Source organism: Xyrauchen texanus, chromosome 14 (genome assembly GCF_025860055.1).
Source record: "Xyrauchen texanus isolate HMW12.3.18 chromosome 14, RBS_HiC_50CHRs, whole genome shotgun sequence".
NCBI lineage: Eukaryota > Metazoa > Chordata > Actinopteri > Cypriniformes > Catostomidae > Xyrauchen > Xyrauchen texanus.
The window spans coordinates 33583683-33642168 of NC_068289.1; the positions used below are offsets into that span (position 1 = coordinate 33583683).

General features: G+C 36.5%; 4 protein-coding genes across 4 annotated transcripts; 3 read left to right on the plus strand and 1 right to left on the minus strand.

Annotated features, from left to right (window-relative positions):
* Positions 1-3951: 3951 nt before the first annotated feature.
* LOC127654981 (serine/arginine repetitive matrix protein 2-like) lies at positions 3952-20895 on the plus strand. The gene is made up of 8 exons (XM_052142562.1): positions 3952-4046; positions 6659-6795; positions 7944-8136; positions 12283-12353; positions 12496-14955; positions 15073-15509; positions 17394-17477; positions 18931-20895. The coding sequence occupies exons 2-8, from the start codon at positions 6768-6770 to the stop codon at positions 18931-18933; spliced, it is 3276 nt and encodes a 1091-aa protein (XP_051998522.1). The 5' UTR covers positions 3952-4046; positions 6659-6767; the 3' UTR covers positions 18934-20895.
* Positions 20896-41752: 20857 nt separating this feature from the next.
* LOC127654989 (calcipressin-1-like) lies at positions 41753-47134 on the plus strand. The gene is made up of 4 exons (XM_052142573.1): positions 41753-42254; positions 43206-43379; positions 44573-44732; positions 45443-47134. Exons 1-4 carry the CDS (start codon positions 42168-42170, stop codon positions 45613-45615), a joined length of 594 nt encoding a protein of 197 aa, XP_051998533.1. The 5' UTR covers positions 41753-42167; the 3' UTR covers positions 45616-47134.
* A 417-nt stretch (positions 47135-47551) lies between these two features.
* On the plus strand, positions 47552-48544 carry LOC127654990 (uncharacterized). The gene is made up of 2 exons (XM_052142574.1): positions 47552-47623; positions 48117-48544. Exon 2 carries the CDS (start codon positions 48125-48127, stop codon positions 48500-48502), a length of 378 nt encoding a protein of 125 aa, XP_051998534.1. The 5' UTR covers positions 47552-47623; positions 48117-48124; the 3' UTR covers positions 48503-48544.
* A 457-nt stretch (positions 48545-49001) lies between these two features.
* On the minus strand, positions 49002-52592 carry dnajc28 (DnaJ (Hsp40) homolog, subfamily C, member 28). Its single transcript, XM_052142568.1, has 2 exons — positions 52487-52592; positions 49002-50408 (listed from the first exon to the last, which is right to left on the minus strand). The coding sequence occupies exon 2, from the start codon at positions 50384-50386 to the stop codon at positions 49253-49255; it is 1134 nt and encodes a 377-aa protein (XP_051998528.1). The 5' UTR covers positions 50387-50408; positions 52487-52592; the 3' UTR covers positions 49002-49252.
* Positions 52593-58486: the final 5894 nt, after the last annotated feature.

Genomic DNA, 58486 nt, shown 5'->3' on the forward strand with positions numbered 1-58486 from the left:
TACATATAACTCGGAGTACAAACTCCATGCTGTGTTGAAGTCCTAAAAGCATATAATTAATGTGCTATTTGAGCAGAAAACAACATTTAAAAAACTCTAAATGGAATCTGATTCAGCTCTTAGAAGCTTTTCTAATGCTGTAAATGCCACTTGCAACTTTTGCATCAGTTAATGCTTCCAGGAATTAGTCATTTGTTCAAAACTCATTGAGAGACCAATACATGACTTTGAATTAGGTGGCTTGCAAAAACGTAACTGCTTTTCTCTAAGACTTTCAAGGGCATCTGATACATAAGTCATATGTGGTATGCATCTTAAAATTGCTGTGTTGAGGATGGGCACAAAAAATTAGACCTTTCTGCATGGGCACCTTTTGAAAAGTGAGTGAGACGGTTCATTAAGATCATGTTTCTTTTAGATCTCAGGCAATTTATCACCAATGCTCTCTGGTGGTCACTTTTGATAACAGCCTGCACCTGTGCATCTATTTCAGTAAGAAACCAGTTAGCTATGTAAAAGATCAAATTCCCCATGCTTCTCTAAATACATTACATGTTACATTTGAATCAAGGTCAGATACAAGCTTCAATGAAATCCATTCTGAAATCCAAGAAAAATGTATGCAGCTCTTACATACCACTTGTAAAATCATTTTGGCACCCATGATATGACAGTGTGAAAATACAATCACAACCACTACATGTATTGTCTATACAGAAATCACAGGGCAGTTAAGTTTACATGGATCACTGTCTATAACACTAAACATCTGTGATATATTGGTCCACACCTATACCTGGAGTATGAAAATCTTTCGTAGCCCTGCTCTCTTTTGCATTAGGTTTGAGAAACTGGATTGTGCTGATGTAGACAAGGTTTCAAAGAAAAGTATTCCCTTTTTCACCTCCAAGACTTTTATAATATTTGCCTGGGCTTACTGGAAAAACTCAAACTGTTTCCAAGGTAACTGCTCAATATTTAGACATAAGTTAACAACCTCAGCAACCTTAACCATTCAGTGAAACCCATTAACATCACAACCTTAATCCTCAGTTTTTTTGCTTCCCATTGCTGAAATGATATTTGAAATTAAATGCTTAATGCTATGTTCTGATTAGTTGTGTCAGTGAGGTCATAAATGTTAGTGGTCTTGTGGTTTTCAGAGGAAGAACTGTTGCAGCACGATGCAACTGCTCCCTCACAGTTGACTGAAAGAATATGATGTCCTTGCACATTCAACAAATAGTTTTGTTTGTTTTCTTATTACATTGTAATTAAATGAAAAACATAGAAATTACCAATAGAATGTTAATTTCTATTGAAGGAAACATATATTTGAATTCAATCAATGAACAACTTACATATAAATTACTTTTAATTGGTTTATTGATCAGATTAGTTTAATTATTTTTCTACTTTGGGAGTTCATTTTGATTTTGTTATGCTTTATTGTGATACATTAAATCACACTATTTGATTTTTGCTCTGCTTTTTATACACTTATTTATGTTTATGATTTGCAGACAAATAATAATCTGTATCATTTATACCCTCTGCTAATCAGAAAATTGTTACTTAATAAATGCTCAGGAAAAGATGCCACTTTTGATTGTGCTTTACAGAATATGAAAATCTTTCTCAAACTTCCAAGAAGGACAACAGAGTCTTGTACAATAATCTTCCACTCCGACGAAGCTCTGAAATCTAATTTGCAATAATGTTTGGATTAAAAAATTGTTGTTTGTTGTTAACGACCTCAACATGACAGTTTGATTATGTAGGATGAAGATTTTTGAGTTGAAGTAGAAGGGCAGATTGTTAGTGAATAATAACCTAAATTTCTGTCTATTCTGTAATCAAAGATATCTTATGGCTTTAGAAGATTCTGAATTTAGTGCATGAGTTGTAAGGACTACTTTCATGGTGATTTTATGGTGTTTTATTTTTTTATTTTTTTGGAGCTTGACATCCATGATCATAATGTATTGGCGTTTCATGGAAAAGAGTAACTTGAAGACTCTCAAAATTACAAAATAGACTTGGAATGACACTGGGTTGAGTAAATAATAGCAGAATTTTCATTTTAAACTGTGGCTTTAAAGATCATAGTTCACTCACTGTGGTCTTAGACTGCCCTCTGTAGGAGACAGATTTATAGACAACTTCTCACCATCATTGTGCATCCTGTCCTATTTGAAATCTTTTCTCTTCCAATCACACATTCACATGGATAAATGCTAATTCCTTTTTCAAAGCGCACCAGAGGCAAGAACATCAAACACCAATGAACTGTTTGATGTTCTTGCCTCTGCTGATGTTTTCTTATTTTCTTTATCATTTTTAACAAGAATAAATATAATTTCATAGACCTTTACAAGTCCAATGTAGATTTCTTGTGTTTGCTCTCTAATGGATTAAAAGAAGCAAAAAAATATTGTTAATCCAGTGACACAAATGCAGACAACTGCACACACAAATGAAACATGCAACAATACATATATCAGAAATGCATTTATTTCTATTTTTTTTTTATTTATTTATACATTTTTTGGGGGGGGCCAAAATATACAAAATTGCCACACTACCACCCAAAAAAAGAGTTCCTGTACCTGGAGGAGCTTGGCACTAGCAATGCCATGGTTGTGGCTGGGTTTGATTCCAATGCATGTTGATGAAATGTAGGGTACACCAGTGCTAAAGGCACACCTTCAGGAAAATTCGCTTTTTATCTGGTCACAAACTGTATCAATATCGAATTTTTATTTTTATTTTATTGAATCTCAATGGAGAATCATAATTTATGTGAAAATAATTAAAAACAGAAGGTGGTTTTGATTCAAATTAAGTTTTTACCCCACACTTTTGGGTGTCTGTAATTACCTACGGCACTCAGCCTGCGGCCTCGTGCCTGCGGCCGAATCACAGCAGTGCTGATATATATATATATATATATAAACAGACTAAGCTGTGTATTACACAGAATTATTGGTAGTGGGCTGGGTGAGTGGGGTCCGTAGTGATTTTTTCAGCACTTTTCCTCACTCTGGAAATGTACAGTTATTGAAGGGAGGTCAGGAGGCAACCAATAATCTGCTCAGAAGTCCGAACTGTCCTTTGTAGTCTTCTGATGTCTGATTTTGTAGCTGAACCAAACCAGAAAGTTATAGATGTACACAGGACAGACTCAATGACTGCTGAGTAGAAGTGTATCAGCAGTGCCTGTGGCACTCAACTGGCGAAGGAAGTACAACCTCTACTGGGCCTTTTTCACAATGGAGTCAATGTAAACCACTTCAGGTCTTGTGAGATGGTAGTTCCCATGAACCTGAATGACGCCACTGCTGCCACAGTGCTATTTAGAATGGTGAGCAGGGTCGATGTTGGGGTGTTCCTCCTAAAGTCCACTATCATCTCCACTGTTTGAGCGTGTTCAGCTCCAGGATGTTTTGACTGCACATGACAGCCACTCAGCCAGCTGTTCAACTTCCCTTCTGCAGACTCATCGTCATCTTGGATGAGGCCAATGAGAGTAGTGTCGTCTGCAAATATCAGGATCTTGACAGAGGGGTCCTTGGCGGTGCAGTCATTTGTGTAAAGGGAGAAGAGCAGTGGGGAGAGCACACATCCCTGGGGGGCACCAGTGTTGATCACACAGGTGCTGAAGTGAATTTCCCCAGTCTCACTAGCAGCTGCATGTCTGTCAAAAAGCTGGTGATCCACTGACAGATAGAGGTGGGATCATGGATTTGCATTAGCTAAGTCTTTCAGCTGGGATGTCTTGAATGTACTTGCATCAACAATAACATACATCCTGCAAATAACGTAGTGGTAAAATATGCAAGGAAATTGTGAAGTTCATTAAGATGACACTAGATGCCGCTGTATGCTTTATAGTTAATGTATGAGATAAACGAAGAAACCTTGCGGTTCCCGTGTGTTTCTGGGATACTACTGGCGGACTAATTGTGGTCTAAGTGTCATGGCTACCATCAGCGAGCAACTTTCCAGAGGTTTCGTAACTGATACAAAACAATTCAAGGACACAGGTCAGTATATGTGAATAAAATATTTGCCTAGAACAGTAGCACTTAAAATTAAAGAGTATGGCAGATATAACCGAACCGGGTGCTACTATAACATACGCGCGTTTGTTTAAAGCCTGGTGCAAATGCGATGCTAAGCTAATGCTAACAAGTCTTTGTCCGCGTGATGCGCGAAAACGTTCAGCCAACCTTGATTTTTCGATGCATTGCTATTTTAACTCACACATCATGTTATACAACCCAACTAAACAGATGGATTTTATCGCACCTAGAAAAAAAACCGCACACGTAGTTAGCACAACTGCTGGGCACGTTTGCGGTTGTAGGATGCGCGTGCTGAAGCCGCGTGCGAGGCTAGTCTCTTATGTCTTTTCAATGAATTTACACTTAAACAACCACGTAAGAACATTAGGTATATCGCAATTACTTGTGCTGAAATGACATGAAAATATACTCTCTATTATATCGTATAATGTTGACCATAATATGTTTGTTTGAGGTCACGCGAGCTGTGTTTTCGTGCGCACCCTTCGTCATGCTAACCAGTTTGGCTAACATTGTTCACAGGAACATGTACAAGTTCAATGTAATGCAGTATTTATTGTTTATATATGTGTTCCTGTATGTTTTGGCATGAGTAGCCGGTTGTATGTAGTGTTTGGGAAACTACGTTGTTCTTACGTTCTTGTTTCTAGACTGGGAGTTGCATGTTTACACCTCTGTGATGGCGTATAGACATCTAGTTTATATCCAGATAGTATTAGGGTCGTATTTTGAATATTACTATATTTCGAATATTTTCAGTTCACGCTTGTTCCATGATAACGGTAGTTTCCACCAAAACAGCATAGTTGCCAGTCATTGTTGCTACAATTAAACGTTTCCATAGTATACTTTAATAGCGAACTTGGTATTAGCCATCACTTTCATATTTAGTGAGAATTTTTTTTTATTTATTTTTTTTAGTCCAGACTTTTAAAGAGTATGTCACATTTATGAATTTCCTGTAGAACATAACTGTAGCAATGGCATTTTGTGGCAGACTGTAATTACCATGGTAAATTAATGCAAGATGTGGTACTTTGTTGTGTTACAATAGCCGGTTGGATGGCTGTGGGTTTGCCATGCACAAATTTATCTAGCTAACCATAGTGTCATGCTTACAATTTTTATTGGGTGATATTCTATATTTGTAAAGCTATGACTTTGGGGCAAACTTTTTTTGTGTGTGTGTAATGACTAGTACTTTTCTATGAGTGTTCGGTTTGCCTTCTGTTGTGGAAAGTATTGCATTCATTTTTCTGTCACATGTTAATAATATCAAATATACCATGCCTAAATCAGTGATAAATCAGTCTGGGATCAACAAGTATGACCAGATTTCTTTTCAGTGTTATTTACAGAAAATAGTATTACTCCGAGACCCTTGTGTTTGTTGAAGCTTCAGTATTCTGCAACATGTCGTATACTGTGCTTGTACAGCACATATTTTTAGAATTAGCCATCAAAGTTAGTCCTTTTTGTAGAGTTCCCATAACCATGAGAGTTGTGAACTGCCACAATCATGTGAATAACACCGTTTCAGTAAACTTTGCAACATAAGTTATGGAAAACACCAGCATGGTTCACTTGTTAATCAGTCAATTGTATTTAATCGTGTGTGGATCAAAAGTGATTTGCCAGACTGGATTTATTGTGTAACAATTCTGCTTATTGAGTACAAGCTCTGTGTTCATCCAAGTGGGTCAGATATTATGTAACATGCTCATGCAACACACATATAAGCTTTTAATTTTGTCTGTTCAGGACTTGAAAAATTCACTAAGGATTTTTTCTTTTCTTTTTTTCTGCTTGCCCAGTTGGGCGAGTAGTTCAGATGTTTTCTTATTCTGCAAATATTTGTATTGGGCCTAGAGCAAAAACATATACTTTTTAAGCAAAATAATTTTGTCAAATATATTTTTAGCTTTCAATAAATGTAAGTTTTCTTTAAATAAATTACTAGATGTTTAATTTGCTGTAATGGCTGGAAATAATTATATATACATATCTAGATAGTGAACTGAATTTTAAGTGTTTCATAAATTATATTACTTGGACCTATTTTTATCATAGACATATTATAAATTAGACCCTTTGTTTTCACATAGATTATTGTAAAGCACTTTATACGGGCATACCTAAGAATAGTATAGATAAACTGCAACTGGTACAAAATGTTGCAGCCATAGTACCTACAAGATCCAGGAGGAGAGATCACATTACACTTGTTTTGGCTAATTTGTTACCTGCTAAATACTGGATTGATTTTACTGTTCTTCTAATGGTTTTAAAAGCACTTAATGACCTTGCACCATCATACATTTCTGACTGTTTATCAAAATATGTCAGGGCAAAAGTCTCATCAACTGGCCTAAAACACTCTTAACTGTGGTCCCAAGCTGTCGGGCCTACCTGCCTTAATGCTGATTATTTAATGTTCTATACAGAACATTGTTAAAGTTGTGCAGACTTCTGTGAGGCTTCCAACTCATTCTTTTGCCCCCAGAATATGGACTGAACGGTTAGCTAATTTAATAAGTTGTTATAGTAAAGTTCATTGTTTTTCTTTACAGAGTGACAATTGAGGGTCAACACATTTTGTGTATCCCAATTTGCAGAGCAACGACAGCAGAATTTCACACCTAAAACTAAGATTGGAATTCGGTTTTACCAGTTTTTGAAATGGAATGTGCCATGAACACAGGTCCTGGTAAGATACTAATGTTTTGCCTCTTTATGAATTCATAATTTAGCAGTGTACTTATCAAGAAGTTATGTGGAAGGTTTCTTATAATTAATTGTAGTGAAGAGAATAATGTAGAGCCCCGTTTTATTTTGATTTCTCGTTTTGTCCCAAATTCCATGTTGTCCCTTTTATTTTTTCTGAATTCCATGTTTTAAAGTTTAATGAAATTTTATCATAAAAAAATATGTATAGTCTAATCTGATAAATTAATAAGACTTTAATTAAATTAAAACAGAACAATTACTTTTCAAAATACCATTTAATAAGTTTATCAAATTCTGTGCTTCGCTTCCATACAGATCCTCACTGCACAATCGAAAACACAACATTGGAGTTATTTTTTGTTAAATGCAGTGCTGCATAGCATCACAATATTACTAAAAGCATTTATGAAAATTTTTATTCTGTATAACAGCATTCTTGCTTAAATATAATGGAGTTATTATTTTGTTATTATTATATTAAATATTATACTAAACTATACAGTAGTAATGTATTTCTGTCACAATTTCTTAAATGTCACGTGTCTAGTTAAATTGAGCTTTTATTTTAGTGGAAAGCCAAATGAAGCACATTCAGTCTGTTGTTTTTGACGACAGCTTTACACTATAATCAGTTTGTTATATGGCTAAATGTGCTTATTAAATGGCAAAAGACTATGTTTATATTAACATATAGTCTACATTTGCTGCACACTTTATGGTTAATAAGCACTCTACTTTCTGTCGTCTACACACAGAACACACTTGATGCATGTGATAATGTGTTATCACTGTATGAGTGTGTTATCATAGGGTCCTTAGAATGGGAGAGTTTTACATGTCTCCATATAGGCACATTTTTAATTTTCACAATAGATAAGAATTTTGGTAACTGCCCTATAGTTTGTTTTAGTATTCCACATTGCCCTCCCAGATGTCTATGTCCATCATGTGATTTTAGTCATAGGCTAAGTTTGATATTTCAAGAACAAATATTTTTGTTATTTTCCTCCAAGGAGATATACATTTTTGTTGTAATCACTTAACGTTAATGTTACACCACACATGTTTCATTCTGTAGGCTGTGTTTTTTCATCAAATATGTTTGTAAATCTTCTGTTTCCTCCACAGAGGATGACCCATCTGATACTACTGTTCCACATGAAGGGATTACTGTTAAGGATGGCAGTGAAACCCCAAGAAAGAAAAACAAGAAACATAAAAAACACAAAAGTAAGAAGAAACGAAAGAAGAGAAAGGGTGAAAAAGAGAGTAGTTCTGAATCTGGAGTAGAGACAGATGGGGATTCTCGAACAAGAACTAGGTGAGTTTGTTTGGCTGCTTGGCAACTAGGGCTGTCAAATTAAAATTAAAAGTTTGAATGTGCATTTTTTTTTTTTTTTAATTCTATGTATATTCAAATATTCAAATTGTGTATTTAAATTTTGGATTTGTGCCAAGCACTGACAATGACTAAAGATCGATCGCATTCTTGCGCTAAAAAAGGCTAGACACAGTGCATCAAATACAGTTTTAAAGAAAGCAGGTGTCTCAAGATGCTTTTTACATTTATTTTTAATTAGACACCGCATTTAAAAAACAACGCTCTTGCACGAGACGCTGAATAAACAAAAACAAAGCGAAACAAAGACCAGTGTTTGTCCTGCATTGAGAATTATGAAGTCACATTTCGTGCCGCCTCCGACTGTCGACGTAACTCAGGCAGGCAGTCACGTGCACAGATAGACCCAAGTGGTGCTCAAGCACCTGCCCCCTTTCACTAGATAAGTGCCCTTTTTGCAAGTCAATTCTTATTTTTTTATATTTTAGTTTAGTTAAATTTGGCCCTTGACATAAATTCTCAATTAAATGTGTTCCCGACATCTGCATTTAAGTTTTAATTCTGCGAGACCACACGAGCCCTATCCCTACCCCTCTTTGACATTCTTTGTCATAGCCTCCAAACAACATCAAAGTTTACCTGACAAGCCTTCATTTGTGTCATACAGATAAGAGTAAGTCATCATTCAAAACTATGAAGGGGTTACCTTTTATTTGTGTACATGCACAATAACAGCAAAATGTTGTGGATTTTGTAAAATAAAGAAATCATACAGGATGTGCTTTCTGCCATCTTGGTCTCCGTGATCTGTCTGGATCGCGTCATGAAAATGAACCGAAACTCAGCGTTTACTTGCCTCTCAGATAGGGTTGTGCCGATGGACGATATCATCGTCCATCGTGATGGCTGACCAACGTCACGATGTAGAGCCACCATCGTGATGCCACGCCCCCTTTTGCGAGTCTTGCTAGTGTGACTCACTAATCCTAGTCTCTTCTGTAGTTAACCTAAAAACTTTGCAGGGATTGCTCTGTAAATTAAATTGAGAATATAACTAATGCATATATGCTATTTTAAATACTGTAGTATATGCCAGAGACGTGACGTGTCAGGCAGGCTACACAAATATTGATTGTTAGCTTTGTCTTTTTTTTACATGTCTTACACTGTACATTTAGATTAAAATATTTTATGTTGTAGGCTACAAGAAAATAGCCTTTATTAATTAATTATTAGTAGTTGTAGTGTCTCAGAAAATCTTGCTCATTGTCACATACTCTTGTATACACTGAAGCGGCAGTTTAAGATAAACCCAGACCAGCGAACGTCAAATAACTTTTGTCTGGTTAATACTTGTAAAGAAAAATTTCCTTGGCCATAAATCCATAATGTCAAATCAAATGAAAGAAACAAGTTGAATATGAATAACACACATTTATTAAAACATAGAAGAACAACAAATAAAACAAGAAAACGGGAACAACACTCAGACCGAACCTCGGCATTAACATTTCACTTATAATTAGCAGCACAATTAACTTCAGCACAGGCTACAAAATAAATTGTTATTGAAATATTGTAAAGTGGTCATATGAACTACACAAATGAACGTTTAAAAAATAATATGCAAAATCGAATAGCTCCGCAACGGATGGCGAAAAATGCGTAAAGAAGTCTAATATCTTTCACCATAGACCATGTTTAAATTTTGATGTTTCTGGACAGAAATACCAACATATTCACTTTATCTGATTTTAATAAGCTGCGGATTGGAGTAACTACACTACCCGCTGTGCTGAAGACCCGCTCTGATGGAGTACTGGTAGCACATATGCACAGATATTTCCGTGCTAATCTTGCCATGAACAGAAACCTTTTGTCGTTCGTTTTCCACCAAGTCAGCGGGTCCTCTTCCCCATCAATGGCCATTTCCTGCAGGTACATGGTCATTTCTGCCTCGACCTTTTGTCAGTGAGCGTGGCTGTGGCTGCTCTCTTCGCAAGAAGGCTGCCCAAAGACGACTTTTTTTTCTTAGGCGCAATATATTAAAAAGCCTGGATGAGTAGGCTACTAATTAGTTGGGCTAGTAAAATAACGAAATTATAGTTTTTCAGTAGAAAAAAAATATCTATGTAAAGAGATATATTAAAATAAAAAGTGCTTAAAAGTGCACAACTATTCTTAAGTGGAAGAAATATTTTTCCCCCTTACGTGCAACCTATTAAAAAGCCCGGATGAGTAGGCTACTAATTAGTTGGGATAGTAAAATAACGAAATTATAGTTTTTAAGTGGAAAATAGTATTTATGTAAAGATATATTAAAATAAAAAGTGTGCAACTCTTAAGTGAAAGCTAAAAAAAAAATGCTTCACGTGTCGTGCAACCTACTGATAAAGCGCCGACGAGTCATTAGTTGGGTTAGTAAAATAACGAAATTATAATTTGTCATATAATTTTTGAAAATTATATGAAATTATATAGCCCCGCCCCACCGACGATATCATCGTCCATCGCAATGTTTTACTGTCAACATCGTCAACTGCCAATTTAGGGGACATCGCCCAACCCTACTCTCAGACATGTGTCTATAGAAAGCTTAAATTGTCTACTTTTAAATGAACCAATTTCAGTTGAAAACAAATATTCTCTGATTGTGTAATCCATATGAAACCTACGACACCTAGTAAGATGTCGACTTTATTTACTTGATTGTATTTGTTACTTTGTTTTTATTGTATGGTTATTAATTGTACTTATGTTTATGTATATTTTTCTGTACAGCACTTTGGTCAACTTTGGTTGTTGTAAAGTCCTTAACAAATAAAGTTGGTATGGTAACTCTATCTGGGCAAAATTTTGTATTGCCTCAAATCAAGTTATGGCATTTGAAACCAAGGTAGCCTTTTTTTATCAAAAGTCCAAAAAACTCTCCAAACAAGTGATCTGTGGGTTTTATTGAACCTTAGAACTACTTACATTTGTAAATGCAACAATAAACCAGAAACATATTTATATAGCATAAGTAACAAGTACTAAGATCCAGCACTCTTTCAGATGTGCGCATGGTAAATCAAGACCTGTCAATCTTCAGCGATCATTCCAATCCAAGCTGTAAAACAGTGGCCGATTGGTCTTTACACATCGTCCCTTCCCACCATACCCACCCACATATTTATTTTTAATATGTGGGTGGGTATGTCTTATTGGTTCTTAATTGGTTTAAGAGGTTAATGAAGTTTGCTGTTTGTTAACTATAAATGAACACATTAGCTGTTATGTTGTATTTATTTAATTTAATGATGAAGAGGTTAGCTTTTTTAATTAATTATGCTCTAAGTTGATAATTGTAATTTTCTTCAATCGTCTAATTATTAGAACACCTAAAATATGTTGCTTGTAAGTGTTTGCTTCAACTAGTGGAAGGCATGGTACAAGTGTATGTGTGCACATGATCAAGATGGATGGTTGCAAAAGCATTCGGTGCCACTTACATTTGATGAGGTCTTTGGCCATTGCATCTTGCTCTCTTAAAAGCATTTCTCAGATTAAGCAATGAGTTGTTTAAAGTCTTTGTCAGGAAAGTAGTTCAACTTGGAAATATGTATTTTGAGATTCTCGCGTTTGCTTCCAGTCTGTTGTGTTCCGTCTGTTTGAACAGCCCCTTGCCTGGGCGCATAGTCTGAGATACTTCACCACCGAGTTTAGCCAAATAACACTGCTATCTGGGAATAATGCTACCCTACATACAACTGTACTAAATATAAAACAATGTGGTATTTCGCTGTTAACATTAAGTTTGGATAAAACGTTTTATTTAGTTAGTTTATGCACATTAGTTGAAAATCAAATGCTCCTTTTTTAATAGCCGGGAATGTTATTTGCGGTAATATTATGGTGCTGTATGGTTTATGTATTTAACACGCCCTCTTGTGGACTAAGGAAACAACATCAATTTAAAACAATCCGCTGACTTTAAAATTTGAATATTATTAGAATTTTGAAAATATTATCAATTAAAAATTAGTTTCTCTGCCCAGTTGACAGCCCTATTGGCAAAACAGTGTGTCAATCAAGTTTTCCTAGATGCTGTATTTATTTTCATTAAAAATGTATACCTTTGTATTATAGCATGAAAAAAGATGTCTCATCGAACATTGAGGTAGATGATCGTGCAAATGCTTCAAAAAACTGTACAGAAGGTATTTGCTTTTTATATATTACAAAGCTTAACAGACCACAGCCATACCTGCACAGGTTATTACACATACATGCACGATTAAACCAGAAATTTGTATTCTGAAGAAGGAATTTATTAAACCATAAAAATGTATTTCTTGATAGATCTTAGTGATGGGGAAGGTGAAAACAGAAAAAAACAGAAACATCGCATTGGGAAGAAGAAGAAAAAAAGACGACGGAAAGAGGATGAAAAGCAAGGGAAAAAATCCTCATCTCGCTCCAGATCAGAGAGTACCTCAGTATCAGGGTCAGAATCAGAACCTGAGTCCAAACAATCACAAAAGTTGCAGTTGGAGTCCTTAAAGTTGGATAGGAAATCACCTATCACCGCAGCCAAGGACAAATTTAAAGACTGCATACCCCAACTGGAAGATAAAAAGAGAAATGTCTCTCCTGATCACAGTGAAGAAGAAAGCTTGACTCCAGGAGGGAGAAGAAATGTTTCTCCTGAGGGTGCACTAATTGCAGATAACGAGACTCCTAGTGAGAGGGATAGACATGTGGAGTCTATTGGCAAACATGAAAGTTTAAGTAAAGCTCAAGAACTTCCTGATATTATCCCCAAGCAAGAGAATGTGCTTAAAGAGCAAGCTGGGCAGAAGGATATCTCAAAGGAAGCAAATAGGAAACACAAAGATAAGAAAAAAATGTCCCTCTCCAGGTCAAGGTCACGATCGCTCTCAGACACTAAAGGGACAAAATCTAAACATAGTCGCTCCAGAACTCCAAAGCAGTCATCTGGTAAATCAGGACATCGTAATGACAGTTCGTCTTCAAGGGAGAGGTCTAAGTCTGCCTCTGGTGGGAAAGATCGAGCAAAAACAAGATTCTCAAGATCTCCATCAGGAAGGTCACCATTCAAAGCAATAAAGAAACCTGGACGCAGGTCAATGTCAGTCTCTAGAAGGAGAGGGTATCGCTCTGACTCAAGATCTAATGAAAGGACTAGAAGATCAAGGACCAGGTCCCCATGGCGTAGTCATGGTTCAAGATCTAGGTCAGCTGGAAAACCAAGGCGTTCAGGCTCGAGATCAAAACGATCCATTTCTCGACGGAAGATTCATCGCTCAAGATCACGATCCAGATCTGGATGGAAAGGAAGACGCTCAAGGTCTCGCTCTCACAAAAGGACACCTATATCTCGGAAAAGACGGTCCAGGTCCAGATCTGTCCGAAGAGCAAGGCGGACACGCTCAAGATCCATTGTGATCCTAAAGAGATCAAGATCAGACTTGAGGAAGAACAAAAAATCTAGATCAAGGTCCTTGCATAGAAATCGATCAAGTTTAAGTCCAAGATGTCGAAGAAAGTCTCGGTCCACTCAACGGCTTAGACCCTCTCAATCAAGATCTCCTGCAGTCCGTCAAAGTAGGTCAAACTCCAGAAGCCCTCAAAGCACAAAGTCAGAATCAGTATCTCCACAGCGATGCAAAAGATCCAAGTCACGATCATCTTCACTTAATTCAAAGTCTGAATCCCCCAAATTAAGAAGGCCTAAAAAGAAAAAAGATAAACGATCAAGATCCGTTTCACAGGGAGTCACATCAAGATCCATTTCCAGGGAACCAAAGTCATCTGATAGTCCGTCTCCTGCCAAGAAAACACACTCTAAATCTCCCACTCCTTCTAAAGAAAAAATATCTTCAAGGGATAAGAGTTCAAAGGAATCTGAAACTAAATTGCACATTTTGGATACTAGGGAGGAAAGTTTAGATGTAAAAGAGAATGCGGGGTCAAGTGGATGGAAACCAGTGTCTACTAAATGTTCACCTATGCAAAAGACAACAAATGAGGATTTAAAATTATCTGAATGTGACAAACAAATTAAAAAAATGAATGAAGACTTTGAAGATCCCTCTGATTGTGAAGGAAGGCGATCCAGGTCCTCCTCCTCAGAACCAGTGCCTCAATGCGGGACTGTAGGGTCAGATGAAGATGATCGCTCGGGCAGTTCACGATCACCTTCACCAAGTACGACAAAAAAGGAATCAAAGCCCTCCAATAGAATATCTCCTGTTCTGAGAAAACGCTCCAGCTCGGCTTCGTCCACCCAGAAGAGGCGATCCAAATCTAAATCTGTGAGTGTAAAAAGGAAGTCAAGGTCTCCTGCACGAAAACGCAAATCCAGGTCTCCCTCACCTAGTCGAAAAAGGATAATAAAATCACGGTCCCCAGTTCGGAAAAGGAGGTCACGTTCAAGATCAGCCAATCGGAGGGCAAAGTCAAGGTCTAAATCTCACACAAGGACCAAGCGTTCAAAATCTCCTAAGCGAAAACGGTCAAAGTCTAGATCGCCAGTCCGTAAAAGGAGATCCAAATCACGTTCCCCTGCTAGAAAGCGCAGATCTCGATCCCGGTCAAGAGCTCGTCAGTCGCGATCCAAAAGATCACGCTCTGTGTCACGCAGAAGGAGACCAGCATTTCAAGGGAGGTCTTTTGATAGACGTGATAGGTGGAAACGTGAACCGAGCCACTCGCCAATTCTGATTCTCCGCAAAAGGAGGTCTACCTCGAGATCTCGCCGCAGTTCTAGCAAGACGCCACCGCGCCTGACTGACCTAGGTAAATATAACTTTTTCTCGTCTCCTTCAAGTATACAATTGTTAGCAATAGTTAATTTAACTTCAAAGAAATATCTGTCTGTATCACAGCTGCTTTTCTTTAATATTTCCCTCTCAGATAAAGATCAACTGTTGGAGATTGCAAAGGCTAATGCTGCTGCAATGTGTGCAAAAGCTGGAATGCCCATACCTGAAAGTCTCAAGCCGAAGGCAATTCTACAGTTACCCCTGCCAACACCAGCTCCAACCCCCTTGTCTCTGCCTCTACCACTGCCTATGCCCAATTTATCTATGAATCTGCCCATGGGCATACCAGGTATGCCTACAATGCCAAACATGACAATGAATGCTGCCATGGCAAGTATGACAGCAGCAACGATGACCGCTGCCCTCTCTAATATGGGTGCCCTGTCAGCTATGCCCCCGATGCCTCCCCTTCCCACCATTACCAACAAGCCCCCTCCTGCACCCACGCCTAATCTTGCCAACATTGAAGAGGTCAAGAGGAAAGTGACTCAACAGGCTAACAGCATGAGCATCAAGGAGTTCACAGAGGTGAGATTTATTTGTGAACAATTATACATATTTACATCCAAGCATTAACAACCAAGTTGCTTATTGTAACCTAGATTACAGTAGATTTGCTTTACCTAAATATCCCTGTGCTTGCGAGGCATCACAAAAATAGTGTTCTTGTTTAGTGGGAAGCTTAGGTTTTAGTATTTGGTTCTGTATAATTGAAGTACTGCAAGGTCCTGAAAGTGCTTAAAATGCTTGAAATTTACTTTCAGAAATTGATTTACTGGAATACTTGGAGAATTGTTAAATTAAACTTTACAATGAAAACAGAACATTTCTATGCATTTAGCTTGCCTGAGAAACGCATACATTTTCCACATGTCTTTTGATATTCGCGATATCCTGTACTCACATTGCACACATTTGAATCACCCAAGATTGGAAGGGGCCATCTGACTCACATAAAAACCGACCAATCACAGTTAGTTATATTTACGTGATGTGTAGTTCAGGTAAAAACAAAGGTGTTGTTGCCAGATGTTAATGTGGATACACAGACCTCTACAGTTTGCATATAAGACCAAATTTTGCACTAGGAGACAGAAATGTCTGTCATTAGCCACTTGCCACCAAGTATTATGTAGTGTCGAAGAACTTTAACATTGACATCCTTTCATTACGTGTTGTCACATACTCTGAAGGTAATATACCTTATGAATTAGCTGCATGTAATGTCACCATTGCATCAGTTTGAGGCATGATATGCCATAGTTACATTTACACTGTATCTAAGTGGTCAACTCTGGTTTTGTTTAAACTTTACCAGAGACTGTTTTCACAAGATTCTCCCTTTTAAACACATATGCCTCTAAAGATGAGCGTTACGTGACTAATCAATTTGAATGTGTGTCCATTGAGATCCAAACAGTTAATTTTCATTAAATAATGTCTCTTAATATCCTTTGTTCTTTACAGTCAGTTTTTCATCAAAAAGGACAAAGCATTAACTCTAGTTAGACATAGCGTTGAAACTCTTCTCTTGTTAATGTGCATCCAAAAACATCTGTCAGACGTTCACTCTGAAGTCCTGGATATCTTAAGGAGACATTACCATTTTGGTACTTGTCAATAAAAAATGTATGTAAACTCAAAGCAAAATATTTGCAAATAGTAAATATTATTGCAGTGACCGCTCATCTTTAAAAATATGCAATTTCATTACATCATGTACATTTATTAAATAGAAGCTAAATAAAAGCTAAAATGTGTTTATAATAATGATGACATACAAATTCCAAATATACTTTTTCACATATTATTCATAGTGCGTTAGTTTTCCTGGCCAATTACCTCCTATACATTGGTTTATGGTCCATTCATGCCGTGTTAGAATTATTGTAATTGCAAGTACCTTCATTTCACTCGTAATACAAGTTGGGAACTCTGAATTATATGAAAGCTCTTGAGTTCTTCTGTGAAGTCCTTAAAAATGAAAACTTGGTACTGGAAAGAGTACTTGAAAGTCTTTGATTTTCATTTAATGATTCCTTTATGAACCCTGCACTCAGTACGCATCTGAAGACAACTGTGGTCAATCAATACTTAGCCGCTGCCTTTCAGTGTAAATGCCGCTGTATGGTTAAACAGATGCTAGACTAATCACAATTTTGTATGCAAATTAATAAAAGACAGCATTAATTACAAAATCTTACAATGTTTGAATGACAAATTTCTAAACATTAAATGGTTTGAGCTGAATTAATTGCACAAAATTGTGGTGAACAAGAATCGAAAGTTTTAGGGAATATTAATACAGTGCTGCCCTACATGCACTGTAATAATCTTTTTCAAGAAGGCATATGTTTAATCAAATCACATCTTTGTAAATATTCATTTTTGATTATCATTTGTTTTGTTTAGAAATGTAAACAGATTGCAGAGAGTAAAGAGGAGATGAGGGTTGCAAGACCACATTTTTCTGATGATGATGATGATGATAATCGGGTGAGTGATTATCAAAGTATTTCTTTGATTTATATACTATGTGTGCTACGTTTTAGGTCAAGCTTACGTACAGTGCATCTGGAAAGTATTCACAGTGCTTCACTTTTTCCACATTTTGTTTTGTTACATCCTTTTTCCAAAATGTGTTAAATTCATTATTTTCCTCAAAATTCTACAAACAATACCCTATATTGTCAACGTGAAAGAATTTTGTTTGAAATCTTAACACATTTATTAAAAATAAAAACAAAAAATCACATGTACATAAGTATTCACAGCCTTTGCCATAACACTCAAAATTGAGATCAGGTGCATCCCGTTTCCACGGATCATCCTTGAGATGTTTCTACAACTTGATTGGAGTTGTAAATTCAGTTGATTGGACATGATTTGGAAAGGCACACGCCTGTCTATAAAAGGTCCCACAGTTAACAGTGCATGTCAGAGCACAAACCAAGCCATGAAGTCCAAGGAATTGTGCCTCGATACAACCTCAGAGACAAGATTGTATCAAGGCACAGATGTGGGGAAGGGTACAGAAAAATGTATGCAGCATTGAAGGTCCCAGTGAGCACAGTGGCCTCCATCCGTAAATGAAAGAAGTTTGGAACCAGCAGGACTCTAACTAGAGCTGGCCGCCTGGCCAAACTGAGCGATCAGGTGAGAAGGGCCTTAGTCAGGGAGGTGACCAAGAACCCGCTGGTCACTCTGACAGAGCACCAGTGTTTCTCTGTGAAGAGAGGAGAACCTTCTAAAAGAACAACCATCTCTGCAGCACTCCACCAATCAGGCCTGTATGGTAGAGTGGCCAGACGGAAGCCACTCCTCAGTAAAAGGCACATTGCAGCCCACCTGGAGTTTGCCAAAAGGCACCTGAAGGACTCTCAGACCATGAGAAACAAAATTCTCTGGTCTGATGAAACAAAGATTCAATCTTTTGGCCTTAATGGCAAGCGTCATGTCTGGAGGAAACCAGGCACCGCTCATCACCTCTCCAATACCATCCCTACAGTGAAGCATGGTGGTGGCAGCATCATGCTGAGGGATGTTTTTCAGCGGCAGGAACTGGGAGACTAGTCAGGATCGAGGGAAAGATGAATGCAGCAATGTAGAGAAATCCTTGATGAAAAACTGCTCTAGAGCGCTCTGGACCTCAGACTGGACTTTTTTTTTTTTTTTTTTTTTTTACTAAATTTGCAAAGATTTCAAACAAACTTCTTTCACGTTGTCATTATGGGGTATTGTTTGTAGAATTTTGAGGAAAACAATGAATTTAATAAATTTTGGAGTAAGGCTGTAGTAACAAAATTTAGAAAAAGTGAAGCGCTGTGAATACTTTCCAGATGCACTGTATATGTTCTAAAACATAGTTTTTGGTCATATTTTTATTTAATTTTCTATCTTCCTTGCTTGTTTTTACCTGTTGTTTATGTTTTTATTAAATATGTTGCAGTAACCCACTGTCGTCCCCCTGTATTCCGAAAACAGTCCTGATAATGGACACCTGTGGCTCATATTTGGGATAAAGGATGAACACAGCCAGAGGCTTTTTGTCATATAAATTAAGCTTTAATTTGCTCAGAGGACTGGACATTTGAGCATCTTGAAACTTTGATTTCAATTGTTTATTTCAACAATTATCTTTACATTTTCACTTGTTGTAACAACTGCAATCTACAGGACATTTTTTTTACCATAGGACTTAACTACCAGATTAGACCATTCAGTATGTCTAAAAGTGGAACAAAGGGGTTAAAGTCTAAAACAGACATGCTACCTTTCCAGGCTGACAGTTTAGCCTTTAGGACTGTTCTCACCTTTACTACATATGGTGCCTCTTGATGCCATTAAGAATGATCTCTGGTAGTTTTAACTCAATTATAGGTGTAACTTTAAAAAGAATATACATTATTTGTTGTACATCTTAGATCACAGGTCAAAGCTGTTGGTTCAGCCACACTTTAGATATTTTCGTTAATGTGCAGTGATGAGTTTGAGTATTTTTTGCCACTGTCTTTTAAAAACCATTAATTGTAAATCAGTTGTTTAAGTGCATTGATGATAAGGAGAATTCATGAATCCAATATTTGTTCCTTAACTGTTTTGTGAACTTTTTAGCAATTAAATGTTGAGGCTCGAAATTGTACTTGAGTGCTATACTTAATGGATGATGTTTGCATTGATATGCATTGTAAGGTTACTGACCACAGATTTTCTTTTAAACACATTTGGTTAAACCTTGCCATGCTGCTTGCTTTTGACTGACATTGTGGTCTGGATGTATCTAAAAATCACAGAAGATACTATTCATTGTTGACATTAAGGGATTTTTTTTAATATATTTTCTGTCTGTGAAAATCATAAAATGCACCCTTCTCCTCTATAGACCACGATGCAGTTATGTGTTATACAATTCTGTTTTATCCTGTAAAATGAATTGACTGAATTTTTTGACCCAGCACTGCAGGGCGGAATGCTGTATTTTGAGTACTGAGAATTTTCTGCCACAGGGTTCAGTACACCTCATAAGATTTTCATTATAAAGGTTATTGTTTAGACACTAGGCTACTGTAATGTGTATGGTATAATGTGTTGGTGTGCATTGTCTATTTTTGCTTCACTCCTTTGTCTGTTGTACTGTTGCAATCATTTTCCTAATTTTCTAGAAGAAAATTTATGAAAGCATGGCTCCTACAAATCTCCTCAGAAAAGTCTGAGGTAGACACATAAAAAGTTAACAGTTTAAGAGTACATTTGAGCATGAAGACGTGTGCCTCACTATGGTTTTACAATATAACATTGAAACATCCATAATGAAGATACATGTGATGATGTTTCACTGCATTGATAGGGCTTGATGAACTCAATTAAACAAAGATTATTCTTGAGCAGTGTATTTGACATTAGATATTTAAACCAATTTTCCAACTAGGAATGTGAAGTGGATTTGTATTTTTAAAACCTCATGGATTATCTAATTAAATTTTGTCCCATATTTGTTCCACTAATTAGAAAAAGTATTTCATGGAAAAATGTTATCATGGAATGATATTGCCACATAGGATACATTAAGGTTGTTATGGAGAAGGTATTTTGCATTTAAGATACAAGACAAGCATCGCATTCCTAGCATAAAATGTGAAGCGTTTTTAAAATTATTTTCATCACATTGAAACAAAATGGCACACACTTTGTATATAAGGCAACATTTAAAAAAAAAACTAAAACATTGGGAAATTGTAATTGATTTTTGAAAATGTATTTTTATTTTATTTTTCAAATGAGTTGATCAAAGTTATGTTGTGAAAATATGGTCGGAAATTCGTGTCGACATTCTCTTATTGAAGTATGATGGGTCGAAATAATAATCTCTTAAATGAACTCTTCAGTGTATATTTTTAATTCAATGTCTATTAAAACGTATAAAAATAATTATGTTGTAAATTATTGTTCAGACCAAAATGTATGAAAAAAATAATTTTGTACATTTTTGTTTAGACCTCCAAAACAGTTACCACGTGGTACCTGTTTCTTTTGTCAGCGCTCTTAAGGACAAACCAATCACATTCGTATGTGTTTAATAGATAAGCCATGTTAGATCATTTTACAGATATTTCAATTGACAAGCCTTACATTCGTATGCTTTAAAAGATTACACTTTTAGTGCAAAAACTACAATATAATCAAAGACGTTTAGGGATTTGAATACATCTCAACCATTTCAAATAAACGTATTATTATTATCTAATACGATTTACATGTTCTGCCTGGCTGGTGCAGTCAATAGAAATACAAAACAAAAAAACTAATCAGCTAACTAATAACATTAACAATGTTTAAAACATAACTTGAAATTAGCAAAATCCTGTGTCATTAGAAAGGGATGTCATTGCTGGAATCATTGAAGATCTTGAAAAGGTAAACGGGAAGTTGTAGAAGCAGCTGACGTTTTCGCATTTTCCACAAGGGCAGAGTTAAATCGAGTTAATATATTGTCGTTACAACCGGCAGATAACACAAACGTTAAGTCTTACTTTACAGTTAATAAAGTATAACTAGTATGTCTTTTTTTTTACAAAGTGAGTGGCAGTCGTTAGAATTGTCATACATTATAGTTAGCTCAGCTTATCACACCACTGAATTTAGACTAATTCAGTATGAATTAAACTTTTTTTTTCTTTACTTTATATTAAGTATTGCGGTCTGGAAAATGGTTTCTTATCTTTTCTGCATATAAACATCATGCAACATTCGAATAATGAGGACACTGAGGCCACCGTGGACGTGCACTTCACCGACCTGCCTAAGTCCTTGGTGGCCTGGAAAGTTCCAGTGGATATTTTTAACTCTGAAAACCCGTTAAGAGTGAGTTATATTAAATATCTTAATGGATTTATCCTGCTCATTATTCTTATAATATTCATAGCCTGTGCATTTTTACTACGGATATACTGTAAATATATATGATACATTTATAGGCCACATATAGTTATCTATTCTCTGTTATTCGTGCACTATTCTTATTTAATGAACCACAAGTCTGAGATGCAGATTATATAGATATATGAACCATAATAGATACAGTGGGCCCAAAAAGTTGTACTGATACAAATGTATGAATGTTATTGTATTAGATAACAAAATTCCAAACTAAGTGGAATTTATTTTAAAGAAATAATAAACGGTTATGAGGGTTTAAATTATGAACCAGTCCTGTTCAGGATTTAGTTGGTTTCTAGTTGTCCTTAAAAACGAATGAAACATGTCAATACAGTACATTTTAAGGAACTACACTTGTGGTTACTCTGCTAGGACACCTGTGTGAACTTGTGGGGAACTGACAATGCCCTAAAAAGGACTATGGGACTATTTGGTTAAACAATGACGCAAAATTGGCAGGTCATGTTGAAATTAGTTTACGAAAAGTTCTTGCATTATTGGCAATTCTATTTGGTACACCTTTCTAATACTGAGTAGGACTCCTCATTGCACCCAGAACAGCCTGAATTCTTTGTGACATGGATTCAACAAATGTTTCAAAGCTTGAAAGAGAAAGAGATTTTGGTCCATGTTGTCATGATATCGTCATGCAGTTGTTGCATTTTTCTGCTGAACGTTCATGCTGCGAATCTGCCATTTTACCACACACAAAAGGTGCTGTATTGCAGTGTTTCCTGATCTTGTTCCTGTGGCATTTAAACTATACTTGATTGGCCCTAATGTGTGCCTGGAAAACATTCCCAAGACTATAACACCACCACCCTCAGTCTGAACCATTGACACAAAGCAGGATAGATTCATTGATTCATGCTGTTTATGGCTAATACTGCTCCTTAAATCTACATGTCGCAGCAGAAACCAAGATTTATCAGAACACGTACTGTTTTTCCAATGTTTTACTGTCCAGTGCTGGTGAGCCTGCACCCAGTTCCTGTTCACAGAAGTGGAATTTGTGTGGTCTGCTGCTGTAATAGCCAATCCATGTCAAGGCATGGGATGTTGGACATTCAGAAATGCACAGCACTGTTGTAATCCAGGGTAATTTAATTTACCATTGCCTTCCTGCTATTTTGTCTGGATATTCTCCTCTGACCTATAAATACTAAGGGTGTAAAGGTTTAAATTTCTCCCGGTTTCGGTTGGTATCATTGTTTTAGGGTCATGGTTTCGGTACAGTTCTTACTTTGTTACCAAATTGAGTATTCTGACTTTTTTCAGAACAAACACTTCAACATTTCTCTCCATGGTTTTACTGCAGTAACCATTTACCATAGTATTTTTATTAAAACTGTAATAACCACAAAATTAATCATGGTTCATACAGTCATGGTTACCACAATAATACTATAATAAAACCATGGGTAATTCTCAAGTCCTTTTCTCTAATTACTAAATCAACATTAAAAACTTAAAGCTGAATCTATGTAAAATATGCAAAGAATGACTGTTTTGTCAATGTTTTTTGACAATCACTGTTGTAAATGACTGCAAATCGAGGATGATCCCAGACAAAACTCAAGATGAGACTTGAGTTTTGCAGGGGCTTCTCTCTCAGCAGCTTATCTTCTCCGCCTGACATTTTCAACTACACACCAATGCGTGCAGTACTGTGATGTCATTAACTGATTTAACATACTAACAGTTAATCGGAAAGCCACTCTCAGTAGAAAGCTTACCCACATGAAACACAGGTGGACTGTATCCATAAAATGAGCCATACAGGTGCATTAACAGAGGATGTCACTGTTTCTCTCTGTTTGATGCAGTTTTTTTATCAAACCAAAGGTTCAAGATGCGTCGTTACTTGAAATGAACCACGGTGCAAATGCTTACTGAAATGTTGTTGGCGAACCGTACATCTCGTTTTTTACAGAGAGTCGTTACATCTAACATGCAAAGGCATTATATATTGATATAAATATATTGATATACTCCTATCTATCTATCTATCTATCTATCTATCTATCTATCTATCTATCTATCTATCTATCTATCTACCTGTCTATCTATCCTCATGATCACTTTATTAGGTTCACCTTTAAACCTACTTATCCATGCGGTTATCTAATCAGCCAATCATGTGGCAGCAGTGCAATCCATAAAATCATGCAGATATGGGTCAGGAGCTACATTTAATGTTCACATCAACAATAAGAATGGGGAAAAATTATATCTCAGTGATTTCGACTGTGGCATTATTGTTGGTCCCAGACAGGCTAGTTTGAGTATTTCTGTAAACTGCTGATCTCCTGGGATTTTCACACACAACAGCCTCTAGAGTTTACTTAGAATGATGTTAAAAACAAAAAACATCCAGTGAGGGGCAGTTCTGCGGATGGAAACGCCTTGTGGATAAGAGCGGTCAACAGAGAATGGCCAGACTGTTTCGAGTAATCTACATCATAATCATATTTAAACAGCCTAAAGCCTGAAATGCAGATATCTTCCTTTGCGTAATGAAGATTCAGATGCTTATTTTGATGATTATGCAATCAAGAAATGGCGAGTTGTGATGGGTAAGACTGATATCACTATGGGTGCATACAAATCTCGATTTTCTGATGCATCGCAATCTTCATTTGAATGATATTGATTCTCAAAAGCCATGGATCAATCTTTTACTCTATCAAAACCCTCCACTACAATGAGAGGAAACCACTTTCATTTGCAACCAAATTTTGCGCTATGAGACTAATAATTTATATATTTTGCAACTGGCTGGTAAATGTTTAGATTTCACTCACCAGTGAATTAATTGTGTAGTATCCACCTTTTTCCTATGTCCTGTGATGCTTAGTGAGTAAGTATGGGCATTACATCCCTTGTCAAGTTAATATAGCTGTTGTTGCGGTGTACGTCCATTCATTCTTTTGTTGCAGTGTTGTGATTTTGAGGAGAGCATGTATGATTTCGTATGGACATACATCAATCACTATATCCGTGTGTTACTGAATGATAGGGCTGCAACTAACGATTATTTTGATAATCGATTAATCTAACGATTATTAGAACGGTTATTCGGTTGATTATTGCAACGATTAATCATTAGCCCTTAATCGATTTTTCAGCTTGTACCTAGACTTAAAAGGTTGTTTTAAACGTGCTTATTAACAATAAAGAGGACAAAATCATCTTTTAAAAATAGCTCTAAATGACATTCACTGAATTCGAAGAATTTCTTTTTTTATTATTATTAAGTTTAAAATAAGTAATAAATTAAGTACAAATTCACTGCAAAAAAACACCTATTGTAATCAAGACTTTTTGTCTTGTTCATTTTTTTCCACATATTCTCTAAAATCAAGTCTAAATATCTCATATGTTGCTTTTCAGGTTACTTGTTTTAAGTAGGCTGTTTTTAGATATTTAAAAATATTTAAATATGAAATATTGTATTCAACATTCTCCAGTAATTTTTGTCTTCTTCTGCAGTATAGCTACAAATGTAAATGTATGTTGTTTTAGATATTATTTTTGGAAAGCAAGCCAAAAAAGACTGCACCAGAGGGTGCCTCAGTCGGGTGCAGTTTCAATCTCCCCCTTCACGTGACTCATTGACGTGATTGATTGGTGAGAGGTGGTGCTTCGTTGCTGTCCGGGAAGCATCAGGGCGCTGTTTTAAACCTCAAATGCAATGTGGTTTTTGACTACCTCTGTATGTGTTTTTTGTGATCCAATCACACAACATTTTGCACCCCGTTTAAAACTATATATAGTGCTGACCTTTGCAGTCGTGTCTTATTACCAGCAATAAACTGCAATGACTGCAGCCAGAGCTAGGGAATGCTGTAGAACAACTTCCGGCAGAAGTCCCATCCACATTCGTTTCCTCAGTAAGACCCCCAGGAAAAGGTGGATAGTGTTGGAGTATTCCGCAGCGAGATCCTTTCACTGTGTATTGAGAGTAAAAGTTGTTCCGTTTAAACTGGCAGGGATCACCAGCGATCTTCCGATCGGTATTACTTACATAACTGTATGTTATTAACATTCAATTCTATTTAATCGTGACAAACTATGCATCATAAGAAAGGTATAATACTTCAGTTTTGAAATTTAGTCAATGTTACACAATAGAAATGTTACTGCCTGAGCAATTTCTTAATTTATGTCAACATACGTATAATAGCGAGATTAATGAAAATGTAATAAAGATGCACGTACCTATTCAATGATGTTATCTCCATATGAGTTCTTCAGAGTCCTTCAGAGAACAACACCCAATAGAACATTTAGTCCAACAGTGTGCACATTTATGGACATTTTTATATATTCTCATATTTACTTCATAAAGAATGATTATTTATGTCCATTATCCACTAAATAATGCAATATGATCCACTGACATGCTGTAATTCTTTCATAAGGTGATTTCCAAACCTCCACGAAGCTAGAAGGCGCACAAGTTAATATCTCTGTTCAAATATGGTTAAGATAAAAAGAAAGTTATGACATCATGCATACCTCATATACCCACCTGACAGGTACTTCCCCATCCCATACCATAGTAGGATAAATTACGTATCAAGCATGAAGCAAATCAGTTGACTGATCAGACTTATTGTAAATAAATAGAAGATTACAAAAATATATGTTTTTTCTATTATTGCAAATCATTGCCTGGTATTTGAATATGATTATTGACAGTTCTGTAGCTGTAATTGCAGAAGAGATGTACACATGCTATCATCTTCACCTGACAATAATCTGCTTTCTGCCTCAAAATATGTTTGGAATCCACATGAGATCATTAAAACACACTGCTATAAAAACTTGATTATGATTGGAAGTAAAATATATGCACAACATAATGTTTATTTTATAAGGTTTACTATTCTGTATTTAGGCACTAATACTAATAGCTAATGCTATTTTGCCTCCTTTCAAACGAGACCACAATTATCCCTGTAATACAATGTGGGGATGAACTACAGCCATTGAATTTTGAGTATGCCCTTTTAGGCGTGTGCTCAGAAGAACAGAACAGGGATAGTTCACCCAAAATGAAAATTCTCTCATAATTTACTCACCCTCATGCTATGCCTGATGTGTATGACTTTCTTTCTTCTGCTGAACACAAACAAAGACTTTTAGAAGAATATCTCAGATCTGGAGGTCCATTCAATGCAAGTGAATGGGTGCCAGAATGTTTTATTTCCAAAAAGCATATAAAGGCAGCATAAGAGTAATGCATAAGACTTCAGTTTTTAAATCCATATCTTCATAAGTGATATAATAGGTGTAGGTGAGAAACAGATCAATATTTAAGTCCATTTTCTAGAAATTATTCTCCCTGCTGAGCAGAGGGTGTATGTATGAAGAATGAATCGCCAAAAACACAAGAAGAAGAATGATAAAGTGAAAGTTAAAGTGAAGATTGACTGAGCAGGGAAGATCATTTATAGTAAAAATTTCTTAAATATTGATCTGTTTCTCACTCACACCTATCAAATGGCTTTTGAAGACATTAATTTAACCACTGGAATCGTATGGATTACTTTTATGCAGACTTATGTGATTTGCAAAATGTTGGCACCCATTCACTTGCATAGTATAGACATGCAGAGCTGAGATATTCTTCTAAAAATAATTTGTGTTCTGCTAGAGAGAGAAAGTCATACACACCCAGGATGGCAAAAGGGTGAGTAAATTATGAGATAATAAAAATGTTTGGGTGAACTATTCCTTTATTGCATGTCCAAAGACAAGATACACGCGACCCATTTGTCACTGAATAATGTCTCTTTTAATACCCTTTTTGTTCTTTTCACAGTCAGTTGTTGATTATAAACAGCAAAAAAAATTTTTTTAAATTCTAATCATGCATAGCACAGATGAGATAAAGCCATTCGAGTCTCTCTCATTAACATGCACTCATTTAAAGATACTGTTTACAGAAATGCAGGATTCCCTTAAAGAGCCAGCATGTGTTCAACAAATCAATGTAAATAGTACAAATTATGGAATGAAACAAAAAAAATGTAACAAATTATAATATATGCCATATTATATTTATTGATTAAATACATTGATTTGTTCATTTTTAAAAAGCTAAAATGTGGCAAATGATGAAAATCGAATAAAATATAGTTAGTTCTAATAAAATATAGTTAGAAGGTCCACTGTATAATTCACAGAATTAGCTAGGAGAGAATGTATTTCATATGCAAGCAAAAGGGACATTATAACTGAAATATAAACATATATGAATCAAGATCGAATCAAAATCAAAAGCTTGTGTATCGTTTTCAAATCGCATTGTGAAATCTGTATTGATACCCAGCCCTAGAGATCACATGTGCCGGTCAATAACTTGTTGATAGACGTTAATGTCTGTAACCTAGATAAGACTAGACTTAGAATTACAGTGTTTATTATTATTATTATTATTATTACAGGCAGGTTTTTTTTCGGGTTAAGTTCTGGTTACAATCTTTTTGGTGTTCCAATTAATAAAACTTTTGGACTAATGGAGTTTTTGGAAGTTTGGAAATTTGGTCATCAGTGCTGTGACTTTGAATTTCCCTGTCAGCTTGTTTCTTTTTTGTTAACAAGGAAAACAGGAACTTGGAAAGAATGTTCTCATTGTAAAAGTATCTGACTCAATCCAGTGTATTTGTATGGGTTTTTAGTTCTGTCAAGTTTTAGCAAGCCTTCACACACAATGAAACATTTAAACCACTTAGTGTTAGGAAGTTATTTGATCTCTGATGCACCCGCAATAATCTGATTCATAATGAAAGCTTATGATGTATTTAAGTAGTAATTGTTGCTTACAGGAAGTGGAAACTTATTATAGTTTCCATTTGTTTATTATACATACCCGCTGTGTCTCTTGAGTGTAGTTCAAAGTATTGGAAGGCTTTAGAAGTGAAGCAACTGAGTTAATAAACAAAGCAATAAATGACAAAGCATGTTGCACTCATTGTACTATTTTCCTACAAGTGGATCATGACATTGCAGGATGGTGAATAGGTGTGTTTGTTGTCAAAGTAGACATTTTCCACTTGACGTCACTTTGTTAGGGTGTTACACAAATCCTCTCCATCAGACAGCCTTACTGTATGTCAAGTTGTAGACATTGTTATTACAGTGTAGAGCAATGCCCTGTTGTTTCAACAACCCTTTTTTATATAGTGCTGTCTAGAGATTGATTTACCACAGGGACGCACAATGCCTGCATGCTAAAACTACTTTTATCTAAGATGGCATCATGCACAATAAAGCATTGATATCCAAATATTAGACATCAGCATTAGCTCAAGTTGGTTACGTTTGAGGTTGGGCAAAAAAATTTTAAGTAGTGCAGAAACCTTGAGTTTGATGAAAATGGGATGAGAGCAAAATAGAGATAGGAAAATAGTCAGCGGCAGAGAATGGAGAAAAGGAAAATCTGTCCTATTGTTTTGCAATGTGGAAACAGGAAGCAAGTTCTAGGACACATATTATTATAGTTTGTAGTTCCGGCTCTAAAATGTAATTAAAGGAGCAGGGCTGTAACCACCATATTCAGTACATTTACATGCACAGCAAGTTTTTGTGTAGTCACGATACAATATTAATTTGTCTGTCCAAGTATAAATGACACATGCATAGTCGAATATTTGAAGGAAGGTCGTCTGAGGAAGTCAATCCACACATCTTATCGCTTGGCTTGTTGAGCGTGTTACTGTGGAGACATAGCACGTGTGGAGGCTTCATGCTATTCTCCGTGGCATCCACGCACAACTCACCATGCACCCACCGAGAGCAAACCACATTATAGTGACCATAAGGAGTTTACCCCATGTGACTCTACCCTCCCTAGCAACCGGGCCAATTTGGTTGTTTAGGAGACTTGGCTGGAGTCACTCAGTGCGCCCTGAATTCGAACTCGTGACTCCAGGGGTGGTAGTCAGCGTCTTTACTCGCCAGCTGAGGAAGTGTTAAATACACATCACACGGCACCTCTGACTTTCGGAGCATGCACCCAACGCCAATTGTAGTCAGATTAATGTGTACATGCTGGATGAAGCTGAGCTATAATCTCTGTTAGTCCAGCTTCGCATAAATCAGACAGGTACAATTTTAGTCTGATTAAAGCATTTGCATGCCATTTTAAAAAGATGAATTATTCCACTGAAGTCAAACTTTTAAAGTGCATGTAAACATACTGATTGAGGGGGGCGTGTACTTATCTTTATAACAGCATTGTGAATTGCGCTCTGGCATATTTTGGAATTACAAAAACCAGAAGCATTTGCGTTCAAATTCATAATTGTATTTCAGCCCTTAACTGTGGTAAAGTCATTCCAACACACATCCTCATGGCTTATTGCTATAATAAGATTTGGTTTTGTTTGTTGTATTTTTCAGCAGTTTTTTTGCGTGTATTTTTAGGATTAGTTTTATACCCTTCATAATCCATATGCAGATCTTCTCTGCCCCAGTAAACAATCTTAACTTCATCACTTATCATTGTAGTGCCATCTTCCACCCTCAGTTCTTTGTACTGGCCTATTTACAGTGACATAGCCATAAACAAACTAATGCTATACATGCAGTTTTGTGATCTGTTTGGAACAAAGTGCTTTTCATGTGTTTGGCATGTTTTCAATGCAAAGCGTATAAGATAATTAACATTTAACATTCTTGGATAAAGTCTTAAAGGTACAGTTCACACAGAGCAATGTTTTGATAGCACCAAAGTGCCACAGTATTGACAGATGTTTTATAATTTACCACATACCACATTTCCACATATCCACATAAATTGCCGCCATTCTCCATTATCTCCACAGTAACAGAGTAACCGGATCATCTCCTCTGTATCACTGCATGTTATTATCCCTGAGTGTATGAATCGTCAGTGACCAAGAACATTTGCCATTACAATCATTTTGCTTTGTGTTCACTATCAAAATCCTTATCTTCACTTCCGCAGTATATCTCACATAGCTAATCTTCAGTAGCTGCCCTGAGTGCAGTCCATGGTGTGGGACAGTGGTGGTCTGAGTTCATTTGGAGTGCTCACATAATGCACCATTGCACCAGAAAATGAGACACCCAATCGTGGCGTTTATGGCATTTCTATATTCGCTTGAAGTTCCCTGGATATATGAAACCCCGCTCTGTTTTCACTCCATGCCAAATGTCTGCCTTACTATTGTTCCACTGTTATGTCAGTATGCTTTTAAATTTCACAAACCTCTATGCAGAAGATTAATTAAATGAAAAATAAATACCCAATACTAGGAGAAAAGATACAATGTGCTTTATTAGAACACTTACAATAGCCCAAATCTATATTAAATTATTTTTGAACTTGTCGGCAACATTTTCTGGATTAAATAAATTACCAAACGAAAAATCCCCTTGAAATACATTTAAAAACATAAATTACTTAATACATGACTAAATAAGTAAAAAAAGTAACATATATGAGTTTGAGGAAAAAAACATTTAATTATGTCAAATGAATAAATTACCAAAAAAATATATATATATTATTATTATTATTATTATTATTATTATTATTATTATTATTAGGCCTATGTATTATTGCCATTTCTATTATTGCCATTTCATGATATAAATTGTAAATTAACCTCATCCTATAATTTTGTGAACTAAAAAATGGGTAGGTTGAATAACAATCTCAGAATGTTCTTGTGGCAGGCGGAGGGCGGGGCCGGGTCGTGATTATACATACCCGGTCCCTTATTAGGCTAATCAAGACTATGAGAGGGATAAAGGCCGACTGCGGAGGATTGTGCGGGAGAGAGATAGTTTACGGACATGTCCGTGTGTATAATCGCGACCCGGCCCCGCCCTCCGCCCTGCCACAGTTCTATACTATTGTTTTTAATCAAGATTAGATAAGACTATCAAAACGATGTGTCCGATGCTGAGTTTACTTGCAAGCTTTTGAATATTTTAAATGTTTTAAATTCAATCTCTCTTGGCTGGCGTTTGCTTAGATGCTCTATCTGCAAATGTAAATTGCATAAATTACAGCACTAAAATGTATTTTAGATGGCAATCAATTCAAGTCTACACAATATTAACAAATTGAAAAGTTAATTCGGTGTTTTAGGTCATTAAAAGTTCAATTCTATTTAATGCGGGACATAAGAAAGTTGAGATGGTGATTCATTAGATTAGAATTAAAATATGATTATTCAAAATATTTAATAGTGGGCAGAGAGAGTGAGATGTATTACTGACCTTTATATTTTCTTCCACATGTGAAATAATATTATTGTGTTTTCAAGACATGTCTGTTAAGTTTCCACAACAAACCTTTGGTCGTGGCAATCACTTCCCCCACTCTCCCATTTTTCTTCGCCATCATTAATTTTCAAGCTGACGTAGCAAGCGACGGAGCCGAGACATGAACATGTTGTTGAAGGCGAGCTTAAATCAATAATAGGGAGCTCTTTGGATCTCATATTGAGAGTTGGCAGCAACAGATTCCAAATGCAAATAGCACACTTGAAATGAACTCTGGACCTTTTATCTGCTGCCTGTAAATGGGATAATGAGGGAATAACACACACCTGGCCATGGAACAGCTGAGCAGCCAATTGTCCCATTACTTTTGGTCCCTTAAAAAGTGGGAGGCACATATACAAACTGTTGTAACTCCTACACCGTTCACCTTGTTCTGGATGTAAATACCCTCAAATTAAAGCTGAAAGTCTGCAGTTAAAGCACATCTTGTTCGTTTCATTTCAAATCCATTGTGGTGGTGTATAGAGCCAAAAAGATTAGAATTGTGTCGATGTTCCAATATTTATGGACCTGACTGTATTTTCAGCTCATATTTTCGGCCGTTTTTCTCTTTCGGTCAAAAACCAAAAAACGAAATTGTGTTGCATCGCTAAATATTACCTGTTATTTAAATTTTCATGTTTTAATGATAATAATACATTTAATAGCTTTTATTTTCATTCACATTTTCATTTTTAATCATGAGCTTACAGGACGAGCATATAGCAGATTATGCATTTATTTATTTATGAATTGAACAGATGAACAACAGAGACACTACACAAACCAGATTAATGTTTTTTTCCCCCGCAGTGACAGCGGAGGTCACTAAAACACGACATATGAACAACGCAATATTACAAAAAACAAATACGATTAAAATATGAACAAAACATGTAAAAAATTAACTGAACAAAACTTAAGTGACAACTTAAACCTTCCAACTGGTCCGAAACGTCTTAAACTGGGTGCTCGCCTGTGCGTAATCAGACGCATCAAGGGAGACTGATGCTGAGGCAATTGTCATTAGATTTAGCATCTTTGCCTCTGACAGACAACATCTCGTGGCAGTTTTAATTTGGTTCTGGAGGCTCACGCTCTGCTGCCATACTGGACACTGGAATTACCAGCAGTACTTCAGCCAAAGTTTTGAAGCCTGGAAACATTTCTGCAGGGGAAGAATATTGGTGATGTATGCACTTATTTCACGCACAGCCTTGGAGACATAACGGACAGCCAGTGCTGTTCTGTGCGCACCACAGTGAATGTTCATGCTGTTGTGCAACTCTGGCCTTTCAACCTACCATCACACTCGCTCCATCACTTCCCAGTCCAACTACCTGAGCCATAGCTACACCACGGCCTGTCAACACATCTTTTTTTTTTTTTTGCTGTGATGCTTTCTGCAGTGCCAGAGGGTATTACATGATTTCCAATGAATCACAGTTTCAGGCTCCCCTCTCTGTGTCAAGTATGTGATCAGCATTTTCTCAACCATGATATTAGTAGTTTCATCTACTATTATACTAACGTATCTGCTGTTGGCGAGGCAGTGATCCACTGCACTGGTTATGGTCATTGCTATAACCTCCTCCATCTGACTGACAGTGTCGTGGTGGGTGTACGTGTGTGCACTGTTTAGGTTTGGACACCCAGCAGACTCTTAAGGGGTGTATTAGGTTAGGATATAGGTGGCTCGGGGTGTTTGTATTTGCCAAATGTAACACAACCTTAAGCTGAGTTTATAATGCCTCGTTACATGCAGCCTGTGATTTCGCTACATTCTTGACCATTGCCACGATCTGGTTGACCACCCGTGAAGCTTCGATATGGCTACTTTTGTGATCATTCAAAGCTGATTTCTGCATCGTCGTGCACCATGGACAAATCCGTTTCTCATGTTAGCTTTCATGCAGATGTTGCAGAACATTTTGCCACCTTTCCTCCTCAGCTACATGAACCACTGCTCCCACTGAACCTGGTACTCCCTCCTGACCTCCTTGTTGCCACTTGCTTGCCCCGTAACATTAACTGCCAGTGACTGATAAACGTTGTCTGTTGTTTATCCTCCACCATATCGGCATTCTGTGCTTTTTAACAGCTTTAAAATTTTTAACAACAGTAGGCTATCAAATATTCAAGGAAACATTCAGAATGAAATGCAACATAAAATTACTACTGGTATTCACTGTATGATAATAATACATTAATACTTTTTAAAGCTAATAAAGTTACCCAGTCAAAGGCAGTGAGTGTTTTCTTGTTCTGGTTGTTTGATTATTATAATGACACACTAGACAGCAGCAGGTCTATTAGCTTACATTTATACTTACAAGTCTGACATTTGAATACAAATCTACTTTTTCTCCACTGCTTACATTCACTTTAGACATCATTGTCTGTGTTTACTTGAATACCTCACCAAGACGGCAATTTGGCAGAATTTTGAAATGTATTTGACCTTTTAAGGTGCGCATTATATGAACTTTCTAATAATTTACACGGCCCTAGGCTATCACAAATATTGCTGGTTATTTTTTGTTATTGATGTTTTAATCGGTCTGCTTGTCTGGTCGGGCAAGTAAATTATCTTTTACTTGCCTCTTCAAAACTCCACTTGTTCCGGACAAGTGTTAATGTCAAGCCCTGTGAGCTGTGACAAATAAAGCAAAAGTGGTTACCTGTGTTGAACTTGCTCCTCAGACGCTGAAAATAGTTACATTGTGAGAGACACTGGTAATAAAGTTAACGTTAGATTATTGGTTTCAATGCATGTGTGTGAGCATGCACACATACGAAGCAACGGTGCAAAACGCAACATTAGAGATCTTTTATGTCGCTCAGATTTTCAAAATTCATGCCGTTTCCACTCCGCTCCACTCACATACTCTGGTCTCCATATTAGGCTTGGTTAAGAGAAAGTAGATTAACATCAGAAAAGACACTTCAGCTTTTAAAATCTAAGCCTGATGTCCTTTTTTTTTCAGCTCTGGATACTGCCTAATGGAAAGTACTGTGCAAAAGTCTTAGGCACATAAGATGTTTCACAAAAGCATTTGTCTTAAGATGGTTATTTATATCTTCAGCTTTTGTGTGTCATAGGAAATATAAATGTAGACTCCCAAACAACATTACTTTTGCTAATAGAAAAGATTAGAACAGAGAGCCCTGCAACAGATGTCATGGCCCCCACAAATCTCCCCACTGAACATCATGTCAGTATGAGATTACATAAAGAGACAGAAGCAATTGAGACAGCCTAAATAGAAGAACTGTGGTGATTTCTCCAAGAAGCTTGGAGCATCCTATTTGCCAACAACCAAGAAAAATTGTCCAGATGGACCTAGGAGGATTGGTGCTGTTTTAAATGCAAAGGTGGTCACACCAAATATTGATTTAGCTTTTTTTATGTTTACTGGACTTTGTATGATATTAAGTGATAAATGAAAACTATTTATGTCATTATTTTTGAAGACATCCTCACTATGCAATGCCTAAAACTTTTGCACAGTACTCTATATGCTTTCTTGATGTTAGGCAATAAATGTGCTTGTTTTTTGGGGGGGTATAATTCAGTCAGCTGATTGTTTCATGATAAAAAGTTACTGTGGAAAGTCTTGGAGTTTTGACACTTGCACTGTCGACACAGGCCCATCAAGCTGTCATAAACTCAGCTTGGTGTCTGGTTAGTGGAAAATGTAAGCTGTTTTCTTAAATGAGTCAGATGAATTCATTCCATGTACAAACATTCTGATAACATAACCACAGCCAGGGGCTTATAAATTAAACACTTTGACTCATTTAGAAACTTTCTGGGAGCGCACGTCCTCAATTGTTGCTTCAGGACTTTAAGTTAAGTGTCCCAATTGCACTCAGTGGTCAAGTTGGTGATATTAGCCTAGGGTTGGGTGGTATGAACAAAATCTTTTATCACAGTGAGTAATATTATATCACAACAGCAGTATCACAATATACAGTTATTTTATCTGGAAATCAACCCAAATATGTTGTGGAGTACATAACCATGGAGCAGTGCCTATTTGTTTATTTAATACTTTAGAAATGTAAGGTACATATTGTTTTTTCATATGGAACTTGATGTGCGCAAACCAAACGATTTGATTATTTATAACAAATAGCTGCTTCACATTATGCAACACTTTAGTAAAAGATAATTTAAGACAACAAGCACATATGTAATTGAGTTATTGATTCATTATTAAACTGCTTCAAAGGCTTGAATCCCAAGAATTGCTATATAAGCATTTTTATTTTTGTTTGCCCAAAAAGTGTCTGGGCGTAAGAGACTGTAAGTCTCATGGAGGATGATCACAAATACATTTCACATGTTCAACTGCAAAAAGGTTTTTCACACTTGAACCCTCTTAAAAAGAACCAAACTGAGACCTTTTTTCAGGTCAACCACAAACAAATATATATATAAACAGTGAAACAAAGTCTCCTTCATATCCAAATGTTACCATCCACCGTGTACATGTTTTTGTCCATTTTGTGATAGGGTCTCATTAAGGATGGTCCGATCAGGATTTTAACATCCGATACCGATCTCCAATATTCTTTTCATCTCATCAATCGATGTTGATCATTGAACTTTTATCAGCAAGCTCTGTCAAAACTGGTTATATGTAAGCTTTCTGCTCAACGTCACTGCAACACTGAAACTACATTTCCATGTTGGTAAAACCATTGTTGTTGCCTAGTTTTTTGGTTGATTGAATAATTCAGTATACACAAAATATAATTTTAAAATATAAATGTTACTCCTTATTCTAGGCCTTAAAAACTTGTAGGCTTATACAAACTATTCTTTACTGTATATAAGATGGCTTAATGTCAAACTGAAGTTGAACTGATAACCCATTATTGTAATTAAATTTAAAGTGAAAATTTTTGTTGGTTTGTCACCATTTCAATTATTTGTATTCATTATTTGTATTATAGTTAATTTAGCAATGCACTATATTATAGTAACTCAATATTTGATATAGATTTATTACATGTATGTTCCTTCCTTTTCATTTTGTTGGATGTTGGTAATATTAGTTATATCGGGAAGACACGCAGACTTGAGTGAAGTTTGAGATGCCATTTATTTGATAGATGTAAAACGGGAGGTGATGTCTCTCTCTTTGGCGTAGGCCCCGTCCGGCAGTCCGAGGTAGTTGTACCCGGAACCGTCATGTCCTGCCGGAGATAGGAGGCAGGGGCGAGGAGCCTACCCCCCTGCGGGACAGGGCTCAACTGGTGGTGGTGGGGAGGTGGAGGTTGCAGTGTTAGCACACCGAAACAGCAATGTGATAGATTGTGAGCAGACTTATAAAGCATTGGCTTACGTGCGATTGGCTAGGAGTTACCCAGCTAATGATGTGATGATGTACTGAGATGATGCTACCGCAGATAATAATAAAAGACGCTTCACGCAGGTCACGACAGTTTATTGTAAATAATGCGTTTAGTGCACGTAAGCAAACGGAACCGAACTCAGAGCATTTCTGTTACTCTAAGCATGAGAGGGAGTTGTGGAGCTCTGAAAACAATGTAACAATGCACTAACGTAATAAAGACTGGACGGAGCAGCGCAAATAAACTTTGAAGCTAGTAGACCATTTATTTAATTAAATCGCAGCGCTTTACAATTAAGTAATCGCACAAGGTCATACCATGATTTCAATTTCATTTCGATTAATTGTGCAGCCCTATTTTGTATACATAGACAAGATAATGCTAACACACCGAGTTTCATTTGTGATGCTAGGGGGTGCTATACCTTAATAAATTCTAAATGTGCAACTGTGCTCAAAGCAGTTTAATTAACTCCAGAACTGTATAGGATAAAAATATTGTTTTATTTTATTTCTGTGAATCTATCAGTGACTCCAACTCATGTGGCCACATGAATTTCCATTTCTGCAAAAAAAGAAAAATTATATTATTTTTATTTTTATTTAAAAACCTACTTTTTCAAACTCATTCTAGGCTGTTTGCCTGATTCACTCAAAACTTTGTATACATTATCTACAGACATTCCTGACAAAAAGTTATAAAAATAATGTTGATATGGTAAATTGTACCGAAGATTTTAGCCGATAGGTTTTTGGGTATGGCCTATTCTGACCAATTGACCCATATCTTGTAAGCACATATTTTAAACTTAACATTTATTTATTTAAGGACTTCATAGACATAGAAGGCAGTACTGCTTGTCCACTAGAGGGAGATACATAACTATAAATCATTAAAAGTGTCTTAAAGGGGAACTATTATCAAAATTCACTTTTGCATGGTGTTTGAACATAAATGTGTGTTGGTAGTATGTGTACACAACCACCCTAGAATGATAAACTCAGTCCTTTTTTTAATCCCCATTAATCATAAGCACTGTCTCCGAACAAGCCATTCACATATTTTGTACAAAGTGATGTCACTTTGTACAGGCCCTGCCCATGACTGTAGATGGACACTGCTGACGGACATGTTTGTTTGTGTGTGTTGTTTCATAATAGCGTATAAAAAAAATCTCTACAACAAATAATACAATTTATCAAATAACCATTTGAAAACTTCATGGTTCATTCTCAAAGTTTTTACTTCTGACTCTCCTTCATCAGTGTCTGACTTCATGGTTCATTCTCAAAGTTTTTACTTCTTTACTCTCCCTCATCAGTGTCTGACTCCGGTTCAATCATATAGGTCTAATCACCACTATTTTCGCTGTTAGTCATATTGCTTATGATGTCTAGTTATCCAAAGCTGCATGACAAAACTCTGCCCTATTCTGGATATGATGCAGGGAGCACCAGCTCATTTGCATTTAAAGACATACACGCACACACACAAAACAACAGCTCTTATTCCCACTCAAAAATTTGCATTTTCAACATGGTATATTAAATGATCTGTAGGGTATTTAGAGCTGAAACTTCACAGACACATTCTGGGGACACCAAAGATATAAATTACATCTTGTGAAAAGGGGCATAATAGGTGCCCTTTAAAAGAGTATTTAAAGGTAGACTAAGGTTGTTTTGCACCAACAAGGATTGATTTAGATTCAGTCAAGGTTTATCTGATAAGTCTGTTGAACCAAAATTTAAACTTTGTTAAAAAAAAATATATTGGTTATATTTAAATCTTCATTTAGATTTCACCTTAAATCTGAATTGACTTTAATCCTGTTGCACCATTATTTTAAACTGTGATTTAAATCTCTAAATCTGTGGATTAACATTAAACTTTCAGCTGAGGTGGTTTAAATATAAAATTTACCTACAATAAAACATGAATTACTTTGTAAGAGAACAGTGAATATGCTGTCAGCCCTCTGAAGGCAGTTAGGTTCTGAGTTATGGTTCCATGGGATCTTTCCTGTCAAATCAGATTATTTTTGTCATTTTTCAAAATGTGCTTAGCACTTCAACATTGTTTTAGTTGCTTTCAAGCTATCTAATTAATACTTAATATCTGTTGCATGTGAACTTAAAGGACTTTAAAGGCTTGAACCTTGTTAATCACTGCTTGCAGATATTATGTTATAAATATGATTGTCTGGGCCACTTTTTGCTGTCATAAAATTGCTAATATATACACATACACATTGTATATGCACACAGTGACCAAATATCAGTTGATTTTTATTTCAATGTGCTAAGTTAATGCTTAATATAAACATTAACCATAAACAACCTACAGTCACTGTGTTTACTCTGAGTGACTGGTTGTGATGTGTCAAAAAATTTAATGGATAAATTAATTTGTTGTTACTTTGATGGACATAAAATTCTGTGACCTATATTTCTGGATCCTCGGACAGCTATTTAATGCAACTGAACTCAACTGAACTGAATGTTTATGTTGTTTGTGACTTAACTGAATGAAGAGTTTGTTATATGCATAATAATACCTGTCAGGCTCTTTCCACCCGTATTAAAAGTACCGCAACACAACAGAACACTGCTCTGCTCACCATTTTCCACCCTGGATTCCTTCCATGTTTCTTCCTTTTCCATTCCCTCATGGTTCCACTGGAACAATGTACACAGCTTATGGACTAAAACATTTGCACACATGAGTGGCAGGTGCTTATGGCTAGAGTACACATCTCTGTGCTTATCTCAAACATGAAAACTTAAATTAGAGAGGAGAAACGTTTGAGTGAATGATATGAGTTTCCAAGCTAAGTGGTGTTCCATTGCACTTTTTGGAAGTTCAAAATTCAGAGTTTAATGGAAAGAAGCATAAATCATCACTGCAACAAACTCCAATAGAATGCTGCATGGGTTTCTGTCTGGTACAGAGACAGTGCTCAGCTCAACACTCCTAGGAATGCACATACACACCAGGCGAGTTCTTCCTTTCAAACGGTTAGACGGAGTGCAACTGAATGGGACTGAACACAGGGCCTTCAAATCTATTTTCACATTAAAAGCGTTTTAAAAACCGAATTGTTATGGCATCTCCTGTCAAGCCAACTGCAGTTTGCAAATACATGGTTCAGAGAGTTACTGAAAGTTACCACACTTACTGAGCTAATTATGGTAACCTGAAGGAAGAGCAGAGAAAAGTGCTTTCTGAGCATTCTTTCATTGAGTTGGCAGGCGAGTCTTCACATAATGACAAAATATGTATTTATTTTATTATTTGCATTTAGCATTGTTATTCCCCGCTGTCAATGACCCATTTTTGGGTTGTGACCCAGCAGTCAAGAACCACTGTTTTGTTGTGTTATCAACTCTCTATACAATTTCTACAAAATATAAATTGTGAAAGGACACAGAGCTAATATATTTATCTTGATTGAGGATTACAATGGAACTCTGTGCATCAGGTGTACAGCCGTCAGCTTCTTTATCTGGTAGGCCTTATAATTGTGCGTGTGTCTGTGAATAAGGATAGTGTTTGTAATACTGGCCAGAGAGAATTATGTCATCCAGACTGGTGTAAAAATAAGCTTGAATTGTGATAACTGAATAGCAGATAAACAGATAGCAAAATAAAAAACTGCTCTTTAATAATGAAGATACAAATCCACTGGCTCTGGAGTCAGAAAGGAACAAACAGACAGAGTGAATGAGGGAGAGGTGACTGGGAATTAACACCCATGGAAAGTATGCTGCATTGAGCTCTTGATAACACAGCTGCCCGTCTGACCAGCTCAGCTGATTTATATTTTCCATACAGATGGGAGGGGCAACATGAAAGAGAACATACCATGAGATGAGTGATACAGATCATTGTTTTACCACTACACATGTCCTGAAATGGTGTCAGAATTTTGCAGAGAATGGCTTAACTGGATCTGAGCTCCATGGAAAAGCAGTGGCACATATTTTCCAGGCACTTGCACTCTCAGAGTGTGTGTGTATTCGTGTCAGTGTGTGATTAGTCAGCAGAGGCAGCTGTTTTAGTCCAGAATGGGGAAAGCGGGGCGGAGTCTGCCTGCAGAGTCCCCCCTTCCCCAAAGTAGGTGGAGCCTGCTGTTGAGAGAGGCTTTTATATAAAAAGGCTATGTGTGAATGAGCTACAGTCTTACGAAGCCTTTAAGACATCTGATCAGTGTTGTAGGAGCGCAGTCTCTTCTAGAATATTCTCTCTCAACCAGTGTTACATGACCACAATACAAGGGCATTTTACCTTTATCAACAGTCGTTAGCATTGCTCAGTTTGGCTTTGACCCATTTACTGCTTGAAAACATTCAAGGCTGTCTGTTGGCACAGTCTTGCGTCAACTGCAGTCTTGGCCTCGACTGAGACTGTCTGAAAAGGACTGTCAGGAAGGGGAATTTATAGCATTTGTTTCCTGAAACAGGCTTCATTCCTGCCCTCACGCTGGGGAAGGCAAAACAGACGCGTCTCAGTCCCTCCTGCCCTCTACATTCTCTTACCTCTCAAGTCCTCCGGAGGGTCCGTCTACAGGCATCAATTATGCATCTGAAAACGATGAAGTGCAACCCTTTCTGCCTTATCGCTTCCTTAGGGGATCCAGATATTTTTAACAGCCCTGTGGAGAGGGTAAGGCTTCATGGATGTAGTGCTCTGCTTCCAGTGTTCAAATCTATAATTTGGTGCTTTACAACCTCCAGTTAGTTTTGTCCTTTTTAATTACATGTAACATGCTTGTTACAACTCCTAAAATGCACGTTATTTCAGCGATTGATCAAGCACAAAGGATGAACCTATGATAAAAATATATTAGCCAGCTAATGTAGACATGTGGCTATGTGTTTGATAGTCTCATATGACCTCTGGTCTTTATTGTTGACTGTAATTTGATTTGTGCTTTCTATCAGATATGTCATTGAACAAATGACCTACTTATGTGTTTTTAATATATATATATATATATATATATATATATATATATATATATATATATATATATATATATATATATTAACGCTTTAAATAAAGTGTGATTGATTTATTTACTGAACTAGCTGTTTGGTTATAGTAGAGGTTAGATCATGGAAGAGGAGGCTGTGGAAATGGTGAATGAGCTGTGGGGTGGGCTAAATAAGTTATGTGACTGGAAAATTTGGGATTTTCGAAAATGACGTAAGCTGTTATGCACAAATGCATATGCTCACATATACGTACATATACACAACAGAAATAACTCTGTATTTGTGGTCCATAGTCTGCTATACTAGTCTGTGTAGCTTGAAATAGTCCATTAGGACACTTTTTGTCATGTCGGTCTTGTCCGTGCGTTCACAGCTTGCATTAAGTCTCTCTGTTACCTTGGAAACCAGTATCTTCCTGAGCTCTGATAGACGTGGTCATTTTAGGATGTGTATTAAATTAGCACTGTGTGCGTCAGTACGGTTTATTATAGAAACCTTTACAGAATATCAATATGTCTGTATCCTGCAAAACAAGCTAAATTATTTCAGCATTATAATGCCTGATTGGTTGTCACAAAACCAAATGTATTAAATTAAGATGCTTTTTTCTCATCCACAGACCAGTTTCGAGGAGCTGTTCCATGCCTTTGACAGCAACGTCACCTTTCAGTATTTTAAGAGTTTCCGTCGGGCGAGAATTAATTTTACCGATGCTATGGCAGCTGCGGAGGCAAGAGCAAAACTCCACAAAAGTGATTTTAATGGCAGGGAGGTGCGACTCTGTTTTGCCAAGGTATGTCACCTAATAAAAGAGTCTGTATGTGTGAGTGTGTGTGTGTAAACCTAGCTGAGCTAGTTGTATGTCTGGTTTCATTACACCCCATGGTCACTTCCTTGTAATTAATTATGATTAAAAAAAACATGCTAATTCATATATATTATAAATATTTTAATATGTCTTGTCTGCTTTGTGTCCTGGTCCAGATCATATTTTATTTTCTGATAATGACCTGCTGACTGTACATTATCTCTTACTTAGTCATCTGTAACACAACACCATGTCCTAACCAAATGTCAGGGTTTTTTCTGGGTCAAAAATGTTCTTCAGCGGTGATCTAATGTACACAGTCATCCACATGCTTGAAGTTGGTTTATTGCATTTAATTCATACTTCATTACTTAATTGTGTTTCATGTTTATGTTCAATCATATTTATTTTTTACCATCTAAATATATAGAACCTTTTGTGTAACACACCATGCTAACACTTTAAGGTGCTATGTGAAATCAAACTAAACTTAATTTAACTAGCACCTTATTTCTAGAATACATTACCTCATTAGCTACATTGACCTGACCATAGAAAGGAAGGACCATCCATGGTCTTGCCTATGCTTATGGCTTTGCACTGTAAATATAAGGGCAAGTACATAAAGGGGTTTAAAGTCTGGACCTCTAAGAATTATCGACAAATTATGGACAAAGTTTTCCTCCTGTCTAAAATGTGTTCTGTTTAAATTATTTTTGATATTAGGAAATACCAGTTACTGTTACTTTTGTAAAGTTGTGATACATTTTAGAAAAAGGTGGTGATTGTGTATTTGAAGAACTTTTATTTTGGCTCATGTCAAAATAATCCAGTGGAGTGTTTCACCATAATGCAGAAAAAAACCCTGAATGTGTCGCAACATATTTAATGCATCAAGACCACGCTGAAAGTGAATCTGAAACCAATCAAAACAAAGGTGATGTTCAAATACAGCTGTGTGGAGCATGATTGAAGACCAATAAGAAAGGATACCTATCGTGACAAAACAATTTTTATTTATTTATATTTCAACTTTTTATCGTGTCACACCTGGTTAGGACAAGGAGTGAGGCATAACATTCCTAATTTTATTAGTCAGCTTTTAAGTGTGCTGAAAATTCATATCAAGCTTCAGTGAATAAACGTATTTTTCTTTTTCCAACTTGCCTTTTTTCTAGTCCGTGCACATTGGCAGTCCACGCCTTGAACCTCCTAAACCAGATAAGCAGTTCCTCCTCTCCCCTCCTCCATCACCTCCTGTAGGTTGGGAGCAGTCCAAGGACACCACACCTGTACTTAACTATGACCTTCTGTGTGCCATCACCAGACTTGGGCAAGGTACTGTACACATAACATCTCACATTCTCACTGACTGTTAATCCTTTTTGTAGTCTGATTAGTAAAACTGTCTTTTCCTTATGTCAGTTTGTAGGCTAACCCGCAGGCTCGTTCCATCTGGGTTTTTAAAATAGTTTTTCGATTTATGAGTAAAACAACGTCTGTGGTAAACATTACTTGAAGAGACATTCCTGCTTTTTTCTACAACAAATTACACCATTATAGCCTACCTCAAAGTGAATTTTGAAACCACTGTCTGCTGTAAAAATGTTGGGGCTGTTCATATTAAAAAAGCTAGACACAGTGCAATAAATAAAACAAAATGGAAGTGTGTTTTAAAAAGTGCAAGTTCTTTTTAACTTCTGCACAAGACGTTGAAAAAATATCCATTGTGCAGTGGTCAAAGCTGGCCGTCTAGCACGTTTGCATATAAAATAAAAGAAAAACAATACAGCGTAAATGGATGCACAAACGAGTTCTGTGTGAACGGCCCCTTAAGTTACATAAGGACTTCAAAGGTTGTCCCAATAATTACATGCCATTCCTCAAGCATTTAAAATCAAATATTCTTACGCATTTAAACCCAGCAATGAGAACCTTCTTGAACAGCCTCGTCATCTGAATGGCACATACTTTTAAAACTAGTAAAATTATGGTAATTTATAATTGCACTGCTTCATTCTAAGATTTAATTATATCCATTCTGCCAGGTGAAAAGTATGAACTCCAACCAGGAACTCCCACTACTCCCAGTGTAGTGGTTCATGTGTGTGAGAGTGACCAAGACAGCTCAGGAAATGAGGATATGATGGGTGGCCAGCGTCCCCATCCGAAAATCATCCAGACCCGTCGACCAGAATACACTTCCTCTGTCATGCATTGAGCCTTTGGAACCACTCGTTGTTCCATAATCTTTAGTATCACAGGGCCCTCTGGAGGATCTGCCATGACATGCTGTTGGTCCTCCACACCAATAGAGGATGCCTTAAGACAGAACCTAGTCCTGTGGAGAGAGACATAATGTATATGTCCACCACCCTACGGGGCAAATGGTTTCATTGCATGCGTTCGCTGGTAGAGTGACTCATTTATCTGCAGTAAAATGTCTGGGGGTTTTCAAGAGTGCTTTCATTGGTAACTGTGGCCAAGGGGAGCACAAGTCTCCTATTGTGTAGTTTTTTGTATCTTGGGAAGCATGTTGTATCCCAGTCAGTGCGTGTGTTGTTAATACGATTTTGTATTTCCTTTAGTTTTATTTGACACTTTCAGACGCTTAATTCTTAGTTTAATTAACAATCTTATATACTCATGAGCACTATTGAATTGAGAAATTGAATGAGAGTAAATGTTGAGGGGAATATCTTTTTTGTCCTAAAATTGACACCTGTAAGTCTTGTTCCACCCTGTGCCTCAACATGTTCCAAAATTACAGATTATAATTAAGTGCTACAATATGACTGACAGTACTTTGAGTTAGATATTGTATTTGTCCAATTATCTGTTTTCTTTGATACAATGCTTACAATTTTCTTTATTATTCTGGGGTAAGTTGAGTTATGGTAATGAGTGTTCAATGTTGCAATGTTTTTAACTACACTGACTGAAATTTGAAAAGACAGAAATATCAGTTAGACATCTTGGCCCTTGAAGTAATTCCTAAGTTTTCTTACTAAATGGCATGATCTTCAATTTCATCCACTTCAGTTGTTTTTATCATGTAGGACCATAACACTGTAATTAATTTGTCAGTCTTGATGAAGAACTGTTCACTTTGGTACCAGGAAAGCGGCAATTTATTTTATAACATGGAGTTTAATAATGTATTTCTGATGTCTTTTACGGTTTATGTCTGTGTGTGTGTGTGTGTGTGTGTGTGTGTGTATATATATATATATATATATATATGCTGTATATATATATTTTTTTTTTTACTTGTTTTGAAAATGACTTTACTTGGTGATGGCTTGGGTGATTACCCTGTTGTACATAAATCATAAACAGCCATAACCTGACATTAAAAGTTTTTCCTCAACAAGTTGTGCTGTGTCCTTTTCTGGCACCCTTTCCCCCATTGGAACAACTGTATTTTAGTCTGTGATATTGTGAGTGTTCTGACTTTTGCCCACATGCCTCTAGATTTTTATGCATTTAGCCTTTTAAAAAAGATGACTCGGCATTCATCCTGCATGCTGGTATTGCAATAATGACGCAAGTTAAGGATTTTTCAAGGTGATGTCTTTTTTTTTTTTTTTTGCCTTGGAATAGAATCCATGAGTCTCAAATGCCTGCCTCAATGTACACCATTGTTCCCTCATGAGTGTGGAGTTATTCACCATCAAGGTCAAGTTCATAGTCGATAGAAATATTTACAGTTTGCTGATGCTCAATGACTCATACTCCCCTTCACTAACATAACATTTTTAAACTAGCTTATTAAAGTACAAGAAACAATTGAAAATTTTCTGTCCAACATGATTTTATATAAATAAAATATAAATGGAAACATTATGTCCAATTCATGTATTTCAGTACCATAATGCAATGTTATATTTGGAAGTTCTTCTTGCTAATTGTTTTGTGACGCAGCAACATTTTGGTACAGTATCTGATCAGTCATGTGGCTCCTAGGCTACTAGACATTTCACCCTGTAGAAGCTAATGACCTTGACTAGTTTAATATTCATTAAAGCTGTTGACATCTTGAGTGGGTGGGATCCTTGTGGATAAGTGGTCATATGGCCATAATGGGATGGAACTAAAATCTCAAAGACTGTCCAGTCCTCCTTGGTATATTTTGTAGATGAGCTACAAGGTGGACAAGCAGGAACAATCACAGCACATCTTTTCTATTAAACCATAAGGCAGTTTCCATTACCATCAAAGACTTTGAGGTATGTTCATTCAATTATCTCTCTCGCTCTCTCTCTCTCTCTCTTGTTCTTAAATATATTAATTTGTACAGCAGCTGGACTTAAAGTTGTCTGGATACAGTGATTTCGACTGTGCCAATTCTTTATTACTACTATTTTAAAATAAGTCATAAAAACTACAAAATAACTTGTTCACACTTGTTGACTGCTTTTCCTTTACTTTCTTTTTTTTTTGCATTTGATACATATTGTTTCAAAAATATTTTACAAAAATAAATTAGTTCATACAAGAGCACAATTTGCATACAAAATAATTTCAAGCTGATTGTAAGCAAATCTGATCAAAATGTTTTTAAGATCACGAGAAACTAAATTTAGTGTCCAGACTTTTGATAGGTATTGTGGATTTGGCTGTACATATGAAGTACTCTTCGTAAAGACTAAACATGTCATGTAAAATACCATGGATCACATATCTGTATTGATATATTGAGCTCAATTTCTTTATCAACAGTGGGAAGAATGCTTGAGCAGAACTACACAGATGTGCATGCTCTGTTGGTGTCCTGGTTACAGCACTACTTTAACGAGACAATGGCGTTTGGATCAGCACCACATACACCACCACACCAGCTACCTGTGCATCTGAGTGGAGCTCCAGTCCAAGATAAAGGTTACGGCATGATCTACATCTGTCTGATGGTGGGACTCTTTAGTTTCTTCACCTTTGGCATTATGTTCAGCTACATTCGCTCAAAGAAGGTGGAGAACTCACAGGATCCATATCATCAGTATATAGCTAAAGACTGGGCCAGTGTAGCATATCCTGTAGTCATCAGTAACCCATCTGCTCTTGGACACCTTCCAGGGTACAGTGGAAAAGACCAGGAATGGGCCTAAATTATCCTGTCAGTGACTTCTGCATAGTGCATTGATTTCCATACAAATTATGCAAAGTTTTTAAATGATTTCTGTTACATTACATCATTAAATGAGTGTTACAATGTCAATATCATTTATATAATGCAATAAGCCTTTCTTGTTTAAAATAAATGATAAACTATACAGTCTGCTTTGTTTTGTAAATGCTACAAGTTCTTCTCAACTGCAATGAGGTTTACTGTATCAGTGTGTTAACTTTTCCCACATTTGTTGGTTTTTATTTTCTCGGACCAAACATGTTCAATTGGCATTTGTCAGGCTTAAGCAATTTGGTATGATTTTCCATCAAACCCTGACAAAAACGGACATTTGACTCATCAACTGTCGCCATTTCAATGAGGAAAGCATCCCAACATTCCCTATTAATGAAAGTGTGTGGTCAATTGTGTCGAGTGAAAGAAGAAAAAAAGAATGTGTGAACTCTTTCATTTAAATACAATTTATGTTTATTAACAGGGATTTTGTGCAAACATCAGAGAATTAGAGCATTCCTCTTCAGTACCAGAGTGAATCTCACACTGTCTGTCAAGAACATGTCCAGGTCATAATTCTCCTCCAAGTCAAAAGAAGACAAAACATTAAGAAAATGAAACCTATTTTTAGAACTATTAACAGGTTTTGAGTTTAATGATTTCTTTTTATTTTGATGTGCAATATGACTTTTTGTAAAAGATTCAACTACCACCAAATTTTTAGATCAATACCATCTCATTTGAGAAGATTATGTATCCATGTGATAAGTCCTTGTCTGGTGTGGTCAGTTGTTCTTGCCATCTCCATCCCCTCCTTTTGCTTTCTTTCTTTTTTTTTATCCCTCTCCTGCCTGATTAGCTCATCGGTTTTCAGTATATTCTCCACCTCTCTTTTCAAGCTAAAATGCACCATCTGCCTACTCATTAGAGGCACAATCAGGTTAAAGTTGTCCACTTTCTTGTTGAGTTTCCCCAGTTCATCTGCAAACACATCACAATGATCCTTCCATTGAATATTTTCTGAGTGGCTCATGGGATCCCCTAATCTGGCCCTGACATTCTGCAAACTCTCTCTTATTTTTCTGATGGTTTCCCTAATCTCCTTCTGTAACACAATCCACTCAGGCTGGTAACCGTTGTCGATGAGGATTCTGTTGAGATTGTGAGTCATAGGATCCATGTATGGGTTATGGTCAAACTTGTTGAGCGGTTTGCCAGTGCCAGGGAGATTCTGAAAGTCCCCACGGGCCATTGACTCCTGGATTAGGTCCTCCACCAGCCTATCCAGCGCCTGGGTGATTTTGATCTGCTTGCTGCGTAATCGTGCATCCCGGATCACCATAGCTCCCTCTTCAGCTGCCGCCAGCTCCATCTCCTTTCGTCGATACTCCAGGACCTGGTCGGTAGCACGGTCTACGCGGAACTGCTGGTATTGCCGCTCCCGCTGGCTGGGAGTGCCTGACCCCACACCTTCAAAACTGAGGTAGTGTCTGTGTTGAGGGGCTTGATTTTTCATTTTATCTTCCTCTTCTTCCTCATGCATTTGAGTGTACTGTGAGTCTGATCTTTGCTGACCGAGATGGGATAGCACGGCCCTATAGGCCTCCTCTATTTGGGAGAATAAAGCTGCATCTGCGGTGGGAGCTCCAGAATCTGGATGGTACAGCTTGGCCAGGCACAGGTAAGCTTCCTTCACTTCTGCCGGGCTGCTGGCTCCATCGTCAGGCAATTGCAGGAGACGATAGCTTTCCTTTAAGCTGCGGCTGATAGATACAGAGCTGAGAGCTCGCAGTGCAGGGGGACAGCACAGGGGCAGCAGAGCTCTGTGGAGTTTCCCTGGGTGTAACCGTAACAATAGTGAACAGCTCATTGTTCTTCCATGCAAACAGGACCTGAACATAGTGAAATTACAAGATAAAGCAAAATAAAAAGGATTCATCTCCAAGTACAAACCTTTAACAAGTTGTTTAAGTGCATATTGCGTGCAATTCATTATGCTCATTTTGGTGTAAAATAAATCTGGAATACATAATTATATATCAGTGTATATTGTATAGAATGTTATTTATACACCAACCATACAGTGCATTGCATGGGTGGATGGATGCAGGGATGTAGTGCAGGGTATACGCAGGTATACGTCGTATACCCGCTTCTTTATAAGTCTGCATTGTGTATACCCACTTCTAAATCCCCTCTGATGCACATCATTCAGTAGTGTGCTGCATTAGCCAAAAATATGACAGTCCAGCACATGAGTAGCTAATCCAATCGCAGTGTTTCCAATTAATTGACAAGTCTAATTTGCCCCGCCACGGTCTCATAATGAACAGAAAATATTTTTTGCTCTTCTCAGTTTCATAATAACATTAAAAAAAAGGCTGTGTTTTGTGCTCTCTCTCGTGCGGCAGTCAGTTCCTCACCCATTGCTGTAAACTCACGAACACACACTCGCAGATATATGCACTGGAGTATTCCGTCCGTCTCACTGTGCGACCAAAAAAACATCTGTTATTAGCCACTGGCAACAAGTAAAGTGAGGCATGATAAAATGATGCCGCACTTTCAATAATGAAATTAACATTTTACTCGCCAGTGATAGAGTTGTGTAGTTTTGAACACTGAGTCCCTTTTACTGAATACAAACAGTTCAAGCTGGATTCAGCCTCGTCTTTCCCTGCATGCTGTCTGATTAGTGCAGGAAAAAGCACATGTGTCATTCAGTTGTGAAGATGAATCACTTCTAAAGCGTTCTGATGTGCACGCCATCAACAGAGACTTTCGCCAAACTCCCATGAAAAATAAACAAGGTATAAATGTATTAATTTTGTGAACGCAAAGGACTCCAGTTTCAATTAATGGCCATGTAATGCAAATGGGGTTTATTCACGCAGTGCAGCAGTGAGACAGATGAGATGTCCAGCTCTATTTCTGTGGAGATAATCAAATGCAAGAAACACAATCTCAAAGTCTTCCTTCATGAGAAATGAGGGCTTGTGAGTTAATCAGAGAGCCTTAAATAATGTGTGAAAGTGAAGAATTTAAGGCACAATACAATATATTATAATAGCTATACAGGTTGGCTGGGTCATAGTGAGTTTGTATAGAAATTAATCGTCATATTCGTGAAACACCTAAAACAGGCAATTAATCATCATAATCGCAATTATTTGTTTGACAATTAATTGTCAGCCCCTAATTTTCATTACTAGGTTCCCACCTTGTGAATTGTTTTGTTAATAATATGTATGAAATTTAAAACCGTGACAACAGCATGTCTCATTAGTAAAAACGCAATTTCATGACAACAGAAAAATTGATAGAATGTGACATTTTTAAAAAGCTAAAATGTGATTAAAATTATAAAGCAAAAGAAAAGAAAAATTACAATATACTATATTGTGTGAATATATATATATATAAAGAGGCCTCTCTGAGTTTGCTTAATATACATTTTTAGTTACATTGTGCTGAGGTCAAACGTCTGGCGAGTAATAATATGTACTATCGAACTAAATATGCAAGACTAGTCTTACATGTCACTGTTTATAACACAGGGCGTTCATCCTTTGCTGGGACGATAAAAAAAAAAAAAAAAAACTGGGGGCCATAAATTTAGTGCATATCCACTTCTCCAGGCACCACAACAACACTGGATGGATGGATGGATGGATGGATGGACGGACGGACGGACGGACGGACGGACATCCTACAGTCATAGCATGACACTATCCCAGTTTCCATTAGCGTCTTGCTAGGTCAGATGATCTCACAAAGCTATGACAGTAATGATTGCGGGCTGTAAAGTTATTACATTATTACGAGAGGCATGTGCATATATTGATCATTTTAAATATCCCAGTGTTATTGTGTTGTAGCATAAGATTTCTAATGCACAGAACTACATAACAACCATAGACACTTCAGAACATTCATCCTAAATACAACAAAAAGAATATCAAGAACATACCTTACTGATTTAACTCATATTCTTTTCCATTCCAGCGTGTGTGTATATAGGTCAACATGTCTTTGTGTAATGAAGGACAGCGTTTTGCACTGGGGTTTGTTGTTATGTATTGGTACAGCATGCTGGGAAATGTAGTCATTGTTTCCATTGCACTGCGTAATATAGAGATTGTCCTGTAGAGAGCGACAAATCTCAACAGCCTGATTACAGGACGTAAAAAAAAAACTAATTTAAATATAAAATTTTTTGAGAGAAATTTTTAAAGAAAGGTTTCTTTTTTTCTTCTTCTACTTTTTTAACAGATCTGTTCAGGACACATCTGCAACAACACTCTCTGTTCAGTCATTTATTTAGGTAATATATAAAACGTAAGAAGGCAGTGCCAATTCTATGGCGTTATATATGTGCCTCATTCCTGAGCGAGTAATTGTAAGTTTTGAGCACAGAGAACTATATTTTGCAAGCACATTGCATTATATTTTGAACATAAATTAACAATCGCAAATAAAAAAATCGTTTGAGCAAAGAAAAAACGATTCCGTGCTCAATAAATGTATTTGCTATTATCCATATTAACGTGCAATAATAACCCTCTCACGCAGTTTACTCAGGTGCTCTCACAAATTTATTCTCTGCGCTCTGTCAAGTCCCTCTCTCTCTCTCTCTCGCTCAACCTCTTAATTCTGTGCGTGCTCAACTCTTGACACTATGGCAAGCCGAAGTGTTCACAAACGCCTGGCCAGGCGTCCGACTGCACATTGACACGTCAAAAGCGTGCGTTCGACAGCCAAACGCGCGTCAAAAGCGTGCGTTTTTGCCATAACAAAACGCGTTTGGCTGTCAAAACGCACACTTTTGACGTGCGCTTTGGGGGTCACCGAAAACGCACGCTTTTGACGCGCGTTTATCATAACAAAAATGGGCGTCGAAAACGTGTGTTTCGAGTAGGATGTTATGAACGTGTAAACAGGTAAACTACACAGGCAGTGCCAGCGTGTGTGAAGTGTTCATACAGGCGAAAAGAACGTGCTCGTTCATTTAGTGTTCTCGGAATCGCACGTCGAAAGCGTGTGAGGTCTTATGTCCCGGTTTCTTGTATTGTCATTAAACCCAAGTTAAACAGCATGGCATTATCGATGGCAAATTTGACAGAGGAGAGGATTATAATTGGTGAGTTATTATAATCCAGTATAGTTATCATTTAGGTAAAAAAGAAAACTGCACTTCTACAACATTTATTGATTTTTGCTCATGTTAATTTCAACGTTTACTAATGATTATTAAAATAAATAGTTGTATTTGTTAACATTACTTACGCACTGCGAACTATCAGGGTACTAAAAGGGTACACGTCTCAGATTATTAAATAAGTAAAACAAAGTTGTAAAAGTAAAGTTTAAAAAGGTTAGAAGTCTATGAAAATTGTAAAAAATATATATAAAATACATATTGTTGTATTATATAATATATATATTTACAATACATTTTCAACTCTAAAACTTCAAGAAAAACAATGCTAAATATCTGAACAAGTTCTGGGCCAGATTTTAGGCTGATGTCTCAATAAATGAACTTTAGGGAAAAAATATTTGTGTGTGCAGTACCAATCATTTCCACTAGATGACATCCAGACTCCACCCATGACTCTTCGATTTCCATATATGTTTTTAGTTCTGAACCTTATATTTCCATACTATTCCAAATATTTATGAAGTAGACATCCTATTCAGAAATAGTTAGGCAGTAATGTTAATATCTGATTTCAATTAAATCTCTAAAACCCCCAAATGTACGGAAAGAATCAAAGCGCGTGTTATAGTTATGTTATAATGTAGTTGTTTTATTTTGTGACTCATCAAACATTTTTGTCTTGTTTGCATTAGTAGGCAGAGGAACAGAAACAAGCCTTCTCTGTGGAGCTCAGTCTTGCAGCATAGAAGTGAAAAACAACTGTATATAATATAGAACAAGAGCAGGAGGGCTTTGCTACACACTGCACACTGAGTGGCCACTCCCCACACACACACACACACACACACTCACACACACACACACACACACACACACACACACACACACAGACACACACAGACACACACACAGACGTTTCTGTAATTTATAGATAGATTAGCTGAATTCTGATTATGTTCAAGATGAACCCATTTCTAACATAGCTCTCTGAGAAAACCCAGCAATCTCATCTGAAATTGATCTGGTTAACTTTTGACCCATAACTTGTTTATTGTGTGAAAATCCGTTTTTGTATCTTCTGTTTGTTAACAATTGCAATAATAATAAAAAAAATCTTACAGGGGATAAAAATTTAAAACTCAGTTAGAATGCTAACAATATGAAGCTTTGTATTTTACACATCTCCTGCTTCATCATCTGTGACTACCTCTGCCGTGCCGACCTGATCACTCCACTGTGTGTGGAAGAAACTGATGTCAATTACAGTTTTTTCCAACTGCTTACACATCAAAATCTTTTCATGTCACACGATTATTTAAACCTCTCACTCAAAGTGCAAAACTACATACCAAATCTCCAAAACCATCAGCTATTTGTCAGCCTTTGACTCAGTTTTCAATTGCATAAAACACTTTTTTCAAAACACTACACACAATTATCTACCTAAAACACAAACATCTAACAGGAAGTGACTTGCTTTCCTTTTACAAACACAACCAATCAAAATGCTACACTTATTCATCAGGTCACACACACACTCCTCACATGTGCAAACACTAATTGCTTCACTGATCACTAACCAATCACTGCTTTACTGTAATATAGGCCTATAAATAGGTCAAAGGTAAGATTACCAGTTTTGAACAATGGATTCCTGGGACCCCCCAGGACCCCACACACACACACAATTGTGTTCTTTACTGTATTCTAAAGAATATACTTTTGGTTTATATATGTTTATGGTTTTGTTGTATGCTACTGTACAACAACAGTAATGTTTGTTTACAACATTACAACAACAGTGTACTTGTAACATACCTCTCAGCAGAGTACTGTACTTTCACTATAGAACATTGTATTGAAATGTAGATATAAGTCTATTAAATACCAAAGAGCTTTAGATTTAGAGCAACAGTGTTTACATGATATATGCAAAAATGCACTATTATGAAAGAAGTGTTTGTCAATTGATGCAAATGCTTCATTCTGACTTGTGTTTATGGCATTATGAATGCAGTGTTACATTTTGAAGGAGATGCGAGTCATTTTGCATTTAGTGTGTGCAGTTTCGGGAATTGTGTGTAGAGTTTGTATCCTAATTGGATTCAATACAATTCCCCAAAAATCACACTGTATTAAAAAAAATAAAAAATTAAACATAAAATGTAAAAAATAATTAACTTTTAATAGCAATACTTTTCACACAATTCAAAGAATTGTCCCCGTGGGACACTTGTCATTCTACATTTATAACAAATATATCTTAGTCTAAACCAAAGTAATCTTGACTACATATCAGACTCTGTTATTCATATTTGAAGACTAATTATCAAAAGAAATGACAGCAAAAGATAAATAACAATAGATTCTTCATTTGTGATGTGCAGTCAAACTATAACACGCTTTGATTATTTCCGTTCATTTTTATGTGTTTTAAAGATTGAATTCAAATAAATCAAATATTAACATTACTGCCTAACTATTTCTGAATAGGATGTCTACTTCATAAATATTTGGAATAGTATGGAAATATAAGGTTCAGAACTAAAAACATATATGGAAATCGAAGAGTCATGGGTGGAGTCTGGATGTCATCTAGTGGAAAAGATTGGTACTGCACACACAAATATTTTTTCCCTAAAGTTCATTTATTGAGACATCAGCCTAAAATCTGGCCCAGAACCATTTAGCATTGGTTTTCTTGAAGTTTTAGAGTTGAAAATGTATTGTAAATATATATATTATATAATACAACAATATGTATTTTAGATATATTTTTTACAATTTTCATAGACTTCTATAACCTTTTTAAACTTTACTTTTACAACTTTGTTTTACTTATTTAATAATCTGAAACGTGTACCCTGATAGTTCGCAGTGCGTAAGTAATGTTAACAAATACAACTATTTATTTTAATAATCATTAGTAAACGTTGAAATTAACATGAGCAAAAATCAATAAATGTTGTAGAAGTGCAGTTTTCTTTTTTACCTAAATGATAACTATACTGGATTATAATAACTCACCAATTATAATCCTCTCCTCTGTCAAATTTGCCATCGATAATGCCATGCTGTTTAACTTGGGTTTAATGACAATACAAGAAACCGGGACATAAGACCTCACACGCTTTCGACGTGCGATTCCGAGAACACTAAATGAACGAGCACGTTCTTAAGAACGCGCGCTTTTTATGGCAAAAACGCACGCTTTTGACGCGCGTTTGGCTGTCGAACGCACGCTTTTGAAGCGCGCGTTATAGCGCTGTCGAACGCTGGCGTCAAAAGCGCGCTTTTGACGTGTCAATATGCAATCGAAGCCTGGCCAGCGTTTAGAACACTGCGCTTGCTATAGTGTCAGAAGCGAGCGCACAGCATTTGAGCGGTTGAGCTGTCGAGAGCGACGACTTGACGAGCGCAGAGTCAATTGTGAGACATCGGAGCGCACTGGCCGAGGCGTTATTATGAACTACTATGGCTAATAGCAATACATTTAGTGTGCAAGAGTTGAGCTTGGCTCACAGAATTTTTTATTAGAGTGTTGATTTCGTTCAAAGATAATGCAATGTGCTTAAAATATAGTGCAAAATATAGTTCTCTGTGCTCAAAACTTACAATTACTCGCTCAGGAATGAGGCACATATATAACGCCATACAATTCACGTTTCATTGGATGCTGCACTTAGAAAGTAGGACTAATTAATGATTTAGTTACTTCATCAATCACAACATGCCCAATTAATGTGCTACATCTAATTGCATGTTTAAGTGTTTTGGATTCTGAATCACTTATTTAGTATGCTAATTCATTAGTAATTTAGTAGCTTCATCAGTCACAACATACTCAATTTATTTGCTACATCTAATGGATCTATTTAGAGTTCAGCATATTTTCCCGCCAATTTCTTATGGAAATTGTAAAACGAGACTGTGAGGGATAGACTTACTATAGATTTTAAGGGCTTTCTCCTGACAAAACTTAAAAAACCATCTTTCAATAAAAAAATAAATCAGTCAAGAAAAAAAAAAAAAACACAAGCTGTAAATATTTATGTGATGTACAGGGTTGGGAGGGTTGCTTTTTTAATGTATTACACTACAGATTACAGAATACATGCCGTAACATGTAATTTTTAACATATCCCGTTAGATTAGGTCAGTAACGTATTCTAAATACTTTGGATTACTTCTTCAGCACTGGTAGATTTTTTCGTTTTGACTATAATACAAAAATTATTATCAAGAATCAGATTTTTACCCTAATATCAAAGGTCTTACTAGAAAAAAGAAATAATGATCTAACGTGAATTTTCTTGATAAAAAAAAAATATGACCGTGCCTGGTAACACATGTAAATGTAAAATGGCTAGAAATAGCATTTTAGCTTAGTGTTAAGGTTTATTTATCTGTCTGCTCATATGAATGTAACACACCATAAAGTTTTTCAGTGCTTTTGCAAAAGCATTTTGGATCACATAATTTAAATGTATAAATGTTTTCCATCTGAAAAGACTAAATATCAAATTAAATAAATGACAATGAAATGCAACATAATCACTTCAGTAATCAAAATACTTTTTGAATGTAACTGTATTCTAATTACCAATGATGTAAATTGTAACTTTAGTGTAATACAGTTACTTATATTTTGTATTTTAAATACATAATCCTGTTACATGTATTTCGTTACTCCCCAACCCTGGTGATGTAAGAGCTTTATACAGCTTTGTCACAGTGCATTTGCGCATGCCATTGAAGAGTCTATTCCTCACAGCCCCATTTTCATCTTGTCAAAAATAACAATTGGTG

Bases quoted from the DNA above. Each gene is read 5' to 3' on its own strand.
- LOC127654981 (XM_052142562.1), top strand. From the start codon at position 6,768: ATGGAATGTGCCATGAACACAGGTCCTG. The intron at 12,354-12,495 runs GTATTTGCTTTT...ATTTCTTGATAG, and splicing joins TTCAAAAAACTGTACAGAAG to ATCTTAGTGATGGGGAAGGT. The intron at 15,510-17,393 runs GTGAGATTTATT...TGTTTTGTTTAG, and splicing joins GCATCAAGGAGTTCACAGAG to AAATGTAAACAGATTGCAGA.
- LOC127654989 (XM_052142573.1), top strand. From the start codon at position 42,168: ATGCATCTGAAAACGATGAAGTGCAACCCTTTCTGCCTTATCGCTTCC. The intron at 42,255-43,205 runs GTAAGGCTTCAT...TCTCATCCACAG, and splicing joins TTAACAGCCCTGTGGAGAGG to ACCAGTTTCGAGGAGCTGTT. The intron at 43,380-44,572 runs GTATGTCACCTA...CCTTTTTTCTAG, and splicing joins TGCGACTCTGTTTTGCCAAG to TCCGTGCACATTGGCAGTCC.
- LOC127654990 (XM_052142574.1), top strand. From the start codon at position 48,125: ATGCTTGAGCAGAACTACACAGATGTGCATGCTCTGTTGGTGTCCTGG.
- dnajc28 (XM_052142568.1), bottom strand. From the start codon at position 50,386: ATGAGCTGTTCACTATTGTTACGGTTACACCCAGGGAAACTCCACAGA.